General features: G+C 53.7%; 1 protein-coding gene across 7 annotated transcripts; it reads left to right on the top strand.

Moving 5' to 3' along the window:
- The first annotated feature begins 21,495 nt into the window (after positions 1–21,495).
- Positions 21,496–61,463, top strand: KIAA1755. Of its 7 annotated transcripts, none has more exons than XM_023626543.2 (14): positions 21,496–21,848; positions 31,857–32,054; positions 35,869–37,207; positions 37,694–37,891; positions 45,148–45,271; positions 47,767–47,860; positions 48,732–48,818; positions 48,955–49,071; positions 50,812–50,910; positions 51,866–52,014; positions 53,982–54,120; positions 55,334–55,456; positions 56,097–56,315; positions 60,189–61,463. In XM_023626543.2, the coding sequence occupies exons 1-14, from the start codon at positions 21,846–21,848 to the stop codon at positions 60,888–60,890; spliced, it is 3,591 nt and encodes a 1,196-aa protein (XP_023482311.2). In that variant the 5' UTR covers positions 21,496–21,845; the 3' UTR covers positions 60,891–61,463. The 7 variants fall into 7 exon arrangements, with proteins under 7 accessions (XP_023482311.2, XP_070104027.1, XP_023482312.2 ...); XM_070247926.1 differs by having other exon boundaries at positions 31,857–32,189; XM_023626544.2 differs by having other exon boundaries at positions 21,573–21,848; positions 57,125–61,463.
- Positions 61,464–61,759: the final 296 nt, after the last annotated feature.

Raw genomic sequence — 61,759 nt, 5'->3', positions numbered from 1 at the left:
GCCTCCTCTCACGGCACCCACTGCCTGCCCCACGGAGCTCGCAGAGGTACCGTGAGGAGGAAATGGGTGGGGGTCTGGCCAGGTGGGGGTTTCTAAAGGAACAGAGTGACGTGACCTCTCTGAGCGCAGAGAAGACCCTGGCTGGGCCGGTGAGCTCTGCCCCTCGGTCCCAACACCTGTCCAGCATCTCAGTGGATTCTGACGTGGGCCACTCATGGCCTCTGAAAGAGATCAGTCCGTGGGGCGCCCTGCTGGCCGCCAAGAGCCTACTGTGCGCCTTGCTCTGTGCTGTACCCTCCCCAAGGAGTGAAGAGCAGTGGGCCTGTATGTCGGAAGTTGTGACCAATCTGACTGAGGATGAGATGACCGCTGTAAAATGAGGCCCCCCTGGCTGAGCTCCTACTGTGTGCCAGGCCGGAGTGCATGCTCTCCATTTATAATGGGAGGTGGCTGTTGATGACAGGAGGTGTCAGTCTCTGCTCGAGCCCTACCTGCTGAAGAGGATCTGGCTTTGTGACTCAGCCTCTCCCTCTCCCCCGCCCTCTGAGGGGGCACTGCAGGGTTTTCCTGGTTTGTAGTGGCAGAATGAGGAAGAAACAGGGTGGGGAAAGAAAGAGGGAGAAGGCCAAGGCTCTATGGCTGGCTCGGGGCAAGGCTCCGTAATCCACGTGTGGACGATGGGGATTCTGGTCTTTTTTGCTAAGTACCTAAACTGGCTCCTAGCACACAGTAGGTGCTCAGTAAACACTTGTTGGCTGAATGAAGGGAGTTTGGAGAAGGGGGACCCCCAAAGAGCTGATAGCAGTGGTGGGGAGGGAAGCAGCTGGTTGAAGAGAGGGAAATCCTAGGAAGTATTTCTGTGCATATTCCCTTCAGGATGCTCTAAATCACGAGTGAAGAGCTTGAGTCATTTTAAATTTATTTTGGGATGTCAGGACTGTGACCCTGAATGCCACAAGCCCTGAGCTGGGACCAGAAGGCTCACGCATCCATCAGATGGATTTTCACAACAATCTTCCTAAACATTTACTGAGCCCTTAAATGCTGCCAGGCATCATTCTAAGCCCTTTGTACATGTGTACATGCACGTATACACACACAGCATCCTGATGAGGTAAGCACCGTCTTCAACCCATGTTACAGGGGAGGCCAAGGAGGCACAGAGAGGTTGAGTTACTGGCCCAGGGACACACAGTTGATAAGTGATTAACTGGGAGTTGATCCGGGGGGCACCAGAGCCCCTCCCTTGACCTTCCATCATCTAGCAGAGCACAGGGGAGGGGAGTGCAGGTGGGGGCTGCAGCCTCTGAGATGCCCAGGCTACCTTGTGGCAAGTGAAGGGGGCTTCTGAGTCTGAAATTCTGCCCCTTCTCCCAGTCTCCTGCCTTGTCTGCTCGGGGAGGAAAAATAAACATCGACAGGATGGGGCTCAGGGTTCATCTCGGGGCTGCTGTTTTCCCAGCTGTGGAGTGGCCGCCTCCTCGAGCCGGCCTTGGACTCCAGCGGTTCCAAGGAGCCAGGACAGACTGTGGTCATTGTGGGAAAATTAGCAAACACAGGAGCAAAAGAAAATGAAGATCAGCTGTAACCGCTCCACTCAGAGACTTTTGGACAGGATTTTTGGTGTTATCCAGCAGTTTGTCCTTCTACTAGTGTGTGGGTGTATGTGTGCATTTGTGTACACACATATATACACAACAGCAGGTGGAAGCCTGTTGTATAATTAATTGTGTGACATGGATATTTATTTCACAATCTTGGGAATGTTTTTCCATATCATTAAATATTCTTACACAACATCTTTTTCTCTAGCTTTCACATTGTTGGTTTATTTTAATTTACAAAGGTATGAGATGCAGCACCTTTTATAGTTGGCACTTTTTTCTTGAAGCGTAATTTGCATACAGTAAAAGTCACCCTTTCTAGTGTTTATGTCTGAGTCTTGTTTTGTTTTGTTTTTTTAAAGATTGGCGCCTAAGCTAACATCTGTTGTCAATTGTCCTTTTTTTTTCCTTCTCATCAAAGCCCCCGAGTACATAGTTGTATATTCCAGTTGTAGATCCTTCTGGCTGTGGCATGTAGGATGCCCCGTCAGCATGGCTTGTCTGTGCCCAGGATCCAAACCAGTGAAACCCTGGGCCGCTGAAGCAGAGCGTGAGAATTTAACCACTCGGCCACGGGGCCGGCCCCTATGTCTGAGTTTTGACAAATGCATAGTCGTGTAATCACCACCATAATCAACATGTGGATCCTATAGTATGATCTTAGTATATGCAACATCACTTATTTTTTAATACAGCAAAAAGCTAATGGTGTTTTTTTAAATGTTTGTCTGATATCATTATGAAAAACTCAAATGATACAGATAAACTGCTGGTAGTTTAATATAAATCCTTTCTTCTTTGAAATGCATCTATGAATATACCTCTAGACTATATAAAGAGGATTAAACTATATATGTGGTTCTACAGTCTGCTTTTTTTGATATGCCTTTCCATGTCACCACATTAAAATCTACCACATCTTTTTAGATTGCTATGCAGTGTTTCATTGTATGGATATACAAAAATTTGTTTAAACAATCCCTTTTTGTGGATATACAAATCGATTGTTTTCTATTTTTTGGCTCTTAAAAACAACATCCTTAAACTAAGCATTTTTTTGCATTTATAGTTATTTCTTCAGGATAAATTCCTAGACACAGACTTGCTGGGACAAAGACTTGCATTCCCCTTTATTTCATTTTAGTTTTTCCTTAACTCTTTTTTTACATGCATATATGAAAAGCTAGTATACAACACATCCTGCATTGCCAATCCAGAAGGGAAGGACGGTTTTTCCAATAAACAGTGCCAGAATAAATCATATGGAAGAAAATGAAAATGATTCCCTACCTCACACCATACATTAAAAATCCATTCCAACTGGATTAAGGATTTAAATGTGAGTGGTAAAACAACTTTAGAGTAAAATATAGGAGAGCATCTTTATGGAAAGATCCTTTAACCAAATTTAAAGTAAGATACAAAAGGTTTAAACCATAAAGGAAATATTTGATAAGCTTGACTAATTTAACATTGGGAACGTCCATTCAGCAAAAGACCCCATTAAGAGAATGAAAAGACAAGTCACAATCTGCAAAATTTGCAACACATGTAACTAACAAAAGAGTAGCATCCATAATATGTAAAAATATCTGTGAATCAATAAGAAAGAAGCCACTAAGTAACACAATAGAAAATGAGCAAAAACAGGAACGGAAATTTCATCAAAGTAGAAGCAGAAACGATCCATCAACCTGAAGAAAGACACTCCACCTCATGAGCAATCAAAGATGGAGAGATGAAGACCCAATGAGGTATCATTACATACCCACTGGATTGGCAAAATTTTTAAAGTCAGACGGCACCAAAGGATGGTGAGGGTCTGGAGGGAGCTGGTGGATGTGTAAGCTTTGAAAACCAGCTTTCCATGCTCTTCAGTAAAGCTGAAGATGCCATACTCTGATGTGAACGTGTATGCCTATGCTCTTCCACTCTTACGGTTACCCCAAAGAAGCCCCTGTGTAAATCAGCAACATATGCAAGAATGTTCGTAGACACATTGTTCACAATAGCAAAAAACCTGGAGAGAACTTGAATATCCATTAACAATAGAAGATAGACATACTGTAATATGCAGTTGTACAATATACTTTGTAAATACAAGCAATGAAATACTGTCTAGCTGTGAAAGCAAATGAACTTTGGCTGCTTGTGTCCACATGGATGAATCTCAAAAGTAGAATGTCCAGGGGGAAAAGCGAGTCACAGAAGAATATAGTCAGCATGTTTCCATTTATATAAAGTTTGAAAACAGACAAAGCAAAGGAATACTTTGTTTAGGGATTTATATATAAGGAGTACAATGAGAGAGAAAACTGATAAGTTACCTCAGGTGGGGGCAGGAGCATAGAAGGAGGGGGTGTGTAAATCATGGTTTTTTTTAAATTTTCTGTGTTTTATAGTGTTTTGACATCTTAAGAATCTTGCTGACTGAGGAGATGTCACTCCAGCGCTAGCCAATTCTTTTTCTTCTTCTCCCCAAAGCCCCAGTACATAGTTGTATATCCCAGTTGTAAGTTCTTCTATGTGGGATGCCACCACAGACAGCGTGGCTTGATGAGTGGTGTGTAGGTCCGTGCCCAGGATCTGAACTGGTGAACCCTGGGCGGCCCAAGCAGGGCGCAGGAACTTAATCATCAGGCAGTAGGGCAGGCCCCAGGGCTAGCCAATTCTTAGAGATAGCAAAGGGTTTGGCCAGAGCAAACCTTTTATATGCAAACCAACTGCAGAGTCCTTATCTACTCCTAACCACTTTAACACTCACACATCAAGCCAATATTTCCCCTGCTCTAAATTGTCCCAGGGTCAGTTACCAGGCTACTGGAGACCACCCCTACAGCCCAAAGCCCGCCAGAATTATTCAAACCAGCCAATCCTAGACCGTTTCCTTGCCCTGCCCAGCCTTTCCCATGGAAATCCCAAGAAAGGCTCTGGGCTAAGAGGTCCCCAAGCTCCCGCTTCTGCCTCCTGACCATCCAGATGTCCTTCCCATGTGGCCTTGAGTGGCGTGGTGTGCCCCCTTCCCTTGGGAAATGTAAGTAATAGATTCTTCTTTCAACATCATTAGCCACTCCAAGTTGTCACTCAGTCCCCCCATAAATTAAAATCTATGGGCACAATCATTGTGGCAGGTGGATTTGATCAGTGAGGGGCACACAGACATCTCCAGGGTGACGAGAGTGTTCTGTTTCTTAAATGGACTGGTGGTGAGTTCAAGGGCATTTGTCATTATTCTTCAAACTGCACATATACACCTTTGTATCTGTGGCATATGTCGCAATGAAATTGAAAAAATCCATAATCATATTGATTCACTATAAAAGTAACACATCATTGCGCCAATGTTAATTTCTTAGTTTTGATAAATGTACCCTGGTTATGTAAGAGGTTAACATTCATTAGCGGAATATAGGGGAAGGGTACATTGGAATTCTTTATACTGTCTTTGCAACTCTTCTGCAAACATAAATGTTTTAAAGGCGGGGCAGGCCCTGTGGCCAAGTGGTTAAGTTTGCGCACTCCACTGCAGGTGGCCCAGAGTTTCGTTGGTTCGAATCCTGGGTGCGGACATGGCACTGCTCATCAAACCACGCTGAGGCAGCGTCCCACATGCCACAACTAGAAGGACCCACAATGAAGAATATACAACTATGTACCAGGGGGCTTTGGGGAGACAAAGGAAAAAAATAAAATCTTAAAAAAAAAAATGTTTTAAAGGGGCTGTGGGTGCCAAGTCACGTGAGACCTCAGAGCTACTCTGAAATGTTTAGACTCTGTTCTCTGAGCAACGGGGCGTCACTGGGGGGTTTTCAAAAGTGGGGCCGGGTCCAACGGATGTGAAAAGACAAAACCCAGCTTCTTAAGAAGAAGAATTTCAAATATTGTCTTGGATGTGGGGGCAGAACTTCGCTCTGGCCAGATGGAGATTGCCTTGATCACGGATCATGTGGTCCCCGTGACGGGGGACACGTGGAAGGGGCACCGGAGAGAACACAGCGTCCATTGACCAGACTGGACAGTAGTGGGGAGGGAGTGTCCCCCAGACGTGTCATCGGAGGTCCTGCGGGAGACGGGGAGGAAACTGGAAGGACAGAGGCTGCTGGCCTTGCGGGGAGGGGTGGGGGGGGAGGCGCGTTGGGAGGGAGCCCAGCGAACAGAGAAGGCTGGAGAGTCCCCACCCTCAAGCTTCGTGTGTCCCTCGGCCAGGCCCTCAGCCTCCTCCCACCTCCCATCCTTCCTCCTCCTGCTCCTCCACTCTCTGTGGCTCTCCTCCTTCACCTCCTCTCCCCTCCCCAACGCTCACCAGCCACCGGATCTTCCCTCCCTCCTTTCTCTCAGCTCCCAGAAGAGCCCCAGCCCTCCACCTGGGCTCTTGCCCTCCTTTTCTGATTTCCTTTATTGAGTCTTCTCGGCTCACAAAATTCTCCATCCTAAAATCAGATGAAACTTCCCTCTGGTCCCAGGCCTCCCTCCAGCTAGGCCTCTATCCCCTCTAAGCCCCGTTTGTCTCCCAGGCCCAGACTCCCACTTCCTGCCCTCCGGCCACCCTCCCACGCAGCCCTGGAACCTTCCACCCCCTACATGAGAGCAACACCTTCCCGTCGGCCTGCTCATCCCCATGTCCTGCTGTCTCCCCCTCCTCGGTCCTGAGGCATTAAATTCTTATTTGCTTCTTGTCTGCCTCCCTCCCAAGATTGTGAGGCAAATGTTATGAGTTGAATCGTGTCCCCCCCGAAATTCATACACTGAAGTCCTAACTCCCAGTTGGACAGAGTATGACCTTATTTGGAGACACAGTCATTACAGAGGTAACACATTAAAATGAGGTCATTAGAGGGGCCCTAACTCAATGTGACCTGTGCCCTTATAAAAAGGGGACATTCGGACACACATACGCACAGGGAGAAGGCATGGCACCCATGAAGACGGCCATCCCCAAGCCGAGGAGAGAGGCCGAGAACAGCTCCTTCCCTCACGGCCCTAGCGAGGAACCAGCCCCGCTGACACTTTGGTTTCGGACTTCCAGCCTCCAGAACTTCGAGAAAATAAACCTCTTGTTGTTTATGCCGCCCAGCCTGTGGTATTCTGTTATGTCGGCCGAGCAAGCAAACCCAGCTGATGACACAGGAACTTTCTCTGCCCTCTCCACTGTTTCCAGGGCCAAGAACAATGCCTGGCACAGAGCAGAAACTCAGCGCAAATATTTGCTGTTTGAAGGAATGAAAGAACTTCTTTCCAAGCTCGACGGACGCTCCTTTAGGTCGCCTGATAATTATTTAAAAATATATATATGTATTAGAATAGGGAAATGTGGTAAAGATACCAAGGGAGGAGCAGTGAAAGGCGTGTCCTCCCAGAGATGTCCTGTGAGGCAGCGTCCTGTGGTTGTGTAGTTGGCAGCCTTTTAAAGACTCCCACAGACCATTGTGCCCCACACACACTGCTGGGCCCTTTCCGTCCTGCCTTTCTTCGCCTTGTGCAAGCCAGCCTCCAAGGGGACCCCCAACGGCCCCTGCCTCCAGGTATCGTGCCCTCCCACACTGAAGAGTTGACCATGATACGATATTGTGGGAATAACTGTGTGGCTTCTGAGGTCAGGTTATAAGATGCTGTGGCTTCCACCTGCTCTCTGGGATCACTCGCTCTGGGGGAAGCCCGTCGCCGCGTTGCGAGGCTGCTCAGGCTGCCCTGTGGAGAGGCCCGCGGGATGAGGAAGTGAGCCTCCTGCCAACAGACAGCACCAACTCATCAGCCAGGAAAGTGAGCCATCTTGGAAGCAGGTCTGTCAGCCCCAGTCAAGCCTTCAGAGGGCTGCAGCCCTGGCCAGCAACTTGACTGCAGTCTCATGGGAGGCTCCGAGCTGGAACAGGCCAGCTAAACCATTCCTGAGCTCCTGAGCCACAGAAACTGGGAGAAACAGTAAACATGCCTCGTTGCTTTAAGCCGCTGAGTTGCGCAGTCGCTGGCTCCCCAGCACTGGATAACGAGCACAGCCTTGAAGAGAGCGCCACATCGGTCCGTGAAGAGAGCGTCATGCTATTCAAGGCCTGACAAAGAGCCCGTGGGTGCATTTCAGTCCTTGATCGAATGGGTCTCTGAGCGGCCCTAAGGCTGCCTGTCTCTCTCCCATTGAAGCATCCCTTGGTTTTACCCGAAAGACTCTCCTCACGCTCCTTGGGGCCTGGACAACTCTTTCTCGGTTCCCTTATGGGCTTCCATTCCACCCCTTAAACCCTGGGGCTTCCTGGGTTCTGTCCCGAACCCCCTTCCCTTCCCACTCAGCAGTCATGGGCCATCACAAAGGACTAGTGGGTCAAGCCCCCCCCCCCCAGCCCCTCATTATGCTGCCAACTCCCCAAACCCCCTCTCCAGCTCGGATCTCTCTAGAGTCCCAGGCCCTCGGCTGCCCCCCCCCCATCCCTCCCCACTACAGGGACATCCCACAGGAGCCTCAGGTTCAGGAGTGCTCACTACATCTTTTCCCCAGTCCTGCTCGTCCTCCTGTTCCTCCATCTAAGAGGGGGGCCCTGCTGCCCCCCCAGGAAGCGCGTGTCACCCTGGACACCTCCGTCTCCTCCAACAAGAGCAACCACTCCAGCCCTGTGCATTTGCCCCCTGGATAGTTAGCTCAGCATTTCTTCTCTCTTTCTCATCCCCCCACACCCTTCTGCCACAGTCCAGGCCACCGTCTGCTCCCACTTGGACCACCATAGCAGCCTGCCTTCCTGCTGCTCTCTGCTTCATTCTCCACAAGGCAGTCAGGAGGACTTTTAAAATCTAAGTTTGACCATGCTCCCTCCTCTGCTTAAACCTTTGGGTGACTTCTTACACTTTACAAAAAGAAGATAAAAGAAAATTCTTGGCATGTTGCATAAGTTCCTCCTTGAATTGGCCCCTCCCCACCTTTCTGCAGCCACCTCACTGCCGCCTCAGGCCTTTGCACTTGCTGCTCCCTCTTGGAGAACACATTCCATTTAGATTCTTTATGACTCATTGCCTTGCCTCCTTTAAGGCTCCACTGACAGCTGTCTTCTCGAACAGGCCTTCCCTGGCTCCCCTTCATGAAACAGGAACCCCCACCCCCTTGCCCAGCTTTGCATCCCTCCTGTGGAATTTCATGCATGTTATGCATTTATTTGCTTATAGGTTTGTGTCTTTCTCTCCTTCCCACTAGAATGTGAGGTTCATCAGGGCAAAGCTTTGTCTGCTTTGTTCACTGTGCCCAAACCCAGAGCCTGAGTCGGGTCTGGCATACAGTAAGCGCTCAACAGACGTAATCAGTGTGTGAACTTCTTGCCTCGCATCTTGGGCTCCAGCAACACTGAACCTCTTTTGGCTGCTCGCACACGATGCGGGCTCGGGAAGCGAGGAGTTGAAAGAAAGATTTCTTGGACTCTCAAGGTCTGGCAGTAGTGCTCTTCTATTTAGAGAATACTGTGGAATAGCCTGGGGACAGGACCTGTGGGCAGTAAGAGCTGCTGCAAACATGGGTTGAGGGTAGGGCTAAATTTATAAGGCATAGGTATGTGAGTTATCTCTTTACAAGATAAAGGAAAGAATATGTAAAAAAGTCATTAAAATGGTATCAGTGCAGATGGGGTCTGGTTATTGGGTGGTCCTATAACTTTAGATAAGAATCAGATCAGGTCAGGATGTCCTATGCTTCCAGGAGGATGTTGGTGGTGGGGGGGAGTCAGCTACATGAGGTTACCAGACAGTAAACAACTTAAGTCCTTGCCGTCCCCAGTAAGAGTTTCTAGAGATAACGCCATCCCTCCTTCCTCCTGATGCAGAGAGGGAGACACCCCCATAGATGGAGACTTCCTTCACAAATGCAAATGTCTCTCATCAAAGGGCAAGTAAATTCCACTTCTCAGAGCCTCCTTCCTGTCTGCAGTTTTTAAAAGTGACCAGCCCAAAATAATCCTCATCACACACACCCTGCTGCTCTTCACCTCCAAGCCTCTGCTCATGCTGATCCACCTGCCTGGAAGACCCTTCCTCCTTTGCATACATATTTCCTAGGACTCCTTTAAGATTCTGCTTGGGTTACCACCTCCTCCAGGCAGCCTTCCCTGATCACTGCCCCTTTGCCTGCATTATGTACCCTTTCCTGGGTTCCTGGAGACCTTGGACATCTCGGACATCTCAATTGCAGTACTAATCACTGTGCTTTTGAAGGACTTGTTTGTTGCCTTGCTTATTGGGAGCATCTTAGGAGCAAACTCTCTCTCTGGTAAATCCTTAGCAGATAGCCTGGCGTAGTCAGTGCTGAGAGAATGTTTTCATGAATGAATGAATGAATGAATGAATGAGTCAGCTTGGGTCTAGCCATAAAACTTGCTCTGTGACCCTAAGCACGTCTATGTTCCTCTCTGGACACCAGTTTTTCTGATGACCAGGTGTCTCACCAACCAGCTGTGTTTATTCAAAATACAATTTCCAGTCCTGGCCCTGGGGGTTCTGACCCTGGAGAAGAGGGGGCGCCTGCATTAATGCACCCCTACAGGTCATTCTGATGTACAACAGCTGGACATCATGGCTTCTGAGGCCCCTTCCTGCTCTGCAGACCTGAGATTCTGCTTTGACAAAAAACCAGAAGGGGAAATTGGCACTTGATGGCCCCCGGGGCACAGTCCTGGAGGACTCGCTGGGGGAGGGGGACACAGGCAGGAAGAAAGCGGCTCCCCTCCCTCCCCGCTCAGGGCTGCAGATTGAAAGGGGGAGGAAAAACAAGCACAGCTGCGCAGGACAATCTAGCCCTTTCATCAGGGGCTCAGTTCTAGGCCAGCTGCTGGCGGGAGAGGCCACAGGATGACCGCAGCCCCTCCCTGTCGCTGCCACCACTGCACCATCTGCTCAGGTTTTTTTTACACTGCCCTGGCTCTTTCACCGCAGGAAGAGGCCCAGGGTGTACTTGGGTGGCCCCAGAGCCCTGAAGTGGGGCCACAGGAAGGAAGGGACTGTCCCCATGAGAAAGGATGGAAACTAAGTAGAGTTCAGGGATCGGGGAACGAGGCCAAGCTGCGGCTGTTGGCGTGTGTGGCTGGGGAACCCTGCTTCCGATTTCCTGCAGCTCTGCCTCTCCGAGGTGATATGGGGACATCCTACCAGCTCTCCGAGCCCCCTTACCGTCTTAAAGGTCTCTCCACAGTGGCAGCTCTGACAATGCCCTAAGGAGGCCTGTTTGGGGCCTGCCATTCCCAGCAGCCTGCAATTTGGGGTAGATTCCCTGGGCTATGGGTCAGGATGGTGGATTTGAATCCTGACTTACCATGGACATGCTGTGTGGTTCGGAAAAGACTGTTGCCCTCTCTGGGCATCTTTGCAAGGCAGGTGGGAGCAGAATGGAGGGTGGTCTAAGGCAGCCTGTAACTCAGTTACCCTAGGCTTGCACAGCATATCAAGAGTAGCTACTGTCAACAGAACTTACTGCTGAGGTTGACCTCGGTCCCCTGGCTGAGGTGGTGTTCGTCAGGTTTCTCCATGTGAAGTCACTCTTTTTTCCCCTTTCCACACTGTGCTGCACAGCTGATGCTTTAGGAGCAGGGAGTTCTGCTCCACCTCCTTGAAGGCAAAGCATCTGCAGAAATTATTTGGAATTCCTCTGCACGGGAGACTTGCCTGTTCTCTCCCACTTATTTATTTATATCACTATAATACTTTGCTTTCTTGCTCAAATGTCCCCACTTTGGTCATTAGGAGCCCTTTCAGTTGGTTCCCGTGTCCCCTTTCCATCGCTGTGGGTTTTGTTTGTCTGTTTTTAGCACTTCCTCCATTTCGGGCTCTACAGGAAGCTCCAGGCTCGTCTTGTGTATTTCCTGGCCCAGTCCTAGAATCAGCCATTTCTCCAAGGAGCCCCGGTCTCTTATATTGGAGGATGGTATTAGACACCACGATCTGGGTGCTAGATGTGCTTGTTGCTACTGGGGTGTCATTGCTTCTAAGCCCTCTCAGCTGATGGAGCAAGATAATATACGTGTATAGACTCACTTCTGTGTTCACACATATCCATAAATATTTCTATATGTATCTACATTTCAATCTATCTGTGTCTGTATCTATGTTAAGCTGAGCATGAAATCATATTGTCTCCGGCTCTAATCCATTACCACATAAACATTCTAGTCCCTTGCTTGTCTGTAACCTCTTACTTCAACAGTGGGGAACCCACACCATTCTTCTTTTGATGATCAAATCATCTGAACTTTGGCTACTGGAATCTCCTTTAAGTTGGCTCCTTTCGACTTGGCCTCACCCTTCTTTGAGAGCTTCCTTGCTTTCTGACATGAAATATCTCAGGTGCGCCTTGCACTTTCCCTGCCCTGTCCTGGAATCAGTCATTTCTCTAAGGCTGGAGTTCTGTTTACTGAGGAATAGTATTTAGGAACCAAGCTCTGGGCTCTGGGTGTGCTAATTGCTGTGGGGGTGTTGCTGTTCCCTGGTGTTCTCAGTGGGTGGAGCTAGGGGAGGGGTGTGTGTGTGTTTGTGTGTGTGTGTGCGCACGCATGTGTGTGTGTGCCTGTGTGTTTTAAAGCATGAGCTTATACCGATGTCTCCAATTAAAAATTGTAGCCATATTTTTAACTTTCTTTTCTCAAAGTGAGAACCCAAGTTCCCAAATCATCAATATATTTACTCATTTCTTCTATCTGACAACACATGGATAGTAGTTTCAGAATTATAACACTAACACCTCTGCAAATTGCTATCAATTAAAGTTCAAGATTTCTTTGCAATCTCTTCATCCTTAGACTATATTCCACCGAGAGCTGGCCTGGGGCCAAAGTTACTTGAATTATTTTCTTTGTGTGGTTATGTTATTAATATGACATACAGTTAAGCTCATTTTTTTCTTTGTTTTCAAATTTAGTGTTTAGATTTTCTTTTTATTTAATTTTATTTTTGAGAATGTAAAACATTTACACTTTTCAAAAGTCAAAACCGTACAAAAATATATTCAGAGAAGCCTCGCTCTCATCTCTTTTTCTTCTCCCCTGCATTGCCACCGACTCCTTATGAGTAGCCATTTTCAATAAGTTTCTGATTTACCCTTCCTGGGTTTCTTTTGCATAATTAAATAAATAAGTAAGTGCATAAATACATTTTTTTAAAGATTTTATTTTTTCCTTTTTCTCCCCAAATCCCCCCAGTACATAGTTACGTATTTTTAGTTGTGGGTCCCTCTAGTGTGGCATGTGGGATGCCACCTCAGCATGGCCTGATGAGCGGTGCCATGTTCGCGCCCGGGATCCGAACCAGTGAAACCCTGGGCTGCCGAAGCAGAGCACAAACTTAACCACTCGGCCACGGGGGCGGGCCCAATACATGGTTTTTTAAAAAATTTTCTTACACGAAAGGTAGCATACTGTGTACAGGACTTTACATTTTTCTTTTCCTTTATTTTTTTGCTAAACAGTTGATGCTGTATTTCACTCCATACAGGGTCATAGGCATTTCCCTCCTCGTTTCTATGGCTGCACAGCATTCCCTGTGTGGTCCCACAGTTCAGTCATGCACGGATGGACACTTGGGTATTCCAAATTTTGCTATTACAAATAATGCCTCAATGAGTAAACTTGTGCATAAGTTTTTTCACATTTGTGGAGTTATAACTTTAGGGTAAATCCTGGAAGTAGAAATCCTGGGTATAGCACACATCATCCTGTCAGATATTACTGAACTCCCTTCTGTAAGGCTTGTTCCAACCGGCTCTCCCACCGATGACGTATGAGAGCGTCTGTTTGCTCAACGCCTCGCCAACACATGCTGTCTAGCTTTTGAGCGTTTGCCAATTTGATGGATGAGAAATGGCATTTTGGTGCTGTTTGATTTGCATTAAAACTTCTTCCGTGTGTCAGGCTTATTTGTATATACATTTCCCCAGGACACATGGTGGGCCATTTCAGATAACCCCAGCAGACTGATCGGGCTTGACGTAACCCCCCGGGTGGCTGGTGGCTGAGGCCCCCCATCATGCCTAGGGGCCAGCCGGGTGTCCACAGAGTCGCAGCTCCTCACTCCCCGTCTTGGGTTTCTGAAGGCCACTGACCCTACGCTGAGCCCCCCACCAGCTGGGTGAACAACTGCTTCCTCCACACAAAGAAGACTCTTGAGTGAGAAGGATGACTTGGCCTCTGAGAAATGCCAAAGTCTTGACCTCCTCCACAGCTCAGGGGGCCAGCTAGGGCTGAGGAATGATGGAGCCAGGACCACGGGACTGGCTGCGAAGGACTGGCTGGGGCTGCTGCTTGAGGAAGCCGGATTTGGAGACAGAGGGCTCCCTGTCTCTCCAGGATGATGAACCCAGCCTCTCTCTCACCTCTCAGACTTAAGGCTCTTCAACTCTGTCCTCCCCTACCTGGCTGCCTGAGTGACCTGCCTAAAACTTAGAGATGGCACTCCAGACTGTACACTTCTTCTGGCTCTCCAGGATGAAAACTTAGTTGGAACCTGATCCCAACTCACTTTCTCAGTGGAATCTCCCTCCCTATCTAATACACCCTACATCCATCCAACCATCCATCCATCCATCCATCCATCCATCCATACACCCATCCATCCATCCATCCATCCATCCCCCCATCCATCCATCCATCCATCTATACACCCATCCATCCATCCATCCATCCATCCATCCATCCATCCATACACCCATCCATCCATCCATCCATCCATCCATACACCCATCCATCCATCCATCCATCCATCCATCCATACACCCATCCATCCATCCATCCATCCATCCATACACCCATCCATCCATCCATCCATCCATCCGTATTAGTTATCTATTAACACATAATAAATAACCTCCAGGTCAGCATCTGAAACAACGGTAAACATTTATTGTTTCACACGGTTTCTGTGGATCAGGATTTTGGGAGCAGCTTAGCTGAGTGCTTCTCTCTCAGGGTCTCTCGTGAGTTTACAGTCACGTTATCAGCCGGGGCTATAGTCGTCTGAAGGCTTGACTGGGCTGGAGAGTCCACTTCCAAAGCGGCTTGCTCACATGGCTGGAGGTGGGTGCTGGCTATGAGCAGGAGGCCTCAGATCCCCCCCCCCCCCCAGTGGGCGTTTGTGTAGAATTGCTTGAGTGTCCTCACAGCACGGTGGCTGCTTCTCCCAGAGTGAGTGATCCAAGACACGGCAAGGCGGAAGCCACAATGTCCTTGATGACCTCCTCTCAGAAGTCACCCACCACCACTACCTCCACATTTGGTTCTTTAAAGGTGAGTTCCCAAACGCAGCCCAACTGAAGGGGCCGCCACCTTGGGAAGGGAGAAGTGTTAAGAAATCTGTGGACGTGTTTTAAAATCCTCACACTGTCCATCCACTTGGCCAACATTTATTGAGCACCAGTTGTGTGCCCAGCCCTGTAAGCAGTTCATAGCCCAGAGCCTTGAGGAACATACCATCTAGATCAGGGTGCAAACTCAAATGGCCACAGGTTCAGCAAAGGAAGCGGGTGGAGACTCCCATGAGCTGGATGTCATGTGCCCGGATGCAGGGAGAGGCTGCTGCCCAGCCCAGAAGTTTATGTGAAGCTTTCCTATTTTCAGATGTTGACAACTTATTCAATTTTTATTTTGAAACTACTATTTGCCTGGTTTGGCCCAGATGTTATCAGTTTGCAAACTCTGACGCAGCCACAGTGAATTTCTCAATGTTCTCCCCAAACATTCATTCACTCAAGAACCAACTATATGCCCTAGGCCCCTCTCACACACTATGGAAATGACTTGCAATCAGCCCCTGCACACACTGTTTCCTTGGCCTGGAATGCCTTCTCATCTTTCTCCCCACAGTGAACTTCCAAGTGCAAATGTCCGTTCCTCTCGGGAACCTCCTCTGACCCTCCTCTAGGGCTGTTACTGCTTTCCTCCTCTAGGCTCCTACCATATTTGTGTCCACAGCTCCATCCATGCATTCCCCTGTCTCCCTCCCCAGAAGGTGAGCTCCTCAGGGATGAATGAAAAGACAGGTGCTGCTGAGCAGAGCACGAGTGATCGCCTTGGGGCACTGGGCAGGGCTTCCCAGAGGAAGTGGTCCCAGGAGGATGAACAGGATTTGCAGGAAGGGGGATCCCCTGCCTGGCAGGGAGAAGAGGATGAGCAAAATCACAGAGGCAGGAAAGCGTGGGAGGTGCCTGAGTCTGGCAGAGGCCCAGCTCCTTCCTCCTTAGACCTCCCCGCAGCTGGCAGGGCTCTTGGCTGCCTCCCCAGATGGCGAGGGTGAGGTCTGCAGGCCCCGAGGAGCTTGAAGTAGCTGGGGAGGGGGACATGGCTGGCTGAACAGGAAACCCAAGTCCTGGGTGAGTCATCGATGGAGTCCGTCCCACAATAATAAGAAAGGGCTGGACTGGGAGGACAAGAGAAACCCCAGGGCTGCGGGGCCCAGGGGGCGGGGGTTAAGGGATGGGCTGAGGCGAGTGCCCTCAGCACCCCCTGCCTTGGGGCCTCCAGCCCTAAGTCCCCCTGGGGCCTCAGCTCTTGGTTTCCACTGCCCTTGGAGCGAGACCTTTCTCCAGCCCTCCACGGCAGCCCCCTTGCTGGTGGGTCTCCCTGCAGCCCCCACCCCCTTCTACTGTCTCCTCCACCCAGCAGCTAGAGGAATCTCTTGAAAAAAACCAATCTGATCACGTTACTCCCTCGCTAACTCCCTCCCATGGCTTTTCAAGGCTCTAAGGAGAAAATTCCTCTGCAATGTGCAGAGCCTGGCTCACCTCTCCCACCTCTTCCTGGGTCCCTGTCCCCCTCACTCTGCCTCTTTTGTGCCTCCCTCAGGGCTTTTGCATGTGCTGTTCCCTCTGACTGGAATGCTCTTCCCTAACTTCTTTCACTAGTTAATCCTTCCTCTTGCTTCAGATCTCAGCTTAAGCCTCAGGGCAGCCCTCCGAAGCCCTCCCAGACCCTTAGAATCTACTGGGTTCCTTTGATATGTGCTTTTCCCCCCTTTAACAACGGTACCACCACCTGTAGGATGCATTCACTGTTGAGATCTGATCTCCTACTACATGTGAGCTCCAGGAGGCAGGGCCTGTGTTGTGTTTGCCCTGCTACCCCCAGCACCCGGCACATTCTTCCAGGCATGGAGCAGGCGGTCAATAGCTGTATCTCATGGCTCCATCCCGTGCGAGATGTGACAAATGCTCATGGCTATAGCCTCAGAGCAGGCGCGGGAGGAAGGCCAAGCGGAGGTTATTGGTTCCATTGCACAGCTGAGAAAACTGAGGTTCAGAGAACTTAGGTGAACCGCCCTGATCCCCAGGGAGTCAGTGGGAAGTCTGGGACTTGAACTCAGGCCCCTACATATATATCATGGGCTCCTCTCCAGGAAGCAGTTTTAAGAGCAGACCGAGTATGACAGGTAGTTGTCCTGGCTGGGGAGTGTGGCACTGCGTGAGTTGCCCCTCTCTGGGTGGCTCCCCCTGCTGTAAATGAGGACAGTTGAACAAAGTAAGGTTTAAGTCTCAAGGCCTCTGAGAGGTTTTGTTCTCATGGGTGGCCTCCATCTCTGTCCCTATCACCAGATTGCGGGCATCCTAGGAGAGGGGGCAGCAGTGTCTGAGGTACCCGTGTGTCCACAGGTCTCCTCCACGCCCCTCCCAAGACCTGGCATCGGGAAGCTCATTTAAACAGCTTATTTTCCCCTGCGAGAAGGTTGTTGAGGGATAAAACTGTGTCTTTTTTCTTCCCAGCGTTTGTGAAGTGGGCGAGGAGCACCAAAGCTTTTGTTGGCGTACCTGTGTCTCCATGCCCCTCCTCCTGTTTTCTTTGGAGAACTTCTCCCCACTCCATGCAGTCCTGGTAGAGCCACCTTCACGTGCTCCCACCCAGGAGTGGGCGGAGATTCTACTCTGGCCAATCAGAATATCCTCCTTACCATGACCACAGTGATTGGTTCAGGAGTTGACATGTGACCCCAGCAAGGCCAATCAGCATCTTCCCTAGGATTAGTATATAGATGTGGGAAAAAAATGTTGTTGGACTAAGATTGTTGAGCTGAGACCATGCAGGCCTGGAGCTTCTGGAAGCCACCTCCCCTGGCCAGAGGAAAGAAACCACCCAAAGAATGAGGAAAAGCTCTGGCACCAGTTCTCACTTTTATGACCCTGAAGTTCCTTTTTGACTTAAGCTAGGTTGAGTTGAACTTCTGTCACTTGCAATCAAGAGTCATTGATAGGGAAGGCCAGCTTCATCCAGAGGAGGCCATGGTACCATGCCCTTCAGCTTCCAGTTCTGGCTCACTCTTTGCCCCAGCCCTCACAATAATCTCTGTGCCACCCCTTACTCTCACCATCAGAGAAGAGGGGCACACTCCTTTCCAACCCAGACTTACATGACTCCATGCTGGGTTAGTTGCATCCTCTGAGAAACACACACCAAAGACAGAGTTAGAAGTACCCGAGATTCATTGGGGGTGATGCCCGTGGGGATAAAGGGGAGAGGGAGCAGGAAGAGCAAGGGAGAACCTCAGACCAAACTGCGGGTCTGACACCTGTGCAAGAAAAGGGGGAAGAAAGGAGGATTGGGTGAAAGGAGCTTCAGAATGTGGCACGTCACTGAGAAAGTCTAGCCAGCCTGATGGGGAGCTCTGGCCCAAAGACTGTGCGCAGAAGAGTCCCACCTCAGGCAGAAATGGCAGACCCCTGTGCACACTGTGCTCCGCTGAGGGCTGCCCAGGACGCACGTGGCCTCAGCTCGAAAAACGCATCCTGGAGGTACCCACAGCTCATGGAACTTCCCGCAGCAGTCTCCTTCCTGAAGAGAAGTCTAGCTGCACACTCCACGGCTGATACAACGCCTCGGCAGCTGCTCATTATAATAAAGGTCTGTGGGGAGTTTTAAGGCTAGACTTAAACCCAAGCCTTCTGCCTCCAGAGCCTGTGTCTTCTTCGGTGCCAATCTTCCTTACACATTAGGGACCACAGACGACAAGCACTGTCTCTAATGCCAACTCATCTTGATTGGTAGCAGCTGCCTGGGTTCTGTCTTGAGGATTCTGAGGCTGCTTCCAGGTTCACTAGGAAGTTCCACCATTGATTAACGATGTCTACCATGGGTAGGAGAGGGGAGAGTGTACGCACGGATGCCAAGCACTTGCTATCCTTATAGTAGGAACAAATAAGTATTTATTGAATGAGTGAATTCTGAATCCCATGACATTCTGTTTAAATTAGGCAACCCACCTCCCCCAATGAGACTGTCCCCTGGTGAGATGTCCTGGCACCTGGCCCTGGGAATCTCAGAATCGTAGATAAAGCCGCCATTTGCTGGGGACCTAGTTCATGCCAGGCACTGTGTTAAGCACTGTTGACGCATTATCTCGTCGGATTCTCACAGAAGTCTCGTGAGGAGAGGATTATAACCTCCATTTTATGCTGAGGAAACTGCCGCCCCAAGATGGGAGGGACCTACGCCAGGCTACCCAGCAAATCAGTAGCAGAACCCATGTCCACCTCGCTCCCCTGTTTTCCACTCCACCATGTGTAAGACCAGGGATGGGTTTTCTTATTTCTCCCAAATCTAGTGCTGACTTGGAGCACGATTCAGTTATTCATTTACCAAAGAGAGAGGAAATGAATACTTGGACAGTCCTTGGAAAAATCCTCAGAAAGCCCCTGAGAGATGAACCGTGTCCAGCCCACCAGTTAGGCCTGCGCGTTTGGAGGCAGGTTTCACAACCATGGGCCCCTAACGTAAACAACACGGTTTTGTGTGTTGTATACCAGGCACAGCGCAAAGCACCTCGCACTGATTAACTGATTTACAACCATAGTCCTGTGAGGAAGTAAATATTATTCTCTGCCTTACAAAGGACGAATCTGAGGCTCAGAAAGGCGAACCTCCTTGAGGTCACGCACAGGATGGGACGAAACCACACAGCGTGTCTGGATGTGTGTGTTTACATTTGTGGTTGCATATAGGGTTGCACCATGTCAGTAGAGACTATTTTTGAAGGACGTGCCTGGGAATAAAGGAACAAAGGATAGCAAGAGCCCCAAGGGCTGGACTTAATGAGCGCTTGTTATTTATAAGCCATTTCAGATCCATTCCCACCCTTCTTTTGCAACCTCATTTCCTTTTGGGTGACCAATTATTCCTGGTGTATTCTGTGTTTGTGGGACCTTGGGCACATGACCCAGTTAGAATCTCTCTTTTAAGTCTTTGAATCTAGCAAGGAGTGACACGAGGTCATGGAATTCACTCAGGTGGCACAGGACGGTGGTTAATAACATAACTGCTGCAAATGGATAGCCTTGTCCAATTCTGGACTCTGCAGATTACTAGCTATCCAACACTGGGCAAGCTGCGTGACCTCTCTGTGCCTCAGTTTCTTCATCTGTAAAACAAGGATAATAGTAAGATCTACCTCATAACTGTCACTCACTTAGAGAAGTACCTAACGTGTAGAAAGTTCTACTTCGGTGTGTTTGTCTGTCTTCATGCAATTCCACCAGTCTTCAAGGGTTACAATTCATTCCTTCCAGTGAGGCCCCTGGAGCATCTCCCCTGTTCCTGTGTTTTCCAGAGGACGGGCCCACAGCCTGCTCATCGATTCTGTGGTTCTCACTGAGTCTGAAACCCTGCCAATCCATTATTTCTCCACTTAACTCACTCGGAGTCAGGCTCTGTTGCCCGCAAGCCCAGAACCCCAGGTGTCACTTCTGTCTCACTGCAAAGCTGGGCCTTTGGAACCTCCAAGATACAAGCCCCCGACTCGCAGTGGAACTGTGCACCCGATGTTAACAAGTCTGTTCTCTCCCAAATTCTTGTCTAGAGCAGTGATGCCAAAACCGTCCAGACTGGCTCCTGAGGACAGCAGAGGATTTATCTGATTGCTGAATACATACCATGGACGGGACCTCTGGGCTGTGTGGCACGGTGGAATTACTGGGGATTATTAGTCCCAAATGGAGGTCCAGGGATGTGAAGGAACTTGTTAAAAGTTATGCAGCAACTTGAGATGGCTCCTAGCTCAGGTTCTCTCTGTTAAAAGACTGGTTAAGCTGTGTGGGGTGGAAGATGGGCTGTGAATGAGGCTGGAGCTTTGAACTTAAACCCCTACTACCACACTCTGCTGTTTTCAGTTCTTTGCTTACTCTCAATTTCTTTAAGCTTAATACCTCAGGGCCTTTGCACATGCTGTTCCTTCTGCTTCGAACTCTGTTTCTCCCCCTACTCCTCACTCCCACCCCCTACTAGATTATACATTACCTGAGGGCAGGGACTCTGACTTGTTCTGGGTCCAATGTTTGATAAATATGTGGATGAATCCCAGAGTCATCTAGTTTCTAGTCTCCCTCTAAAGCTGAGGAACAATGGCTTGGCCAAGGTCACAAAGCTAGTCTTTATCTGAGAGAAATGAGACCAGAACGCGCATAGGGCTACCATCATCTCTAAGCCTTGAATTGGGCCATCATGATGGTGGGTGGGGTGGGCTTCACAGAGGAAGGGCGACACGACAGATGCTTGCTCCTTGCCACCAAATCTAGGAGGCCGGTATTATCAGTATCATCATCATCATCTCCATTTTACAGATGAGCAAACTGAGGTTTAGGACAGTTGATGATTTGCTGGAATCCCCCAGCTGGAAAGTAGACGAGGAGGAGACCCCCATCCAGGTCTGACTCCAAAGAGGGGTACGCGCTGAACCCTCCCTCTGCCGGTCTGAACAACGGGGGCCGCGGGGCGGGCGGGGCAGCCAGACGCGGCGGGAGCGCCCGGGAAGGGGGGGCGGGGAGGCCAGGGCGCGGGGCGGCTCAGCGCGTCTTGGCAGCCGGCGGCCGGAGGGCCGGGAGCGGGCCGCCTGCTTCTCATCTCGCGCCGCAGCGGGCGGGCGGGGGCGCGGCGCCGGCACAAAGGGGCTGCAGTCGCGCCGGCCCGGCCCACGCGGGGAGCCGCGCTCCGACCCGGGCGGGGACCCCGGGCCGCCTCCGCCTGCCCGCCCCGCCCCTGCGGCCGCCCCTCGGTGGTGGCCCGGCCCCCGCCGCCGCGTCTCTCCCCGTCTCCAGTCTCGGTCTCGCCCGTCTCTCCGGCACCCCTGTCTCTGTCTGTCTCCCTGCGTCCTTGGCCTCCCCTCGGAGATGAGGCTGGGGTCGGCGCCCCGGGCCAGCCCGCTCCGCTCGCCCCAGTGCTAGGAGGGGGCCGGGGCTGCACCCGACAGATCGACCAGCGGACCGACTGACCCGGCACCCAGGAGAGGAGCAGCCGCGGCCTCCACTTGTAGCCCGTCACCATGGTAACGCCTGCCAAGGCCTGGACCACCTCGCTCTGTCCCCTTTTGGCGGGTCGCTGCCCTCGAGGGGGTGTCCAGGGCAGACCCCTGCCTTTTACGCTGAGACGACCCTCGGGTCCTCTCCAGCGGTCTGTGCTTAACTGCCCCCCACCAGCAGGAGTAGGGGTGGGGGTGCAGGAACCCTTCTCGGGCGACGTCCTCGCTCCTCTCTGGGCCTCCATCTGTCCGTGTGAAGTGGGTGGAGTAAGATGAGAGGACTTGCAAACTTCGACACTGGCCCGGCCCGCAGCGCAGGTCGGAGCTGGCACCCCAGCTCTTGGGCCCTGGACAGAACTTGCTGGTGTCGCATTTTAGAATCGGGGCTGAGGGTCAGATATGCCTACTGTCCCCACGGGGGTTTGGATGGGGGTTAAAGGCCCCTGGCAGCCCAGGCGGGCAGTGTGGGGCAAGGGGGATTAGGGGTGCCGAGGGGAGAGGGGAGAGCTGCTCACCACGCTTGGGGTGGTTTCACTGCTTGAGACTCAGCAGGAAAGGGAGATATGCAGGTAGCACTGGGAGAGATGCTCCCATGGGAATGGGGTGGGAGGTGGGCCTGCGGAGGGGGAAGAGGAGGGCAATACCTGGATGTCGTGGTTTCCTGGGCTGACACCTGGGGATGGTTGAGGTGCTCTGGAAGAGGGGAGTGTGTGTGCGTGTGTGTGTGTTTGCACCAGTATCTAGGAACAGAGAATGAGAGAAAGGCATGTTTTCAGGGAATCGCAGCCCAGCCGCACACAGGCCCGGGAGCCCCGGGCGGCTTCTCGGGAGCCGTGGTGGTTTGGGAAAGAGCTATGACGACAGGCCATGGCTTTCACCCCTTGACTGTCACTGACCACGCTGGGTTTGTGTGGGTTTTCGCTATGTGCACATTCATATGCAGAAGAATTCTATATAGAGATGCGTTCACACACACACATGCGCAGAGCACACCAAAGCGTGTTCCCTCTGACCCACACGGCTGCGCACACGTGCCCTGCTCTCCCGAACTGCAAAATATGAGCATACACGTGCATACACACCACACATATGTTGCAAAGCCGGGCTCCTGAAGCCATGCTCCAGCAGGGCCGTGTACACGCACACTGCTCTCGGAGCTGTTTGCCCGGAACCATCGTAAGCTAACAGTCATTCACCTTTCGCCATGGGCGAGGCTCGGTGCTGGTGACTGACATGCGGGAGCTCGTGTAACTCACGCCAACTCTAAGGGCAGACCTGCTGGTGTCTCCACCCCACTGTGCAGACCCGAGGCTCGGGGAGCTTCCGTGGCTGCCCAAGGTCACCCTCCCAGGAAGTGGGGGTTAGGACAGCCTGAATTCTGAACCTGCACTCAGCTGTCATGGCCACCCCAGAGCCACAACCTGCGCCAAGTGGTGTTTGCCAAACCTTGCCAGGTTTTGGACCTAACCCAGTTATTAGCATAGAATCCAGAAACTCCTCACTGAACCGCAGACCCTCCCATCAAGGGTCAGACACTGGGTGGCTCCTCTCGAAGGATGAGTAAGTCTGTCCTAAGTGGGAATGATGGACAGATTTTTCCCCCACCTCTGTCTTTAAATGTTAAAGGTTGTCACCTGCCCATCTCTCTGGCTTCACTTTTGTACTCCAGCCACTCTAACCTTGGTTCAAAGCCTCTTATGTTCCATGCTCCTTTGTGCCACAGGGCCTTTGCAAATGCTATTCTTGCTGGGTCGAACACCTTCCCCTAATGAATTCCTATTCATCCTGTAAATCTCCACCCAACGTCACCTCCTCAGGAAAGCCTTTCCCGATTTCCCCGACTCTCACTCTAGCATGCCAGATATCTCTCCTTCACGGCACCCATCACAGTTGTAATTTTCATGGGGTGATTTGATTAATGGTTATCTAGTGTTCTGGGGCAGCCCAGTGTCAGAGCATCTCTTGACAAAGGGGCTTTCCAGTCCCACATTCCCCAAATTTTAGTATCATCGTAACAATTTTTGCATATCCATCTACTAGATAAGTTATTTTAAAGAAATAATGAAATCTACTACTTCTTATTTGCTTAATACTTTTCTTTAAATCAACTTACTTTATAAACTTACAAATTTATTTAAATAGGAAATTTTATATCTCACTGTGAAAAATCAGTATCCATCATCATGAGTAGAAAGTAACTGTGAAAATATAAACAAATTCGTGTTAGTAACTTCCGGCTGGAGGAGGTGGGCGTGGATGATTCCAAGCCCCCCAGCTGCTTTCTTTTTGTTAAAAGGAGCAATGACCAAGTGTCAGAGAGGTGTTTAAGGTACACTGGCGCTGAACTGAGACTTTCTCCTTGGTGTCAACAGAAGGACTGGAGAGAGTTGCAGTCACTTCCTTACTGTGATTTCACGATGAGCTCATGTCCTCCCCAGTTCATCCTGCGGGCCACCTGTCATCCCCTCCCACACTTTGAGAAAAGCTGGTTGAGCCTAATTCAATTCATGCAACATTGCAAAGTACCTACTTCGTGGCAGTGCCCCAAAGCACCTACTGTGTGCCCGGCCCTGTGTAAGGACCGAGAGGGGGGGTGAGTAAGCCCTGGGCCCTGCCTCGGGGGCCGGCAGTGTGTGGGGAAGGCCTGCCCACGCAGAGATTTCCGTCCCTTTGCCTGGAAGCACATGTGTCGTGAAAAGAGAAGAGATGCAGGTGGAGTGGGGCTCTGAAGGGTGAGAAGGGGCCCGCCCAGGCCGGGGAGGGGCGCGGGTTGATTGCAGGCAACGATTCCCCAGGTGGGGCACCCACCACGGGTCCGAGGAGGGGCGACTTGCAATGGCACATAGATGAACATTATTTACTTTGGAGCTTTTCATCTTAATGAGTGTTAGGAAGTGATTTAAATAGCACAAACACGTGAGAATAAATAGAAATAAATTTAAGTTGAAAATGAATTGACAGAAAGAATACTGGGAAGGGAATAATCAATATTAAGTAAACAATAAATTAAGATATGTGAACAGCAGGAAAAACTCACGAATGCGGCTCGTGGGTGATTGGGAAGCCCTGGGCTGGAACAGTAAAGTGTGTGAGAAGGAGGAAAGGTGTGCTGAGTGTGGACTGATGGGACCACCAGTGCCGGGCTGGGTGGCTAAGGTACTGGGGAGCCACTCAAGATTGTTGAGCAGTGGAGGGTCATCACTGGATCTGGGTGTTAGAAAGGCCATTGCAGTGGCCAAAGGGGAGCCTGGTCTGGTGTCAGGGAGACCCAGGAAGGAGCAGAAGAGCTGGTGCTTATGAGTGTGGTTCATATCCCGGTCTACCATTTACTGGTGGAAGAGCCTTGGGCTCAGTGCTTCAATCTGTAAAATGGGAATTAAAATATCCATCCCGTAGAATTGTCGGTAAGATGAAATAAAATGATGTATAGAAAGTATTTAGGATAAGTCCTGATACAGAAGGCGTGCTCGGTAAGAAGAAGCTCTAGTTATAACTGCTGTTGTCATTGTGTGGTTTGGGTGCAAGGTGGTGAACCCCAAGGCAGAGGCAAAGGAGACAGGGAGAGAAAAGAACAAACACAAAACTAAGGCCCAGAGAGGTGAAGTGACTTGCTCAAGGTCACACAGATGATCCATGACAGAGTTGGACTTGAACATGGGTCTTCTGACGCCCACTTGTTTCGTGGGTCACTGCGTCTGAGCTGTTTTTCCAGTTTCTGAAAGGTGTTTTTAATAAGGAGCCAATTCTCGCTCATACCTCCACCCACACGAGAATAAGAAGGATTTAAAGCAGGAGAAGTTTTCGTTGGAAGTGAGCAACAACTTCCTGGCAGCCAGAGCAACAGAATGCTGGTTTCAGCATCTCCAGCCTGGAGAAGTTCAGGAGGAGTGTCCCAGGCAGTTGAGCCTGGTGGTCACATCCTGACACCCACGGGGCTGTGTCTGGCACACAGAGGTGTTTGGTTTGGCAAACCTTTAAAAAATTGGGAGGTTTTACTAAAATATCAGTAGATCAGGCAATGCTGGGTGACGGCAACCCTCAGCTGGAGCTGATGAGATGGGCCGTGTGCCCCATGCCCCACTACTCCCTATTGCTTCCCTGACACTGAGGCTGACTATCAGGGGCCGCTCACCGAGGGGCTAAAGGGGTTATTTTCTCACACTCGGTGCACTTCTGTCTTCCCTGTCACCTGCCAGGCCCCTGTAGTAGGCATTTGCCTCTGTGGCTGCTGGTTTAAACTCTCCCCGGGCCTGAGGAGGGAGACGGATGAGACAGACCTTTTAAACCTTTCTCACCAACTGAGGATGAATGGCTCCCATTTGGAAACCACATCCCAGCCCCAAACCTTCCTGAACCTGATTATACCTTGAATTCTAGGATGGCCCCATTGGAAGGGCCCTTGGAGATAGATAAGCCCAGTGCCCCCATTTTACAAATGGGGAAACTGAGGCCAGGCTCACCCAGGAAGTCAAGGGTGGAATCTCACCTTCCCTGGGTATTTCTGCCATGGAGGGGGCAGGGGTTGAAGGCGGCCCTAGGACACGGCCTACTCAGCTTTTTCAACCCTCCCTCTTCCCAAGCCAGGAGGTGCGGGTGCCAAGTGACACTAAACCCTTTGTCTGTTGGAGTAAATGGATAAATCTGGACCTTTAAGAAGAGTTCAGTCCACATCTCAGAAGGTCCAACTAACAACATCTGGTGAGACCATTTAAAGAGGGAACCAGCCTTAAAGACACACACGATCCCTCTTTTATCCTCCCCCCACCCCCCCATGATAAAAGCTATACACGCTGGTTACAGAACCTTTGGAAAACCCAGCAAAAGATGAAGAAAATTAAAACGGTGCCTTACAAGGCCTGGCCCTCACAGCCCTCAGGGGGAAGCAGTTAATACTTTCTTTCATGGCCTCTTGGCTTGAGATCATACTGGATGGGAATTTTTCCTTAAAAACATTCCAGTAGACAGAAGAATAGCCCCCCCTGGGGTGGAGGAGTTGTCTGGGAGGGGGCCTCTTCCTGGGGGGATGGAAATCTCAGATACCGGTCTGGGGAGTGGTTATAGGAGTGTGTACATAGGGGAAAATGCATCAACCTGTGTATCTCAAATTTATTTTACTTTATAAAGATAACTCTTAAGATTACAATAATAATAAAGGCCCATCGCAAAGACCTGGAAACAGAAACATACAAACACCTGTACTCCCGCCTCCTCCGGTGCCCAGATGGAACCGCCGGGAACAGACACTTTTGTGCGTCCTTTGGCACCACACAAGGGGCCCCGTGTCGGTGCAGGAGGTCCCAGAGCATCGCATAGAGGCCAGCCCTGTGGGCCGTTCTGCCGGGCCCTTGGCGGCTCCTTCTCTGGCCTGCTTGCAGGGCAGGGGCTGGAGGGCTGCACAGCGCTCTGGCTGTCTCACCTTCTTCCTTTCCAGCTTCATGCTGTCTCCCGCGTCGGCTGCTGCCCAGGAGCAATTAAAGGCCCAGCCGCGCTGCACTCACGGGGAAGGAATGGAAACACGTCGATTAAGTTTCACGGAAGTCCTTCTAAGGGGCCCACGTCTGGCCGGCGGTGTCTGGCTTCCTGTGGTCGCAGGCGGGGCTGCCCGGTGGATTTTGAGTGGGGAGTGGCCAGCCTTCCTCCTGCAGAGCCCAGGCCCTTCACCATGTGCGTCCCCCAATCCTTGGACAGCGTAGGAGCCCCTGGGGTCCGGGCCTGCCGCAGGTAACGCTCTGGCCAAGAGCTCGGAGTCCCATTAACTTGGAACATTCTTCCTTTTGAGTGGCTGCTCCTTAAATGGTTACACTCTGCGGCCCGCTGAGCCAATCTGTGAACGCCAGAGGCCTCCGGGCTGCGAGGCTGAGTCTGCAAAAGGCAAACAGCTTCTTTAGGCCCCATTTGAATTATCAGAGGCCCGGCAGCTGGGAAGGTCACCCCCAAGGCTGGTGGCTGCTGGTGGCCCCAAGGCAGACGAGGCACCAGGAGACAGGGGCAGAGGGCGGACTCAACCAGCCCAGACCTGGGTTGGATCCTGGCTCTGTCTTTCTCCTTCTCTCTGTCAGCCTCAGTTTCTTTATCTAGAAAATGGGGTGTCCTTACTGTGCCCCTAGGATCTTTCTGTGACTGAGAAGGAGGATGTGAGTAGAGGGCCTGGTGCATAGCAGGTGCCTGGAAACCGTTGTTATTCTTGGGGTGAAGCTAGTGGATTCAGGAGGAGACCAGGACAGGGAAGATGTCTTCACACAGAGGCTGGGACCTGAGCCTTGTTGGACGCGATGAGTAAAAATAAAAAGCAGGGATGATAACAATAGCAGCAACACCTTGTACTTTTCCCGACACCCCTTACATCCATTATCTCCCTGTGTCTCCAGAACAATCACCTGAGCGAGACAGGTTAGGAACGAGAATCCTCATTTACAGATGGGGAAACGGAAGCACGTCAAGGAAGAGACGGTTTAGCTCCTTGTTTCCCAGAGGTGGGGTTGCAGACTGCTGCTGCGACACAGGTTGTCACAGACTGGAACTAAGTAGTGTGGAATCGTGCCGAGAGAGGGTTGGGCCCTTTGGAATTCTCTGATCTGCTGAGGACCAGACAGAATGCCTCCCTCTGCTGGGAGGATGCCCGTAACATCTTTCTCATGCGTGGCGACCCTGCTTTGGAAAAAAGAGACAGAGAAGACCTCCTGGGCCTTCCGGAGGTGACCAGCTGCCCCTAGAAGGTCATGGCAGTATTTGTTCTCATTCTTTACTTTTTCACTTAAAAAATAGATTATTTTTATAGAAATAGAACAGCAAAATTAAAATATATTTTATATAATAAATCTATGTTTATTATATAGTTATCTATTATATTATTTAAATAAATATATATTATTTGAGATATATACTATAGCTATTCTAATAATACATATAAATATATTTATATAAGTAAAATAACATAAAAACCACCCAATCCATCATTGGTTTATTTTTGGAGTTACATTCTGTTTATGCCAGTGGGTCCTGATTTTTCCATTTATGCTGGTGATACAATAATAACTCGAAGATGATCACCAAATTAGCAGTGTTGGCTGCTGTATATTTAGAGTGCCCACTAAATCTGCGTGGATGACCTTGTTCACGCTCGCTTGCTCTTCAGGGCAGGTATGGTTGCCATCTTGTTTTACAGATGAGGAAACTGAGGCAGAGAGGGTTGGGTAACTTGCCAGGTCACATGACCATAAGTGGCAGAGGCAGAATTTGAACTCCAGCAGTCTGCTGCATTGTCATCACCAACATGGTGCCACAGAGTCTTCATTTAAAAGGCAATTACGTAAATTCTTAAAAAGTGAGTGGATTAAAGAAAAGCAGTGAGAGCTAACAGTCCAAATGGCACTAGGATATGCTAAACTTCCTGAAGGGGACAGCGAATGACAAGGTTGAAGAGGTTACAAGGCCAGCTGAGCCTTTCCCTGTTCTGTCAAATTGAAGACCCACCCCACCCCCGTGTGACAGTGCCCCTCCTGGGCAGGTGCACTTTCGACATCGAACATTGTCCCCTCTGAGCTCACAGCCATGACAGTGCCAGGACACTCTTTCCATCAGAATGGGGACTGTAGACATTTCATTCTACAAATAGTGATGGCGGGCCTACCCTGTGCCCAGCACCGTGTGCGTGCTGGGGACACAGTGGTGACACTGACATTTCTCTGAATGCCCTGGGCTGGCGTCCTCTGTTTTACAGCCTGCTAGCATTGGAATCTTGCTGGAATCGAGAAGTGCCATCTTCCTCCTCCTTGGAGTCTCTGTTTTATTTCCCTGTCTCCAGGGTCCTGTTTATAAGAATGATTCTTCTGTCCTAAATAAACTCCCTTTATGTTGGATTCTCATTCATTCTCATCTTCCTCTGCATCCCCCAGTGAGACAGGTGCACTCAGAGCTTGCGACGAGTCTGGGGCACCCAGCATGGCTTCCATGAGGCTTTCTAAGAGTTGAAAATCATAACCCGTGGATTCTATTACTCTACCTGGCTGGGAACCTCTGGCCTTGTCCAACTTTCCTGTTTTACAGAGGGGAAAATTGTGGCTCAGAGAAAGGCATTTTTATTCATCCTGCCACAACGTTTACTTACCTGTTTGGTGCCAGGTGCTGAGGACCCTGGAGGGATAGGAGCCAGTGCCTGCTCGGTTTGTTTCTATTGCTGCTGAAACAAATTTAGTCGTTTAAAGCAACATAAACTTATTATCTTGCAGTTCTGTAGATTCGAGATCAAGGGGGTCTCCCGGGGTGCGGGCACACTGGAGACCCACAGGAGAATCCGTCTGCTTGCCTTTTCCAGCTTCTAGGAGCCGCCCACATTCCTTGGCTCTTCCTCTACTTCCAAAGCCAGCAGCATTGCATCTCTCTGTCCTTCTTCTGTGGTCACATTGTTCTCTGGCTCTCAGCTCTTCTGTATCCTCTTCTGCTTTCGAGGACCCTTGTGACTGGATTGGGCCCAGCTGGATAATCCAGGATAATCTCCCTATTTTCAGGCCGGCCAATGAGCAACCTTCATTCCTCTTTGCCAAGTAAGGTAGCATATTCACAGGTTCCAGAGATGAGGACATAGGCATCGTTGGGGCCATTATTCTCCTTACCACTCCTGTCCTCAGGGAGCCTGGAGTCCGTGAGGGAGATGGCAATCAGTGTGTGAACCGCTATGATGGGGGCACCAGAGAAGCCCAGAGAAGGGGGCACCTGACTCAGCTGGGGCGGGGGGGCGGGGGGGAAGACAGAGGAAACCTGGAAGAGATGAGGGCTGCCCTGGATCTTGAAGAATGAGACGGAGTCAGCCAGGTGGAGAGGGAGTGGAAGAGGAAGGAACTGCATGTGCAAAGGCCTAGGGGAGAGCGAGAGAAGGCATGTGTCATCGAGGCGGAAGCATGGAGAGGGGTGGTGAGGCTGGAGGCAAGGCTGGCGGGGCCACGGGGATCTGGCTGCCTGGAGGCCGGATGCTCAAAGGCAGTGGGGGGCCTTTGAGGACTCTGAGCAGGAGCCTGAGGGGGTCAGGTCGGCATCTGAGAAAGGCCGTCTGGGGTCCTGTGGAGAAGGGCTGGAGGTGAGGCAGACTAGAGGTGGGAACCCAGTGAGGAGGTGATTCGGTGGAAGAGGCGATGGAGGCCTGGATCTGGCGGGAGCGAGTGGTGGGCGAGCTGTTGGAGGTGAGGAGACAGTATAGGGCATGGCCGAGGGCTATGCGTGGGCGGGGGAGGCAGTAAGAGGGGCAGGATGATGGCAGATTTCTGACCAAGGAGTCTGACAGGCTAGTGGGGACTGAGCTGGGGACATGGGGGGACAGTAGGCTTCGGAAGGTGTTGAGTTGGGTTTGATGTGTTGATGGTCTTCGCCTGAGAGACGTCTACGGGAGGCATCCGAGAGGCAGCTGGATATATGAGTCTGGGGCTCATATATCAATTAGGTGTCACGTAATTATATATCATATAAACATATATCAGTCAACTTGTATCAGTTAGTTATTGCTGTGTAACAAACCACCCCAAACCCAGTGGTGGAAAACAGTCATCCCTTACTGTCACTTGTGAACCTGCATGTTGACTGGGGCTTGTCTGATCTAGGCTGGGCTTCACTGATGGCTCAGCTTCAAACTGCAGGTCCACGGGTCAGCCAAGGGGTGGGATTTGGGGAGGCTACCCTCTCCCTTCCCTCTAGCCCTGACCTGGATGACTTCCCCCATTTGTCTACTCCACCTTGGACCAGTGGATGACATTTGAGCCAAGATCTACAGGACGTGAAGGAATGAGGATGTCTTAAGGAGGAGTATTCTGGGCTGAGGGAACAGCCAGTGCAAAGGGCCTGAGGTGGGATTGTGGCCAGTGTGTCTGAAGAACAGGAAAGAAGGCCAATGTGGTTGAGGAGGGTATACAAGCGGGAGGGGATAGGAGAGGACGTCAGAGAGTTAGCAGGGGCCTTGGTCATACGGGGCCAGGAAGGTCATGGGAAGTGGCCACCCTTATTATTACTGCTTACTATCACTTTCACCCTTTCCTCCTGTCCCCACAGGACCCCCCATCCCTGGACACAGCCATCCAGCACGCCCTGGCGGGCCTCTATCCCCCTTTTGAGGCCACGGCGCCCACCATCCTCGGTCAAGTGTTCCGTCTCCTGGATTCTGACTTCCGGGGAGATGGGCTGAGCTTCCTCCTGGACTTCCTGATCCCTGCCAAGCGCCTGTGTGAGCAAGTGCGCGAAGCAGCCTGTGTGAGTCAGGGGGATGCAGGGCCAGGGGGCGAGCTCTCCCAGAAGGCCATGGGGCTGGAGGTGAGCAGAGAAGGAAGCGGGCTGATGTGTGTCTCATCTCAGAGCAGGAGCTGAAGATGTGGGATGGTTTTCCAGGTATCATTGCTTCCTAAGGGGAGAGTTCAGCCCCCTAGTGGAGCGGGAAGCTCCTTCAGCCCTTTACCCTCTGACACAGAGTCATCAATCGCGTTTGCATTTCACTGGCGGGGAGGAAGCCCTGGATAAAAGCAAGTCTGCCCTGGGTCTGGCGTTGTGGGCATTGCCAGGCTGCCTTGGCTGTGGTGGGGCAGCTTCAGTGGAAAGAGCAGAGAATGTTCCAGACCTTCTGGGGAGCCCTTGAGGCCACAGGACTCTCGCTTTCTTCCCAGGAGATCCCTTCAAACCAGATCTCAGGGAGGGCTCTCCTGAGGCAAAGGGGAAAGAAAAGCGTTTCAGGCAGGACTCACTGCCTGCAAATGACAGATCCTCACTCTGACGGGGACAGGGTGATCTGGCCTCGGGCCCGAGTGGACCCTCCCATCAAACCCCTTGAGGACTCTTTCTGTCTCTTGTCTCTGCTTCTTCTGCTTGCCAGCATCCTTCTTACAAGCTGGGTGTTCCCACAAGGCTGGAGCCCAGGGCAGCCCTGGGATCAAATCCTACCCTGGAGAGGAAACGGAACTCCTCCCCATCAGCTACAGATAGAAAAATCACAAGCAAGCATCCTGATTGGCCAGGCTTGGGTCCTGTGTCCATCCCTGGACCAATCACTGTGGCCAGAGGAGTGGGGTACCAGGATTGGCCAGGCTTGAGTCATATGACTACCTCTGTGGCCAGAGGATGGAGTCTGTTTTAAGTAATGGCTGGAGAGAGGCATGAGGAGAGCAATCCTCAGATGCCCACTGCTGGAACTTGCCCACCCCCTTCACAGGGTTGCCAACTGTGCCCTGCTCTGCTTTAGTAATGCCCACCCCCTGCGCCCCTAGCCTCAAGAATCACCAAGAGGGTCTTAGGCCCCACCAGCATTTCCTGAGCTGCTCATGCCTGTCAGGGACATGGTACATCAGGAGCAAAAAGCAAGGGTGGGAACCATGTGCGTCGCTTCAGTGATAGACAGAAACTGAATGTGGGGCTGGCCCCGTGGCGTAGCGGTTAAGTTTGCACGTTCCACTTTGGCGGCCCCGGGGTTCACCAGTTCAGATCCCGGGTGCAGATATGGTACCGCTTGGCAAGCCATGCTGTGGCAGGCATCCCACATATAAAGTGGAGGAAGATGGGCATGGATGTTAGCTCAGGGCCAGTCTTCCTCAGCAAAAAAATAAAAGAAGAGGATTGGCAGCAGATGTTGGCTCAGGGCTAATCTTCTTCAGGAAAAATAAAAATTCAGGCTTAGGAGCCAGAATCAGAGATGGTTGGAACTGGAAAAAAACAGATCATTCATTTAACATGCTTAACACTGCCCAGCGTGCAGAAATAGCTACATACACATTCATTGTTATTACAGGGGAAGGAAGAGTCTCATTGAAACACTTGCGGCCGACTTCCACACATCCACATTGACATTGTTTCATGCATATCCTTCCCCATCATATTTCTTCTCCCTGGCAAGCTATCCAATTGCCCACTTCCTTTATTTGGCAATTAAAACTACATTTGCACTGTCCTCTTCCCCATTTCTCCCAGGGACGAGGGTCACCTTTCTACTTCTTTATTTGTCATTATAGACAACTTTAATTTAATTGTACTTATAGATGAATTCATGTCACCTCAGAGCAGAGGGTAGTAGCCTGGGACTAACAGTATGGCTTCGGGGCCACATGAACCCCAGGTGCGAATCCGGGCTCCATCACTGTGAACTCGGGGGATCCATGTCACCTCTTGAGCTTCAGTTTCCTTGTGTGGAAAGTAGAAATGTTGATAACACGGCACCTACTTCGCTGAGATGATGCTCACAGCCTCGCGCAGAGCCTGGCAGGCAGGCAGTGCTCAGTAGCTGCTGGCTGTTACTATCCCACTTCTTCCTTTCTCCCTCTGAAATAAGACTGTGCCAGCCTCAGAGTCTGCCTTTGTAACCACAGGCACCCAGAGGCAGCCACCCTCAGATGAAGCCTAGTGGATATTAAGGACAGTCAGAGCCGATTCATAATATAGGGTCCAGACCCAAGTCCTGCTTTTTGCTGCTTATCAGCTGTGTGACTATAAGCCTGTTCTTTGACCTCTCTGAGCCTCAGTTTCCTCATCTGTAAAGAGAGAATAATAATGACTGAACTGCCTGCACCACTGAGTTACTGTGAGTGTCAGATAAGATAATCGCAACTGTCATCTCTGTGGTGCTTTGCTGTTTGCAAAATATCGCTGGGTTGTTCCGTCTCCTTCAATGAGAAGGTGAAGGAAAGCATGTCATAAACAGCAGAGGGCTCGGTGAAAGGGGTGGAATAGCTCACAGACTCACGGGGTTTATGGATAGGAAGCTTCTCTGAGGCAGCCAGGTCTATGGCGTAAATGGGATGAACTAGTTTATCAGCTTGGGGCACAAGTATGGTCAGATCTCATTATTTCCCCAATTAATAATTCCAGGAAACACTTGCTTAACTAACAGGAAGTTCAGTGTCTCCCGTCTACACGTCCAAATTATATAAGATCATCTGGGGTTTGCTCGGTTGACAGGATCAGACTCTTTTCCAAAAGCCAGGTAGAGAAAGACATGTCGTCAGCCCAGTGGAGCTGTTGTTTCCGTGGTTGCCACGTGGTGTCACAGTTGAACACTGGTCCCCGCACAGCCCGGTGGAGAGGCTCAGCCCAGACGGGTCACTGTGCTGGGGCCGACTCCGGGATGACTTGCTGTGTCCACCTGTACCGAGAATTGCTGGCACTTTCTATTTAAAAAAATTGTTCTTTTTAGGTTTTGCCTCATCTGCCATGTTATCACCACCAATGGGAAATTAATAAATTAATTAATTAAATAGTAAACAAACAAATAAATAATAAACGTTCAGGCCCGGAATAGTGGAATGACTTTTTTTCAACGTCATCGAGCAAGGCAGGCAGGGTCAGATTTCCTGACTTCCCACACAGTACTGTTTCTACTTCACGCCGTAATCTCTCTAGAGAATGGTATAAAGGCAGTAAATTACCTTTTTGTTTTTTAATTGAAAATCCCCACAATTTTTCAAAGAGTAAATGTTGTCAAAGGGAAAGGAAATTAATATTTATTTTACATCTACCTATTATATGCCAGGCATTGTGTTGGGGATTTTTGGTACATTTATATAATCTGGCTTAATCCTCATCCCAAACCACTAATACCAATATGTATCGTTATTCCTATTTGCAGGTAGGGAAACTGAGGCTCAAAGAAATTCAGTAATTTGCACATTAACGATTCAGATCTTGGGGGCCCTGTCTCCCTGGCTGTAAAGCGGAGGACTCCGGCTTCAGCTGGGACGAGAGGGGCTTTAGATGGACGGGGAGGAGAAGGGCGCAGGAGCCTCGTGGGCGGGGCACTTGCTAACTGGTGCCTGGCACTCGGAGCTCTTCTCCCCTGGGCCAGTGGGTTAGCAAGTATTTTCAAGGTTCCTGGTGGGACTGGGGTGACACAGAGGCGCTGAAGGGACAACATTTAAGGAGGCGTCACTCTCGGGCTGCGGGACTTGCAGGACCCCGTGAGCGAGGCCCCCTGAAGTGCTGCGTCCTCTCTCGCCGCACCCCGGCCCCCGCCTGTTCCAGGTTCCATCTGGGAGAGGGATGGGGGCAGATTCCAGGGCCAGACTCTGATGCCGGCCCCTTCTGTCCACAGGCCCCCTACGCACACTGCCTCTTCCTGCACGAGGGCTGGCCGCTGTGCCTGCGGGGCAAGGTCGTGCTCCACCTGGCACCCCTCAGTCCCCTCTCATTGCGTGAGGGCGACTTCTACCTCCAGGTTGAGCCCCGGGAGGAGCAGGCCGTCTGCATCACGGTCAAGCGCCTCTCCTCGGACCTCCGCACGGTGGACACGAAGCCTGTTCCCGTGTCATCCTACCCTCTCATCTTCACCCCAGCGTGGCTGGAGGCCATCAACAGTGACTTTGAGGGAAGTCCCCTACGCAACTGCCTGGTAGCTTCAGAAGATGGGATTGTCCCTGTGCCCTGGACCAAGATAACCTGCCCAGAGTTTGTGGATGACAGACCCCAGGAAGTGGATGTCCTTTCCCCGGCCTGGGGGTCCCTTCAAATAGAGGCCCTCGATTTGAGCAGCCCTCGAGAGCTGCACCAGACCACGTCTCCAGGCAGCCAGGTGCTGCTTGCCCGGAGCTCGGCCAAGGGTAAAGACAGGATGTACGGGAACAAGTACCCGGGGCTCATCAAGGTGGAACAAGCCGGGCCCGGGGAGGCGGCCTTCAGGATGGATGATGTGGCCAGCCAGGACTTGGAGGGGGACTATGTGGCCCTCCTGGACTTTCCCCTGCAGAGCAGAGGAGGGTCTCCCAGTCGGGAGGTGGGGAAATGCCATGGGTGTCCCTTTGGGGCGCTGGAGGAGGCATCTGGAAGTAAGGGAATGCCCGTCTCTCAAAGAATGCTGCCTCTCTCAGGGGCCAGTGGGGGGCCTTCCTTGGAAAAATGGGCTTGTGCGGAGCTGTCAAGCTCAGAGCAGGAGCCCTGCATTTTGGACTCCAGGAAAAAGGTCAACCATCAAGCTACCACCAACAACTCAGCACGCCAGCCCCAAGAGCCCGACTGCAACGTTCTTGGGAACCCACTGCACTGTGCCTCTGGCCTCGAGGCAGGTGTCGCAGAAAAGCCAGCTGTCTCCAAGATGCAGGGACCTCTGGGAAACCTGGAGAATATGGTCCAGCTCAGGCCTGGACCAAAACAAGCATCTTCTCCTCGGCTCCGCCCAGCTGCTCCTGCTGCTCCAGCCCCTGAAACCAAGATGGGAGAGGGGGCCACACAGGTCAGTGGGAGGCTCCCCAAGGCCGTGACGGGCCCCAGTAGAAACACCTCCTCTTCCAGATCCCCCACTCCTGGGCTCAAATTCTCGTTCTTGAAGGGGCAGAGGCAAGCCCCGGAGAAAGCCTCGCTCCAGCACGACCGGCCTTGGAAAGTCTTGTGTTCGCTCCACTCGCCCACGCCCCCCCGAGCCAGGTGCTCGGGGAAAGGTAAGGTACCCCCTTGCTCGGCTGGACAGTGGAACTGTCCTCTGGATGTGGTCAGGTGACAAGGTGGCGCAGGTTGTCAGGGACAGAGACCCACCTGGGCTGGCTCAGTCTCAGGGCTTTAGTGCAGGGGTGGCATGTCGAGAGACTTCGTGTCACGGGTCTGGAACTGAGCAAGGCCCTGTGACTCTGTTGACAGACTGAGTCCACACCCCAGCTTTGCCATATGCTGGCCAGGTGACCTTGGTCAAGGACTTGACTTCTCTAAGTCCAGCCTCTCTCTGCACGGTGGGGATCTCACCTGCCTCACAGAGTTGTTTTGAGGTTCAAAGAGACACCAGAAGTGAGGAGCTTAGCACAATGCCCGGCACACTGTAGGAGATCAATGGTTGTAAGCTGTTATCATCAGTCAGAAGGTGAAAGAGAAAACGTTTCCCCTGGGAAAACCCATCTTTTGCTTAACACCCTTTTCTTGTTGCTTTTCCCCAGCTGGAACATCTCATACCAAAACATCTGGCCTGGCCACTGACTCAGGCCCACTGACTGGGGAAAAAACTGGCTTCCCAGAAGCTTCGACAGGCCCTCCAGAAAGAGGCCGCCCTCCGGATGCGGAGCCGCCAGGACCTGAACCAGGGATTGGGGCTCTGAGTGTGGAAGTCCTCCATTCTGGGATAGCATGCCTGCCAGGTCCTCGGGTTCAGGGGCTGGTGGAAGGGGCTGGGGGTGGGCAGTCCCTGAGCATCCTCACATGCTGGTGGGTGTGGGGGAGGCAGGGAAAGTCCTGGAGACCAAGCCCCCCTAGGACTCAGGTTCCTCATCTTTCCAATGAAGGAGCTGGAGTATATGAAAGTGATTTCTAGGTATCCATCCATCCATCCTTCCATCCGTCCGTACTACTTTTGGTGAGGCAGCCAAGGCGGCTGTCTGAGGCCAGGGTCCCTAGAAGCAGAGCCAGAGCCAGGGGTCCTTGGGAAAGGGAGTTACGTTACTGAAGGATGCTCTCAGGAGAAGGGCAGTGAGGGGGCAGGGCAGAGGAGGCAAGGATGCGGCCTGACCCCACAGGGGCCCTGGAGCATGCATTACACCACAGAGCTGGTTCTGTCTTAAGTGCAGGGGGCTGGCCGTTTGTACATCTGGGCCTGTCAGTCATCAACTGCAGGCTGGTTCTGGGGTGGGGGCACAGCTGGGCCCATGATCCAGTTCAGCTGAGGGCAATTCTTCAGAGAAGGAGGCGTCTGTGAGCCAATTCTAGCCAATATTACAGCCCATGGGGGATGGGTGCCCTGACCTGACGAGGGGGTCTGGGTGGGTGTTAACAGCACCCACTACTGAAGGCGTTATCCTGTTTAATATCTCTTCATCTTTGCAATGAGTATTTATCGAGCACCTGCTGTGTGCCAGGCTCCGGGCCCAGCACTGAGGGTTTAGGAGGGAACAAGTCTGATATGTTCTCTGCTCCCAGGAAGTCTGTGCTGGTGGTGAAGAAAATTCAACAGGTTATTACAACAGGTTATTACAATCCAGTGTAAAAAATGTGTGACCACAGGGCAGTACAGGTGGCTGTGGGAGGACAGCTGAGGACCCTGGCCCAGGCTTGGGGTGGGGGAGAGGTCAGGGAAGACTTTCTGGAGGAAGTAACGTGAAGCTCAGTTCCATATGTGAGTAGGCATTGTCCATGTGAAGGGGTGGGAACAGCGTTCCAGACAGAGGGAACAGCATGTGTAAAGATCTGCGGGCAAGAGAGACCACTGTGCTTTCTGAGAACTGACTGTCCTGAAATTCTGTTTTCCTTCATGGACTTCTCTGTCTCTGGGGAACCAGGGCCACTGCTCTGTCTTTTTGAAACTCCTGGAGGCACTGTCTGTCGTCTTCCTGGTCATCTTTGTTGAAGCTCTTGCTGTGTGTTCCCATTTTAATTGTACATGAAGGCTCTCACGATCCTTTTAGGGCTGTCGTGTTCCAAGAGCTCAGCTTTTATCCATCAAAGGGCTCTGTTCTGGGGGCAGGGGACCTTCATTCTAGTTTCCAGTTCCTCTCCCAGCTCCCTGGGTGACCTGGGAGGAGCCACTTGCCCTCTCTGGGCCTCAAGCTCCTCCTTGTGTAAGAGGAGAAAGAGAAGAAGCACACTGAACTTGGCTCACCATCACTCTTTACACAGTGACTCTCTTGTAATTTTTTGGGCTTGCAACATCCACTGATGAGTCCCAAGTGGCTGGAACAGTGCCTGGCACATGGTGGGTGCTCAGAAAGCGTTTGTCGCGTGAATGAACGTTCTCCACGTGGATGCTCCTTCCTCCCTTCCTTGACCTCCTCTTCTTCAGTGATCTTGTCCTCGTTCCCCCCAGCTCCTCCTCCCATGGCCATCCCCACACTGACGGCTCCTCCCTCCTTACACTGCCTCTCTTCCCAGCTCACCCGCCACCCCAATTTTAATAACCTTTTGGTCTCCCAGCACCCTCAACCTATTGATCCAACCACATTTCACTGTCCCTCCCCACGCTCCATCGTGTCCCCACTTCCTCCTTCCCAGCTTAGATTCCATGGCTCATCATAGTCACTTCCTTCCAAACACTCTCAGCTCCCTCGCCGTGCTCTCCCACCTCCACGCTCTCTTGGAGAAATCCCCACCTCAGGCCAGTCCAGTCCCGCCCGCTCCCACTTGCACCCTCACAGCTGAGCAAACCCGGGAGGTCCACGCAACCATGTTGGCTGGTCACACATTGGATTCCTGACACTGACCTCCAGGGGGTCCCAGTGGTGCCTGTGGATTCTGTGACTTCCAGAGCCCGGAATGGTTCCTCCACTGTCCCTCTGACCTTCGACACCGCCTCCCTCAGCCTTACTCTCAGCGGAGACCATCCTTCTTGTCTCACTGAGAAAGCAGAAGCTCAGAAGGAAAACTGCAAACTCCTGCCCGCACACTGAGCTCCCTGGGACGTCTGTAGGGGCACATACAGCTCTCTCCTGCAGACGCGCCCCCCTCGCAGAGGAACCGCTCTCCGCTGGTGCGCTGCTTCTCCTCGCTACTCAGAGACAGCCCTCTGGCAAGAGCCTCCTCTCTTCCCTACTGATCACCTTTCCTGCCCTCTGTGGAACCTCTACTGGCATAAGAACATGCTGCAGTATGCCCAGCGTGGAGTGACCATCAGGGGCTCACACACTTTCATTCTTATCTTTCTTTTACATCAGGACCCCGCGTGGGAGTTGCCTGGGCTCCCATCTCAGCATCACCTCTCCTCTCCCTCGCTCTTCGACTCGCTCTAATCAGAATTCCTTCCCCACCTTGACTCTGAGACAGGTCTTCTCAATGTCACCAATGACTTCCACGTTTCTCGACCCGGTGGTCCATTCTCCGTCCTCATTGTCCGTGCACCATCTGCAGCATTGACACGGACGACTGCTCCCTCCTCCCTGAAATGCCTTCTTCTCCCGCCCCTCAGTCCACACTCCCACTGGTTTGCCTCCTCCTCACCGGCCACCCCTTCTCTGCCTCTCCTCCCGCCTTCTCACCTCTCCGCCTGTAGACCTCGGAGGGGCCCCAAAGCTCAGCCCTCGGACCCTCTCTCCTCTCCATACACACTCCCTTCCTTAGCGATGTCATCAGTCTCCCCGTTGAATATTTGTTTTAAATGCTGTCTCTGCATTGACAACCCCCATACTTATTTCTCCAGCCTGGACCCCGCCTGTCAGCTCTGCGATCCTTCTTCCAGCTGTCTACGTGATGTCTCCGCTTGTATGTCTAACTCAACATGTCCAAACAGGGCTCCTGACCTCACAGGCCCTCCACCTTCCTAGCCTTCCAGTCTATCTTCATCACAGCACAAGGTGGCAGCTCCATCCTTGATTGCGCTCTTTCCCTTACACCCACATCCAATTTGTTGGCAAATCCTGTCACTTCTTCCATCCAATTATAAGCAGAATCTGATGACTTCACACCACCCAGGTCCAAACCAGCATAAGGAGCATCCACGCCTATTGCAGTCTCCTTGCTGGTCTCCCGGCCTCCATGGGAGCTCCCCTGTAGCCCAGACAGTCCCCAGAGACTGTTCCAAGATCAAGCTCTGCTCCAGGCCAGCCCTTGTGGAGCAGGGGTCCCAGTCCCCTTCCAGGATCTCTTCCTCACCTCCCTTCTTCTCCTCAGGTCTGAGCTCAAACTTTCCATAGAGATCTGTTCTCAGGAAAGAGACCGATCAATGCTAACGTGAACGACTGCTCCCATGCCGGGGGTCGGGGCTCCATTTTAGCCGGCACTGTATGAGTTTCCTGCAGTGCCCAGAGAAAATGGCCACAAACTCGGTGACTTAAAACGAGATAAACTTACTGTCATACAGTTCTGTAGATTAGAAGTCTGACTCATTAAAATCGAGGTGTCAGCAGGCCTGCATTCGTTTCTGGACGCTCTGGGGAGAATCTGTACCTCGTCTTTTCCAGCTTCCAGAAGCTGCCTACATTCCTTGGCTTGTGGCCCCTTCCTCCATCTTCAAAGCCGGCAACATCACATCTCTGACACTTCACCTGTCTTGACGCCTTTCTCTGACTGAAGCTAGGAAAGGTTTCTGCTTTTGAGGAGCGTGTGGTTAGACGGGGCCCACTCAGATCGTCCAGGCTGCTCTCCCATCTCCGGGGCCTGCCTTAATCGCGTCCATGAGGTCCCTGTGCCAGGTCAGCTGACATATCCACAGGCTCTGCGGATTAGGACGTGGACATCTTTGGAGCCATAACTCTGCCTCCCACAGGCACAAAGCCTGTGAGAGGGTTTCTCAGGCTTTTCACTGGAAAATGCACCCGGATGGAGAAGAGAGGACCCGGGTCCCAGGGCCTGAGACCTCACCCTGAGCTCTCAGTTGCTCTGTACATCTCTTTGAAGTCTTTTTTGTTTTTAAAATTTCTATAGATTTTGTATTCTACTTAAGAATACATTCATGTTTGTTTCAATACGAAAAATGCTCTAAATTGCTTGCCAGTTAACTTACTCACAATTTCCCTCCAAACTGGGAGTGAATGATGCCACAGGAGGTGCGACAGTTTTTCGGTGGCTGCAACAGTTTTTGTGCCCCACCCAGACCCTCCCAGCCTGCAGTCCCCATGCCCACCTGAGACTCGTAATCCAGTGTGAGCAGCACAGCTTCGAGTCAGGGCTCTGAGATGCTGGTGATGGTAATTCTGGCACCAGCTGTCAGGTGAGGGTGGCATCTGGGGTAAAGAGGCCTCCCAGCCGAAGGCAAATCAGAGGACAGTGACCCCTCGGTCCAGTGGACTCAGCCGGTGTCTGTGCTCAGCCAGCCCTGGCAGTGTGCAGAGCCCCATTCCAGGCACAGCTGGGTCCCCACCAGACACAGTGTCCTGGCTGGATGTCCAGAGCGCTTGACTCCTGTGCCACTCAGAGTGTGGTCTGGGGACCAACTACATGGGCATCACCATGAAGCTAGGGAGAGATGCAGAACCTCAGGCTGGCTGAAGCAGCATCTGCCTTCTGACAAGATCCCCAGGCACAGGGAAGTTTGTCCTCCGTTCATTGGCCAGTCGATCACTGGCCTCGATTATCTGCTGCAGGCCTGTGCTGAGTGTGGGGGCACAACGAGCCTGAGCCACTGAACACCCGTGAGGAGCCCTCCATCCTGCAGGACCCAGTAGAGGCCTTCGTCGCTGCAGGAGCCTGGGGGGAGCAGGGCTTCTGTCCAGGGCGGAAGGATGGGTCACGTTCTGGCTGGGCCACAAGCGACGAGGGGAGACACAGTGCATGTTTGTCAGGGCCACCACAACAAAGTGCCACAGAGTGGGTGACTTCAACAATAGAAACTGATTTCTCACAGTTCTGGAGGCTGGAAGCCTGAATCAAGGTGCCAGCAGAGCTGGTTTTCCTGAGGCCTCTCTCCTGGGCCTGCCGATGGCCGTCTTCTCCTGTCTTCACAAGGGCCTCCCTCCGTACTGTGTCCAAATGTCCCCTTCTTATAAGGACACCAGTCATACATGATTCAGACGCATCCTTCTGGCCTCATTTTACCTGAAGTGCCTCTTTAAAGACCCTATTTTCAAATATAGTCGCGTTCTGAGGCCCTGGGGGTTAGGACTTCAAACTACGAATTTTGGGGAGAGGGGAACCCCTTCAGTCCATGACACAGAGTGTGTAAAGGAGGCTGGAAGAGTGTCCACATCTGGGCAGACTTGAGTGCCGGGTCAAGGAGCTTGCACCTGGTCCTCGAGGCCATGAGGAGCCATGGCAGGTCTTAGAGCAGGGAGTGCACCCCTGGAGCTGTCACTGAGCTCCAGCCGTCAGGTCCACAGCAGACAGAAGCTCCTCTCTGGGCTGAATCAGGCGCCATTCCCACCCTCGCTGGCAAGTTGGGGGCCCAGGTCTGTGGGAGATTGGGAACCTGCTGCCTCTCTCCAGGCCTCAGTGTCCTCATCAGTAAAATGGGCCCAAGGACACGCAGTAGCATTTCCTGACTGAGGGACTCATGGCCCCTGAGGGGCCTGGACAAACAGCTCCAACTTTGCCGGTTATCCAACTTTTTCATGGTTTAATCATTTCACTTCTTTTGGACTTTCTATTATGAACAATTTCAAATATACGGAAAAGTAGAGATTATAGTATAATAAACACCCTTATACCCATTACTCAGATTTGAATAAATCTTAACATTTTGGCATGTTTCATCTTTTTTTCCTGAAAATTTTTATAGTAAATTACAGATCTTCATCTTTTACCCCTAAATCCTCCCGCCTGCCTCTCTTCACTATCAGGACATTTTCCTTAATAATCACAATGCTATGAGCAAACCTAACAAAATTAAAAATAATTCCTAATGCTGTTCAATACACAGCTCACATTCAAATTTCCCATATTGCCCTCAACAAAATGTCTTTCCTTTTGGCATCTGTAAATGAATATTAGGAAAAGGCAAACCCACGCCATCGAGAGGGTATGAAGTTTATATACAAATACAAATATCAATCTGTTTGTTTATGTATAAAATATATATATGTAGATATTTTTAAATTTTTCAATTACATCAAATTCTCAAACCTGTGTGGCAGAAAGAACGTTCCAGGTGGTTGCAGCCCTGTGCGAGGCAGCCCTTGGGAGGTGGGTAAGGTTGAGCTGTGAAGGGCCTCACACACTTGCGCACGGTGGAGGGTTGTGCCACGTGGGTGGGTGGCGGGGGCTGCAGGGCCGGCCTCTGAGCCGGGGTGCAGGACGGGCTGTCTCCAGAGGCCGGGCCTCCTTCCCCTGCTGCGCGTCCCCGCTCCCCCAGCGTAGACGGCTGCGCTGACTCCCTGGGCCTCGGACTCGTGAGCCCTGTGGGGACGGCGGGGCGTACAGCCCTGGTTCCTGGAAGAGGAAATAGTCTGGAGAAGCCATGGCTGAAAATCTGCAGGAGCAGATAGGGAGCTGGCGGCCGCGGGCTGCATGGTCACCACAGGGGACTGGAGACAGAGGATGGTTAGGACAGCTACCGCTCAGTAAGCCCTGCCGTGTGGTGAGCGCTTCTCAGAACTATTTCACTTACTCCTTCAAAGAACTTCGTAAGCTCAGTATTTTATTCTCCCCGTTTAACAGATGAGGAAACTGAGGCTCAGAGACACACTGACTTGCCCAAGGACACACAGCAAGTCAGTGCAGAGCTGGGACTTGAACCTCTGTCCGTGTGACCCAAAGCTCATTCCATGAGCTTCGCTTCCAGGAGCCCAGGACAGAGGGAGCCCAGAGGAGGGTGAGGCTACCTCTGCCGGAGGAGGCTTCAGGGACAATTTTTCAGAGGCAGTGGCTTTGAACTGGGTCTTGAAGGATGAATAGGAGTTCAGAGTTCACAGGGGAGGAGAGAAAGGGCTTTCCCGGCAGAAGGACCAGTATAGGCAAAGGTCTGGAGGCCACAGAGCTGGCTCCCCCTGTCGAGGGGGCTCTACCTTCTCACTGCTCACATATGTCCTCTCTCCTCCAGGTGGTCGGGACAAGGCGGGGCGGCCCTTGCTTCTGATGTCGACCACCCAGGGGGCCTGGGAGGCGCCATGGTGCACGGCCTCAGAGGTCACCAAACTGCTCTCCTACTTGTGCACTGTCCCCAGGTAAGGGTGTGGGCCAGCTGGCCACTCCATCACCCTTGACCTGTCACCCAGAGCCCAGGACCCAATGGAGAGACACCATAGCCTTCCATCCAGTGTCTGTTCCCAGAGTCAGTCCCGAGCCCCCTGCTGGGCGGAGCAGGACAGACTTACTCCTCGCCCTGGGGGTCCCTAGGCTGGTGGGGGAGGTGGACGGCGTGCAAGAAGCAAGCCGCGGACAAGCAACTCTCAGGGGTGTCTGTGTGGAGAAGAGAACAGAGGGATGTTGTAGATCGGCATGCGTCAGAATCACCAGGCGGGCGTGAAAGCAGACCGCTGGGCCCCACCCTGATTGTCAGATTCAGGTCTGCGGTGCAGCCTGGGAATCTGCATTCCTAACAAGTTTCCTGCTGGTACTGATGCTGCTGGGTCGGAGACACATTGAGAACCACTGTTGTACTAAGAAGGGTCGGGGGACTAATTTCAATGGTGAAATCAGGGAAGGCTTCCCTGAGGAGGTGATAAGTGAGCTGGCTTCTGAATTATAAATATTTGTTGAACCAGTGAAGAAAAGGGCGAATGAGTGAATGAATGAGTGAGTGAGAGAGTGAAAACAAGAATGAGTGAGGGAGGGAGTGAAGGAAAGTGAGCCAGGCTGACTTCTAACATCCACCAGCCCCACCCCATTCAGACTTCACGTTGGACTGCTGGGGAAGAGGCGCCACCCTCTCTGAGCCCCAGCCCCCAGCCCCCAGCCAGGGCTGTCGCAGAGGTGGTTTGCTGGGACTGTGGCATAGATCTCAACCCAACCTAGAGGTTCTGCCCCGGGGGAGGAGGAAGGGATCCTTGGAAGCTTCTCCATTCACTCCACTCCACAGGAGCCATCACTGCCACCTGCTGGCCACTTGGATTTTTCTTCCTCTTGTCCAAGGGGGAGTGGCTTTTCTGGCCTGAGTGGGAGATGGAACCCCCTTTCGAGGCTGAGAAGTGGCCAGCGTGGTAGACAGAACCCTGGAATCCCACCAGCCTGCTGTGTGACCTTGGGGTGGTAACACCCCCTCTCTGAGGCTCACCTGATAAAAGGGGATGACCAGGTGGGCTCTGAGGACCCAGTGTGGTCACAAGAGGTGGGGGTGAGGTGCACTGTAAACCGTGGAGTGCCATGTCCATGGGGTCTTGTGTGCTGGGCTTGCTTTTCCACTCCTGCTGTGAACCAGCGTTGCTGGGCACCTGCTCTGGGTCGGCTTTATGCTGGGCCGTGCTGGCCACCCAGACGCTCCTCACCTCGGGCCCTGACCTCTAGGGGCCTCCAGGCTGGTGGCGGAGGCAGGTGTGGAGGAGACCTCTCTCCCAGCCGGGGCACAGCCTCCGACAGCCTCCTCTCAGTTTGCCACGTCACCGCCCCATGCCTCAGTTTCCCCTTCCAGGACTGTCATAATAGCAGACCTTCATATCCCCCTTGCTCTGCGCAGCCAGTGAGCGCTTTACAGTCGCGACCTCATCAGCCGTCAGCCCAGCCCCATTTACAGATGCGAAATTGACTCCGCGCAATGCAATGCGCGGGCCTGGGTGACAGACACGTGGCCATGCCCCAGCTCCACCCCCACGCCGACCCCCTGGTTTCGCCTGTGAACTGGTGGTTGTAGGGCCTGAATGCAGTTGGGGGTCATTGTACCAACCTGCCTGGTCATCGGCATGGCCGAGGGCACCTGGAAGCACACCGACGCCCCGCCCCGCCCCGCCCCGCCCCGCCCCGCCCCGCTGGATGATGTCTGCGGGATGCGGTGGGGGTGGGGTGCGGAATCGGTATTTTGACAAGTCCACACAAGCGGGCCAGTTTGGGAAATCCTAAAGTAATCCCTGAAAAGTGCATCGTGAACCTGTGAGGGTGAACCGATTCCAATTCAAAAAGTCTTACCTATCAGGAAAACTATCCTTCTATGTCCCGGCCTTATATCTCTTTGTAAGAACTTTTTAAAGGTGAGAATGTCTTTCCCAGAAGTCCCCCAGCAAACTTCCCTTCACATCTCATTGGCCAGAAAAGTGTCACATGACCCATATCTAAACCAATCATTGGCCAGAGGATTTGGGTCCCTACTGTTGGCCTCAACCAATCAGAAGTCAGTTCCAGGGTGCGTGAAGGATACACGTGGTTATATGGAGGGAGCTGGATTCTTAATAAAGTGAGGTTCTGCCCACACGAAAGGGGTGGGTGAGCCTTGGGGACTCACCCACTGCAACTGGGAGAGTGGCTTATAGTTTCTGATTATTGGGGTGTAAGAGAGAGCTATGTGAGGTACTGTGGGAGCACTGAAGAGGGAGCAGTGAGCTCTGCCTGGAGAAGAATCAGGGAGGGCTTCCTGGAAGCGGGGGCACGGGGACTTTGTCTTACAGGATGCAGAGTTCTCCAATAAATCAAGGCTTCTAGCAGCCAGTTCCCCTCACCTCCCACTAGGTCCTTCCCCCTCGAGAGTCCCGGTTCACCCAGCAAGACTGCCAACTCTGTCTACCACCCACAGGCCTGAAGAGAAGGCCAAGGGGCTGGCAGTTGTGATTGACGCCAGGAGCCAGCCCCCGCATCCCGGTCTGGTCAGTGCCCTGCAGGCCACCCAGGTGAGTGGGAGGTGGACAGCCTCAGCCTAGTGAGTCTTGGGAGCACCGGGGGCCTTGTGACATTCCCGCAGCTCAGAGCTGGGCCCAGGACCCCACGCAGGGACTCTCAGTGTTGATAACAGAAACCCCAGCCCAAACTGGCTTAGAGACAAAGGTCGTTCATTGGTCCCTGCGACTCGACATTCCAGAAGTTAAATCCACCTTCAAGTGTGGCTTGATTCAGGGGCTCAGATGCCGTCAGCAAGATCTGGCTCCTCTCTCCCCATCTCTGGCCCCTTCGCAGCCAGGCTCCCTCTCGGTGGCAGTCCGGCTCCCAGCAGCTCTGAATTCCGATGGTCTTTCATTAAAGTTGGGTAGGAAGAAACGAGAGAGTCCTTTCCCAGAGGTCCCAGCCAAAGTTCCTTCGTGTCTCCTTAGCCCCGATTGGTGCGGGTGACCATCCGTCACGCGGTCTCTGTGGGCAGGGGAGTGGGACGCACCGACTGGCTCAGACTTGGCTCACAGGAGCCTCCTGGACGGAGAATGGGGGAGGGAGAGATTCCTATCGAGCCAGTTGGGCAGCAGAGTAAATGGAAGGCTGGCATCTGCTCACCTCGTGGTCTGACCTCCACCTCCCCTTCTCCCTCCTCCTCTCTCTATAGATGGGGAAACTGAGGCCCAGAGGGGGCGGGGTGTCTAGGAAGTTTGCAACACAGCTTGGACCTGCTGCTCTCTTGACTTCCAATGACTCGCCCTCCAAACATACCACATAAGGGTCCAGCCACAGGGACCCCCCACATACCCCACGCCCGTGGCCCCTTTGCCTGCATCTTAGCCAGGAGGCTCAGTGAAGGCCTGGGCAGAGCGGCTCTGACGTGCTTGTCTCCGACAGGCTCTGCCCCCGGCCTCCATCCGGGCCCTGCTCTTCCTGGGGGAGAAGGAGGCCGCTCTCCAGCTGCGGGCGTTACCCGACATCCAGGTGAGGGGGACGCAGCGGCCGGGGGCCGAGGCATAGGGGACTTGCTGGGCTGGGGCCAGGATCCGGCAGGACCTTCTCAAATGTCTGTCCCCCACACTGGGTCCCGGTCCTCCTGACTCTCTTCTTTTGTCTGTAGGTAGAGGTGCTGACCTCACTGAAGGCCCTCAGCCACCATGTGGCCCCCAGCCAGCTGCCCGCAGCCCTGGACGGCCCCTTCCCCTACTGCCACAGCCAGTGGGTGCAGCTCTTCCAGGTGCCCAGCGTCACAGCCTTTATCCCCCGACACCCTTTCTCTTTCTCCCTCCGCCATCCTGTCCCACAGATCCATTGACTCTGTTGGGGTCAAAAACAGTCATTCAACAAACATTTATAATGAGGGTGCAGAATGGAGTAATTAAGAGCTCAGGCTCTGGAGCCAGACAGCATGGGTTCCAATCTCAGCTCTGCTGTGTGACCTTGAGTGAGTTATACACCTTCTCTGGGCCATTTTCCTCAACTACAAAATGGGGTTAATGATAGTACCTCCTCGTGGGGCTGTCGCAATGATTAATTGAGCTACTGTGGGTAAAGAGCTTGCAAGAGTGTCTAGCACATGCTGGAGTATGTCTATGTTAACTGGAAATACACTTACAGACACCTGCTCTGTGGAGCCCCACAACTCGGGGGACTCAGGGCCCGGCGGGGAGGTGCAGATGCGCTCCCTCCTGCGAGAGCGAGGGAATAAGGAACCGCCCGCGCTGGGCTGCTTTCCTGTGCCATCTCAGTCCCTCCTCCCCACAGCCCTGCGAGGGGGCAGGTCATGCCCAGTCACCCTGTGGGGACACACAGGCCCGGGTGATGGGCACAACAGTGCACCGAAGATTACTGCTTCAGCTGCGTGGACACCCGTGCCTGTGGACACTGCCCCAGGCTCCCCCAGGACAGGGCTGCGCAACCACGGCGCCATCCAGGTGTGGGCCAGAGAATCCTCACTTTTGGGGGGGAGCTGTCTTGTGCGTAGTAGCTTGACTAGCGCCATCATGGCCTCGACCTGCTCTGACAGTAGCAGCCCACAAATTGTGACAACAGAAAATGTCTGCAGACACTGGCAGTGTCCCCCGGGGTGGGGGGATCACCCTTCGCTGAGAACCGCCGGTCCATGCACACAGGCTGCGTGAGGTTTGTGGTCCACTTTTGGCCCCGTGCTCCCCTTTTTAAAATCCTGTCTGTTTTTGAATAGGCAGTATGTTCTGAATTCCAAGGGCATAAAGGGTCTGCGCTGAGAGGTCTTTCCTGCTCGGCCCCCAGGCCCCAGCTCTCCTCTCCAGAGGCCTCCGATTAATCCAGCGGCTTTGGAACTATATTTTCACCTTAAAACTTCCCCTGGAAGTGACGTCATACCCATAGACCCAGAAAACAAAGCTGCCAATGATGGAGACTAGTACTGTGTGCTGGGTGCTAGTCTAAGTGCCTTGCACAAATGAAGCCATTGAGTCCTCATGCAAGCCTGTGAGGCAGGGACTACGTGATCCCATCTTACAGAGGAGGAAGAGGAAGCACAGAGAGGTTAAGTAACTTGCCCAAGGTCTCACAGCTAGGAAATGGTGGAGCTGGGCTGACGTGGGGCCCAGCGGAGGATGCCCCCTTCTCCTTCCCCCTCCGCTCCCCCAGGGTGTCCCCACTGGCCTGGAGTAGCTCAGGCCTGTCTTCCTTCTTCTCCCTCCCGCATTCCCAGCACCAGTGGTCCTCAAAGTGTGGCCCCCCGACCAGCAGCATCAGCATCACCTGGGAGCTAGTTAGAAATGCAGATTCTCAGGCCCTGCCCCAGGGGAACGAAGCCAGAAACTCAGGAGTGGGGCTCAGCAGTCTGGACTTGAACCGGCTCTCCAGGGGATTCTGATGCGGCTGAAGTTTGAGAACCAACACCTCCTGCCCCCTCGTGTTCTCCTGGGTTGGGGTGCGCCCTCCTCACTGGCCCGGACTGACACCCCTTCTCTGGCCTTCCATCCTGCAGAGGTTGGACCCTTTCCTTGCTGGGCTCCGCCGGGCCTCCTCCCTCCTGCAGGCCTCCATCAAGGAGTTTGAGAGGCGCGACCCCCCTGGAGGGGTACAGGTGAGCCTGGAGCGAGTGGTAGGGAAGCACGTCACACCCCGGCCTCCAAGAGCAAGGGCTCCGTGAAGGGGACAGCCGGGGTGGGCGCCATCACCCCTGCTTTTCATCCATTAGTTTGACTAATATTTATTGGGCGCCCGCTAGGTGTCATGCCCTGGAGACCCAGCCTGAGGCAAACTGATTTGTCCTTATTCTCATGGGGTTTATTTACGGTGCAGTGATAGAGGCAGACATTTAAAAAGTAAACAGAGAAATGGATATGTGGTTACGAATTGTGCGGAATGCCAGGAAAGTAAGATTGAGGATAATGGGGAAGGATGGAGGGCCTCCCTGAAGAGCTGGTATTTCAGTTGAGGCCTGAAGGATGAGAAGGAGCCTGCCATGGGAATGGGAGGGGGCTGAGCTCCAGGCAGAGGGCAGGCATGTGCAAAGGCCCTGAGGTGGGATTATGCTTGGTATGTTCAAGAATAGCGTGGAGGCCCAGGTAGAACAGAGTGAGTTGGGGGTGCAGCGAAGGAGGGAAGAACTAAAGGATCTTCCGGGTCCGGGGGGGGCTCTATCAAGGAGGAGCTGGGCTGTGATTTGATTCTAAGTGGGCGGGGAAGCCACTGGAGAGTTTTGAGCAGGGACATGATCAGTCGCGCACTTTGAGATCCTTCCAGCTGCCATGTGGAGAACAGACTGCAGGGGGAGCCAGAGTGTGGCAAGGAGACCCGTGAAGAGGCTGGGATGGATGTCCCGGCAAGAGATGATGGCACTGGGCCCAGTGAGGTTGCCACGGTGATGAGAGGAGGCTTGGCTTGAGGAGATGTTTTAGAGTGAGAAAGCACAGACTTCCTGTAGGACCATGAATGCCAGACTGGGGGAGTTGAGCGTGATCTGGGCGTGGGGAGCTCAGGAAGGTTGTAGAGGGAGAGTGGGGACTGGGCCTCAGGCCACCTCCCTCCACTGGCAGGAGGCCTCCAGGTGTCTGAGCAGGTCCAAGGAGCTGATGGAGGCCGTGCTGAGGGACCCGGGCCTGCTGGGCCTCCAGCGGGAGGGCGGGGCCACCCTGGCCAGGCTGCAGCAGGAGGCCAGCAAGCTGGACTTCCACCCCGACGTCAGGTACAGACCCCGGGGTTCTGCGCCCCCACCCCACCCCGTTCCCTGGCTGGGGAGCCTGGAGCTGGGGCCACCCCGCTGAGGGGACACATAGGCCTCAGATCCTGGACTGACGCCTCGGCAAGGTCCCCGTCCCTTCTCTGCTGCTCCTCTTCAACCCCGGCCATCCTCAGCCGGTGTGGGCATCGGAGGACAGCCTCTGGCCGTTTCTGGTCACCCTCGGGGACCTAGCACCTTCTCTGACCCCAGAATTGTGTTTGTTCTCTCCATCAGAACAAACACAGTTACAAAGTTTGCATCAGCTTCTACGAGCAGTTTGTTTATTTCACCACCACGTACGCCGCACTAAGGATGTACACAGCCTTGTCCTCAGGGCTTTACAGATATTGACTCACTTAATCCCCACCCATGAGGGAGATCCTGCTGTTATCCTCCTTGTACAGCGGAGGAGCCTGAGGCTCAGCGAGGTTAAGTGACTTGCCCAGGGTCACACAGCTGGGATGTGGTGTGGGCCAGGACTCGAACCCAGGCAGCCTGGCCCAGAATCTTGAACGCACCACCCTGAGCTGCGCCCACGGGCAGATTCACGCTGACGTGAGTGCCGGGCAGCAGCGGGTGCTGGCGCGGCGTGTGGAGTCACCTCCTTGCCCCTCACACGGGCCGGTGGGCTGGCACCGTCTTTCCCGGCACGTCCCCGCCTCCCTGCTGGGCCCCCAGCCGCCTTGTCCGCCGTAGGTCCCTGCAGACCCCTGGCCGCCGGCGGCTCCACCAGGGGGCGCTGTGGCCCCACATGAGTCCCGCGCGCGGTTTTCCCGCACACGGTCCCGGGCTCCCGCCTGGCGGCCCTGCCCCCTCCCTCTGCCGGGCGGGGTGGCGTTGTCCATCCCGCGAACGCACCCGGGGGCTCACGCCTTCCTGGGGCGGGGGGGCAGTGACCTGTGGGGGCGGCCGTCAGATGGGGCGGCCCGCAGCGCGGCCCCCTCAGGAAAGCGGATCTCCTCCCATCCCCTCTCTCTCCTCCCATCCCCTCTCTCTCCTTCTCCTTCTGTAATAAGACCCCCGAGGGCAGAGGAGGGTGGGCGGGATTTGAGGGGTGATGGAACGCCCGAGCACTCTCCCTTTCCCAAGCGTGGCCACGCCTGGAGTCCCAGCTACGCCCCTCCATTTACGTCCTGCTGGCTTGGACCAATTTTGTAAATTATGTGCAGAAAAAGCCGTGGGCTGGGCGCCGGTCCCGACTGCCCGGCTGGGGTCGGGGCCTTTCTCCCGACCTCAGTTTTCCCATCTGAGAAACGGAGGCCAGAGCGGGAGGCCTCTGACAGCCGCTCTCCACCGTGGCAGGGGAAATCGCAGACCCCGAGCCCCGCGCCGTGGTCAGGGCTGTGAAGGTGGGGGCCGGCTCCCAGCCCGGGCGGCCCCGGAAACCCGAGGGCTCTGGAAAGCACTCACGTCCGGGGCACACTCGGAGCCTGACGCACTTGGCCCGGGTGGCCTGGGCATCGAGATTTTTAAAGCTCCCGGGCGGGTTGTCACGTGCAGCCGGGCTTGAGAGCTAAGGCGTGAGATCGTTCAGTCTCTGCAACCAACCTGTGAGGTGGGTTCTGTTACCCACACTTCTTATAGATGAAAACACAGAGATGCAGAAAGAAATTTGCACAAGGCCTCACTATCAGGAGGTAGCAGGGCTGGGATTTGAACCCGGATCTGTCCAGCTCCGTTCATACCCTCCGAGGGAAAGGAAGGGTCATTTGGTTTCCTGCTGTGTCCTCTAGTCCTCCCAGTCCCATGGAAGGCCAAGGCTGGGCCCAGAGAGGTGTAGGGACCTGTCCAGGGTCACACAGCAAGTCAGCAGCTGGAATACCCCAGCCGGGGCCACGGGCTTGGTGGGAGTTAGGGGGCAGGCCTATGCTGGGCAGGAGTGCTGGGGAGGGTCACATCTTAGGCTTCTCTCACCTTCCTCCACTCCCCAGGAGTCATCTGGCTGAAGCCACTGCTCTGTACAGCCTCATGGACGAGCAGCTGCATGTCCTGGTCACCGCGTCCAACCACCTCCTGGGGAGGCTGGAGCTCCGCGTCCGCCTGGGCCGCCTGGAAGCTGCCATCCTCCAGGTGAAAGGGGAGGCTTGCCTGGGGGAGGTGGTGGCTTCTGCCTGGCCAACCCCCACAGGGAAGGTCCTGTTCCAGGCCGTGTCCCAGCCGGGCACCCTGCCCTGGTGTAAGGACACGAGGTGGGCAGTCCTTCAAGGATGCCGGGCAGGCATCCTTGGGACACATGACGTGACACTCAGCAAGTGCTTAATGGGTGAAAACCTAACCCCCAAAGCTATACTTATGGGAGACCAGCTGTGTGCTGAGGCTGGGCCAGAGCCCTTGCACCCAGCGTCGCTTTCCAGCCTCATCACTCCCCCATGCTGTGGGGAAGGTGCTCACAGATGAGAAATCCCAGGCCAGGCGACATTACATCACCGGCCCGTGGCCACACCCCATGGTCTGATCCTGGAGCCCACACCTGGCAGCACCTCGTGTGACTGCGCTGCCCAGAGCAACATGTCCCGTCACCTTGGGGCCGTGGGGCGCAGTGCGCTCTGGAGCCAGATGGCGTGGGTCCGGTCGTGGCTCCGGCCCTTACTGGTAGTGTGACCCTAGATTAGTTATTCAACTGTTCAGTGCCTCGGTTTCCTCATCTGTTACATGGGGATAATCTTAGTTCCTGCCACACTGGGCTTTGTGAGGATGAAGTGAGTGAATACACGCCTTTAAGACACCCCAGAATAAGAAGGGACTTCTGCCCATGGGTTCAAGAACACCCCTGTGCGTCATCGAATCCTTACGTCTACCCCATTTTGCCACTGAATGAACTGAGGCCCCAGGAGGGGAAGCACCTTGCTCCAGTCACACAGTGAGTTCATAGCAGGCCCATGCACCTTCCTCTACAGCGGGCAGCTTTTCTCCAGCACTGTTTGCACACCCCCAGGGACAGGGAGCTCATCCCTCCCAAGGCTGCCCCTTTGATGACTGGGCGGCACCGAACGGTTAGAGTAAGCTGAAATTTGCCACCCTGTGACTCATTCAGACAAGTGTGCACCTAATGTGTGTAGGGCACCGGCCAGGCCAAATGCCCTCTGGGGTGCACTCAGGGAGCCCCCTCCCTTTCGGATATTTGAAGAACATGACAGAGCACTCCCTTCCACAGGGTGTCTGTTCTCCCCCCAGAACTGGGAGGGTTTCCGTCCAGGCCAGTGGCCTCCCCGGAAGGTGGGGCGCTGGCCAGGGGCCGTCTCCCGGCAGCCCCCTCACGTCCAGACCTCCTCCCCCGCCCCAGGTCAGCAACTGGATGGAGCAGGAAGGAAGCCGGTGCCTGCGAGCGCTGACCCCCCGGGACGGAAGCCTGGAGACGGTGGAGCAGGCCCACGCCGCGTTTGAGGACTTCTTCCTGCAGGCTGCAGTGCGTTCCGGAAACTGAGGAGCAACACCCGAGCAGAGGGAGGGGCGCAGAGGGGGCGGCACGGCAGGACCGCACGGCGGAGGTGGGAAAGTGCGAGGAAGCTTCCAGAGACAGTGAGGAGGCCAGTGCGGATCACAAATGGTTCCGCTTAGATGGTGTCTCCTCCAGGAAGCCTTCCAGGATCCCCAAGTCCACAGATGACCAATCTCAGAATCTCTGAGGGCTTCTTAAAATGCTGATTCCAGGGTCCCACCCTGGGCCTACAAAGTCAGCCCCAGAGAGCAGGGCTGGGGAATCTGCGTCCTTGGTGCGCTGGGTCCTGGGCACAGGGTGATTGAGCCTCTGTTTCAGCCCTCAGGGAAGGCCCAGGCCAGGGGGATGGGGGCGGGGGACAAACAGGGAAACAGGCAGAAAGGGATGGCTGTGGGGACACGAAGACGTTGGGGTCAGGGAAGTTTCCCAGAAAGAGGTGACACTAAGCAGAGTCCAGCTAGAGGAAGTGAGCGGCCTGGGCAAGGGCCTGAGTCTCCCTTGTATAGATGGGGAAACTGAGGCTCAGGGAGTCGCAGACTCGGCAGCGGGTAGCGGGAGGTTGCAGCCCAGGCGGGAGCTGAGTGGACCCCCCACTCTCCCCGCTCAGGCCCAGTACCGGCGTGGCCTGGAGCTGTCTAAGCAGGCGGCCCAGCTGGGAGCTGCAGGAGGGGCCGGAGAGGCGGGAGGAGCCGAGCTCCCAGAGCTGGCCGCCTTCGCCGCCACCCAGCGGGCCTTCCAGGCTAAGCTGACCCACTTCTACATGGCGGCCGAGCGGCAGCGCACAGACCTGGAGACGCAGCTGCACCTACACCACTTCTGCAAGAGGGTGAGCCTTGCGGCCCGCCTGCACAGACACCCCCGCAACCCCCACGAGGCCCGGTGGGGGGCGGGGAGCAGGGAGCGGCCTAGACACAGCACGAGGCTCTTTGCATGATTCATTCCCCTTGTCCCTTGAGTGGGAGAAAGCATGACCCGCGTTTTCCAGAAGGGAAACAGGGTTTGCGAGGTTAAGTCACCTTCCTAACCAGGGCGGGTGACCCCTGACCCCAGCTTGTCCCACTACACCAGGCAGCCTCCCACTGACCTGGTGTCAGCTCTCAAAGGACCCTCAGGAATCACCTGCTTCTTCAACTCTGGGATTAGGGGAAGGAGCCCGGGGATTTCTGAGCATCCGGTCAAAGCCGTAGACTCCTCCACACATGGATCTCTGCAGGCAACGTCAGGGGTCAGGACCAGGCTGAGAACCTTGACCTCGTGCCCCTCCTCTGTGGCAGAGTTGGGGAAGCAGGATCAGAGAAGGGCTGTCACTTAACCAAGGTCACACAGCAAGCCCATGGCACCATTCGAGCGCTCTTTCCTCTGTCTCACCTTGCCCTGCACAAGGTGGGGGCGCCGGGGCAGGAGGGCGCAGTCAGCTGAGGCTGGGCCCAGAGGCTGCCCTGAGCACCCTCAGAACAGAGGCCTCAGTCTTCACCAGGAACCAGAGTTTGGCCAGGAGGCGGGGGGGGGGGGGGGGTAGCGCCACTGTGTGTGTACGTGGGGGGCGAGCGCAGAGTTGGGGTGGGAGGCCAGAGGAACTGCATCTTCATCTCCCAGCAGCCCAGTGTGCCACGGTTAATCAGCCCCATCCTACAGATGCGGAAACTGAGGCCCAAAGACGGAAGGACTTTGCCCAAGGCCACACAGCTGGAGGAAGGAAGAGCTGGGATTTGAACACAGATGTGTCTGCGCCCCATAACATGCCCCGTATTCTTCTCCGAAGGTGGGGGCGTGGCAGCCAACTCCCATGTCCCAGCAGCATGAGGATGGTGAAGATTAGGTGACCCTTAGGCGGGAGCCCACATTATCGACTGTGTCCTCCACCCAGGCCCTCCTGTGGGCGCTTCACAAACCCTGCCTGACTTAATTCTCACCATATCTTTATAAGGGAGGGGCACCAACATGGTTTCCATTTCACAGATGAGGAAACTGAGGCCCAAAGAGGACAGTGACTTGCTCGAGGTTTCCCAGAAGGTCAGTGGTCCAGCAGGATTTGCCCGAAGAGCCCCACCCTTCCTAAGATCATGAAGCCAAACCCCTCGGTTTTCCGATGGGGAAACCGAGCTCCCGAGGGAGCTGTAACCCAGCTGGGTCAGGAACCCACATCTCTGGCCCCAGCCCAGTGCCCTCAGCCGCCCCTCGCACTCACCACCGAGGACAGAGTGTGGGAAGAGGCTGACCCCTTCTCTCGGCTGTCACGCTGACCCAGTACATAGGGGACAGAGAATACAGGATGCTTCAGAGTGCAGCGGGAGGGACCCCGGTCAACTCATGCCTGGGGCGCCGGGAGAACAGGCCGCTCTCTGTCTCTCTGGGGCAGCAGGCAAGGGAGGCGGATGTGGGCAGTGATGGCGACAGGATGCCCCACTCCCAGCTGTGCAGTAGAGCGAGGCAGGGGTTGGATCTGAGACTGAGTCAAAGGCGACTTACGCCTGCAGGGGCTGTGTGACCTCAACGCTAGTCTTCACTGCTCTGGGCCCCAGCTCCTCGTCAATAATAATGACTATAATAATAACAGCAACCCATGCTTATGTTGTTCTTACTACGTGGCAGGCCCTCTGTTCCTGTCATTTTGCATATCGTTTCGTTGTCACACCAACCCTATGAGGCAGGCACTATTACTATGCCCATTTTACACTCAAGGAGACACAGAGAGGTCAAATAACTCACCCAGGGTCACACAGCTAAGAAGTGGCAGAGCTAAGATTCAAACCCAGATCATCCAGCTCTAGTGCCTGGTAGTGGGAGAATTAATTTAAACGTAAGTAACCCCCCAGCTTTGCTCAAATTTGGAACGATTATTATTAACGTCAATATTATTATCATTAGTAGTGGTGGGAGGGGTAGTAATGCCTCATGGCTTAAGGGTGTCTGGAAGCTTCTCTCCCTTGCTTACTAATTTCAGCCCCTTGGCCTTCCCCGGAGAAACTAAGCTTAGTCCAGCTCTGAGGCCTTTGCGGTTGCTGTTCCCTCAGCTAGGAACGCTCTTCCCCTCCACCAGACGGTCTCTTGTCTTTCTTCAGTGCTCTGGCTCATGTGTCCCCACCTCCGAGAACCCCGTCCTGACACCCAGCTCCCACCCCCGTTCTCTCTCATCACACTGTGTTTATCGTTTCCTGGTGCCCTTTGTGATCTGACATTATCCTGCTGCCTTGTCACCTGCTTGTCCCTCGTCTGTCACCTGTGAGTGACCTCCCCTATGCGGTGGCTGGGGCTGACTGGTCCTGGTCCTGGTCCTGTTGGCAGTGCCCAGCGCAGGGCCAGCGCCCAGGGGGCTCGGAAACGCTGAGGACGGCAGGCCAAGAGGTGGGAGGAAGAGTAGGAGTTAGGAAAGGAAGGCAGGCGGGGGTTAAGTGTGTGAAGGTGGAGTCTGACCCTCGCCTCGAAATGGCACAGGAGTTGGCAGCTCTGACCCCAAGCCCCGCCATGGCCGTCCCCGCTGCTCGACTTGCGCAGGCCCCTTCTCTCTGGCGTGGAATTTTAATCCACACAACAAGGGGTCGGGCGAGATGATTTCCGAGGTGCTCTCCATCTCTGTCCAGCTCGGCCTGGAAGATGGAGTCCCAGACAGACAGACACACAGACAGGACAGCCCAGTGCTGGGCCCAGCCCCAGGTGAAGGGCGTGCGGGCAGCGGCTTGTGCACTAAATAATAATAACACAGTTGTGGGGCTAACGGAGATTTATGGAGCCCTTCCGCGGCCGTGAGCTCCATGTGCTTCCACCAATAGGAAGCCATTTATCTAAAGACAATTCCCTTAATCCGCAGAAAGACGGTTTCCTCGGAGAAAATGGCTCTCCAATCCCACAAGCTAACAGCTCGCTGTCGGCTTCTAAATTAATGGAGAGAAAGATTATGTTTTTCACACGCTGCTGGGAACGGCTTGGCTCCTTTGCAGCCTGCAGATATTTTGGGTGAATGGCAGAAGCCCAAAATGGGGCGCAGAGCCTGGAGGGAGGGGCCTCGGGGCTGGGTCTGCTGACTGTCACTGGTGACTGCAGGGGTGCGACTCTACCTGGGCCAGTTTCTCTGTGCTAGGAGCTGCTTGGAAGATGCTGTCTGGAAGGCCGGAGAGATCTGAGTTCAAACCCAGCTCCTCCCTGACTTGGGATCTGGGGCAGGTGATTTCATGTCTCTGAGCCTCGGTTTCCTCTTCCATAAAATGGGCTGCGGGTACAGTTCTGTGTGTCACACATGAGACACAAGAGAGCCTGGCAAATAAACGTCAGCCGGCCCCCTCTCTCAGCCCCTCTCATAAGGGGTTCGCACAATTCCAGCATCCAAGTTTTCAGCACTCAAAAGCCTTTTCATGATCCTCTGGCACAATCTCCCATTTTACAGGAGGAGACACTGAGCCCCAGAAAGGGTAAGTGCTTGCTGGCCCCGAGGTCTATCAGCCGGTGCCCGAAGATCCCAGGGGTGCTGGGGACTCTTTCCTGCTGGCAGGCGTGTGCGCCCCGGGAAGAGAGGGAGCCCACTGTCATCATTGTCAGCAGGGGAAATCATGGCCACGCTGAGGGGCCCCTCACATTGATCGGGTGCTTGTTATTAACTCGATCCAGCAATATTTATTCTTCAGGTCCCCTCTCTGCTCCGAGAGGCACGTCCCTGTCCACACCGAGCCCCCACAGCCCCACTCCCTCTCTGCTTATCTCCCAGATGACCTGGTTCCACAGGGACTGTCAGGACCTGATGACGCAGCTCAGGCTGGGCAAGGCCCAAAGGACCAGCCCTGGGGACCAGCGCCGCCTGCACCGCTACCTGCAGCGACTGGCGTCCGAGTTCCCTGAGGAGAAGCTCACGGCCATGGGGCTGCAGGTGGCCTCCCTGAGCCGGGAAGGCCTGGGCCAGGACCTGTGGGAGGAGGCCTGGGTGAGACACGAGGAGATCCAGACCCTCCTGAAGAAGGCCGTGGCCCACTGTCCTTGCCCAGCGGGTCCCACTGCCCACTCGGCACACCCGGAGCCAAGAGGGGCAGCCACCAAGGGCCAGGGTCTGAATGCAGAGGTCACCTCTAAGGGAAGGCGGGACCTGCCCCTCCAGCACCCACTGGGCCTGGACAGTTCGCCCAAATCCTGTTGGCCTCCTTGGGCCCCCAGAGTGGGGCGCAACAGAAATTTCCTGGTGGGCCCCCAGACCAGGGAAGCTGGCCAGGCTGTAGAGGCTGAGGATGGCGAGGGCCCCCGTGAACCCCTTGATCCTGCCCCTGAACGGTCTCTTGCCACACTCTTCTCCTGGCAGCGGCTCGCCAGGCAGGGTCAGAGCCCCCGCCCCACTGGGGGCAGCTTCTCCTCAGAGGGGACAGACTCCCAGACGTCTCTGGAGGACTCGCCACAGACAAGTCCCCCAGCATCCCTCTAGCTGGGAGCCCCCACCATGTCACCATGCTCCAGGGGGTGGCTGGGCTGGGGCCCAGCTGCAGAGGGAGCTGGGGAGCCCTGGCCGATCCCATGGAGACATGGCTCCTGAGCCCTCAGTGTGTTTGGCCTGTGCTGGGGGGAAGAGCACCTGGACCCGCTCCCGGCTCCAGAAAACTCCAGGAAGACCCGACTTACGCACATTGACGACGGTGAGAGAGAGGTCAAGGCAGGATGCAGTGGAGCAGGTGGTTGGCTTCACGGGCCCTGGGTCTCATTGTGGAAAGAGCTGCTAGTACGGACCCTTCCAGGGGTGTCAGTCATAGGCAGGCCCGATGCCCGCCTGGAGTTCAGGGGCACACAGCTTCCCCTTGGAGAGCAAGGGGCAGAGTTGCCCTCATACAGAACCATGGGTGGGGAGATGCCGGAGGGGCGCCTTGTCTCAGGGTCCCATGGAAACAAACCTCAAGACAAGGATTCGAGGGCACATCTATTTGGCTGTGATCCCAGGAACCCCTGGTGGAGGCGTAGGGAGACGAGTCTGGGGAGGGAATAAAGGGTGTTGTTGTCAAGTAAATTACCGTGTGCTATTTATTCGCTGGCGCCATTGGCCTCCGGTGAAGAGAATCACCTGCTGGCAGCCAGTTAGTGCCCACAGAAGGGTAAGGGCGATGGAATGTCTGCTGCCCTCTCTACTCTGTCTCCCTGGGCTCCTCCAACTGACACGGGCCATCGGTCTCAAAGTCAAGGAACCCCACAGTCTTGTCCTTGCCCTCCGGAGAGTAAGGACTCTCGCCCTCCGATGTTCTCTGTCTTCTTCCCCTCCCCACCACTCCTCAGGCTCTGCATCCACTCCCCCACAGGTCCCCACCT

Source organism: Equus caballus, chromosome 22 (assembly GCF_041296265.1).
Source record: "Equus caballus isolate H_3958 breed thoroughbred chromosome 22, TB-T2T, whole genome shotgun sequence".
Classification (NCBI taxonomy): domain Eukaryota; kingdom Metazoa; phylum Chordata; class Mammalia; order Perissodactyla; family Equidae; genus Equus; species Equus caballus.
The sequence above is the reverse complement of the archived record's forward strand: the minus strand, read 5'-3'. Positions and strand labels throughout refer to the sequence as shown.

Coding starts and splice junctions, on each gene's coding strand:
- KIAA1755 (XM_023626543.2), top strand. Junction 49,072..50,811: donor AGTGGGTGCAGCTCTTCCAG/GTGCCCAGCGTC, acceptor TCCATCCTGCAG/AGGTTGGACCCTTTCCTTGC. Junction 55,457..56,096: donor ACTTCTTCCTGCAGGCTGCA/GTGCGTTCCGGA, acceptor CTCCCCGCTCAG/GCCCAGTACCGGCGTGGCCT.